This window comes from Amblyomma americanum, chromosome 5 (genome assembly GCF_052857255.1).
Source record: "Amblyomma americanum isolate KBUSLIRL-KWMA chromosome 5, ASM5285725v1, whole genome shotgun sequence".
In the NCBI taxonomy this organism is placed as follows: Eukaryota; Metazoa; Arthropoda; class Arachnida; order Ixodida; family Ixodidae; genus Amblyomma; species Amblyomma americanum.
Window position 1 is genome coordinate 206,379,626 of NC_135501.1, and position 71,720 is coordinate 206,451,345.

Sequence of the window (71,720 nt, forward strand, 5' to 3'; positions counted from 1 at the left end):
GTCAGGACTGCCAGCCAGCCTCTAACTGCGGACGCAACTGCCCGTGTCCCAGGCCTGCGTGCCGGGGGCGGGAGCAACGTCTTTTTTGATGGAAATAAAAGTTGCTACAATCAATCAATCAATCAATCAATCAGTCAGTCAGTCAGTCAGTCAGTCAGTCAGTCAGTCAGTCAGTCAGTCAGTCAGTCAGTCAGTCAGTCAGTCAGTCAGTCAGTCAGTCAGTCAGTCAGTCAGTCAGTCAGTCAGTCAGTCAGTCAGTCAGTCAGTCAGTCAGTCAGTCAGTCAGTCAGTCAGTCAGTCAGTCAGTCAGTCAGTCAGTCAGTCAGTCAGTCAGTCAGTCAGTCAGTCAGTCAGTCAGTCAGTCAGTCAGTCAGTCAGTCAGTCAGTCAGTCAGTCAGTCAGTCAGTCAGTCAGTCAGTCAGTCAGTCAGTCAGTCAGTCAGTCAGTCAGTCAGTCAGTCAGTCAGTCAGTCAGTCAGTCAGTCAGTCAGTCAGTCAGTCAGTCAGTCAGTCAGTCAGTCAGTCAGTCAGTCAGTCAGTCAGTCAGTCAGTCAGTCAGTCTTGGTGCTAGAACTGAATTTGTAGTAGCAGTAGAATAGTCAAGCCTGGGCACATCAAATTCTGATATTTCGAATTACTGTATGTTTTCAACACACAGAGTGTACCGCTAAAGTCCTGAGCAAAAGTATAGAAATGTCGCTCAATATATCGAGCTAAAATGTCGTCGGTCATTCGATATATCGAACTTCACGCCGCACACTTCAACTGCCGAGAGGTGCTGGTGAAAAATTAGCTGCGGTTTAACTACTGCTTAACCTGCCTAGAGAGCGAAAGCTGGGGTGTATTGAACAAGCACCCGCCGCGGTGGCTACGTGGTTAGGGCGCTCGACTACTGATCCGGAGTTCCCGGGTTCGAACCCAACCGCGGCGGCTGCGTTTTTATGGAGGAAAAACGCTAATGCGCCCATGTGCTGTGCGATGTCAGCGCACGTTAAAGATCCCCAGGTGGTCGAAATTATTCCGGAGCCCGCCACTACGGCACCTATTTCTTCCTTTCTTCTTTCACTCCCTCCTTTATCCCTTCCCTTACGGCGCGGTTCAGGTGTCCAACAATATATGAGACAGATACTGCGTCATTTCCTTTCCCCAAAAACCAATTATTATTATTGAACAAGTAGACGCTGCTTGGAGTCTCTAACGTTGAGTGCGTTCCCCACACTGGATAGGCAATGCACTCATCCTGGCAGGTGGCAGTTAAATTGTGGATCGCGAGAGGTTTGTCACCGAATGAATGCTGAGGCCTATTCTACCGTCCTCTACCGGCGAATCGAAAGGTCAAAGGTCAAGTGGTGCGACACCATGGTGGACCACATATGGTATGGCATATAGGCACACTTGACCCCAGGCTCACTTGGAGGCGGCAATGCATGACGAAATCGACTTCACCTAGCGTAGTGAAGTTCTAGCTTAAAAAAAAAAATTGTTTCTTGAGCCTTATGGTTGCCGCTTGCTGATTAGTAAGCTCGATAACGCGTAGAATGGCTGGGAGCTTGGGGCTCTCAGCGACTCTTAGAGCAGCCGGTTCCGAGCTGGGCACGGCGAGTTCCCATCGATCTATATCGGTGAGTTGCCAATCGGAGGGTGGATGGGCATATATTCAGAATATGGTGAAAGTACTGTCGAGGAATTGCGGAAATCAAACATGCCTCAAGTTCGACGAGTGATTGTTCTCTTTATTTTGTACTGATAACAGGATTAAACGCCTTTTGATAGGCAGGGCTAATTCCAACAGACCGTCGACTGCGGCTTCGATCGAAACTGGTTATTCTTAGCAACGTCTACGAGCGCTGCTTTCACAAGTACGGCAGCCACACCTTGCACAATGCGAGACCATGTCCGCTCCGCGGATTGCTTTTGAAGCCAATGGACAGTACCTCGCAACCTTTATGTTATAATGTAGAACACGCACAGGTGTACTGGGTGGTGAAAAAGTTCTGCCCACACCAGACCAGCGAATTTGTAAAAAAAGTTAATGTAATGGAAGGAATAATATTTTATTGCAGTCACAGCGCAGAACGACTAGACTAATTTCGAACAGTCATTTTCCTCTTTCCTGTTTCTTAGCCCCACTAAGCTGAAAGGGACATGCTGGGATGAAGAGCTATGGAGCCTCTCCTCTCCCCATAGTCTCCTCAAAGTCATCGTGCACCCTCTCCCTGAGTTGGTGTGGGCTGCGGAATTTCGACCACCTGGCGGTTTTCAACGCGCACTGACATCGCACAGCACACGGGCGCCTTTTGCTTCCATCACCCGCAGGGGCTGCGTTTCGATGGAGCCTTCCTTTCTTCTCTCAGATTATTATTAATTATCCCTTGCCTTACGGCACGGTTCAGATGTCCACCGAGATGTGACACAGATACTGCGCTACTTCCTTTCCTAAAAAAAAAAAATCAATTCAAACGCCAAGGTGCTAGAGTGCTGTGCGATGTCAGCACACATTAAAGATCCTCAGGTGGTGGTGGTGGTGGGGGGGGGGGGGGGGGGACATTTATTCAAGGCTATTTACAGGAGAGAGTGGGGGCTGGCCAACCTTTAACAAATAATAGGAGGGGTCCTAGTCCATGACTCCTGCGGCTCCCGCGGCAGCTCGGGCCCTGGAGACGAGGAGAACCCCGCCGCGGTGGCTCAGTGGTTAGGGCGCTCGACTACTGATCCGGAGTTCCCGGGTTCGAACCCGACCGTGGCGGCTGCGTTTTTATGGAGGAAAAACGCTAAGGCGCCCGTGTCCTGTGCGATGTCAGTGCACGTTAAAGATCCCCAGGTGGTCGAAATTATTCCGGAGCCCTCCACTACGGCACCTCTCTCTTCCTTTCTTCTTTCACTCCCTCCTTTACCCTTCCCTTACGGCGCGGTTCAGGTGTCCAACGGTATATGAGACAGATACTGCGCCATTTCCTTTCCCCAAAAAACCAATTGTTATTATTAATTTACATCGAGCGAACTTGCACGACGAACTTCGCGCGGCCAACATCAGAGCGGTGGAACTTTTGGGTGTTCCACACGCGGCGAAAAACAGGCGGTTCGTCACATCCGAGGCCGTAGTTCGTTCTGAGCCCGGTGGGCAGGTTGGCCACCTGCCACTACCTACTGACAGACGGCGGTCGCCATTTGAGCCCACACAGACTGTTCTAATGTTAAAGCATTAATAAATGCCTTCGTGCTCCTTGTAACGCTGTGGCTTAGTGGTTATGGCGCTCGGCTGCTGGCCCCAAAGACGCGGGTTTGACGGAGGCGAAATTCTAGCCGCCCGTGTGCTGTGCGATGTCAGTGCACGTTAAAGAACCCCGGGTGGTCGAAATTTCTGGAGCCCTTCACTACGGCGTCCCTCATAGCCTGAGTCGCTTTGGGACGTTAAATTCCAGTAAACCATAAACCTTGCAACGCTGGAGGAGACTGCTGCCGGGATGCACGTTTGCTACGTCATGTTTTTATAACACATATACTGCCGCAAACATCAGTTTTTTCTGTCTTCTTAAGCTATCTCCGGCGGCACGCGGCCTGATCAGCTTGTTTGCTACGCGAGACGCGAGAAGAATCCCGTGGAACGATTATGATGACTCTTCTCAGCACCTACGGTGTCCAGCACTGTTCTGCACATTTTAATTATCCGCGGCGGCAGCTTATACTTCATCTCACAAGTTGCTTGCAGCATTGTGAATGGTAGAGATCTCTCGTCCAATCTGGGCCAACGAAGACAGACAGTCATTCGAATATTTTGACAGTGTTGTTACTTGTTTTGAAACAATTATTGCAGTAACTGAAAAGGTAGTTCGCGATGGTGTTTGGAAATATAGCGAGCGTAGCATTGACTGGTTATATTAGCAGAGAAAGACAGCCCGAACTCAGCACTTCGTAGACTTTCTGCGAAGTGGTGCGCCGTCGTTTTATTAAACATGGCGTCCGGCTATAGACTACAGTCTATAGACTATAGTTTATAGAGCAGGAGGGTAAACCTGGGATAGCAAACCAGTCTACACAAGTAAGTCGCCATCTCGGACGCCATATTACAGGACATTATTGCGGTCAGCGCAGTTTATTCTCACTTAGTCAAGGATGGGTAAACTTCGAACTTGAATCTGGAAATCAGTGGTCGATAAAATAATGATATGCCGCTCTTACGCGCATTTTCGACGCTTATAAACTCATTTTGTAATGTTTAGCATACTGATATTGATCCTTTGTTTTAATACCAGATGATTGTTAACTATGTTCACAAGTAAACGCTCTTTGAGTTTCGGTTTCATACTTCTGCTTTTGAGCCTGGTTTCGGATTGCTTAAGGGGATTCAGCTCTGGGATTAAGGCACTTAAGGCAAGGAGCCGCAAATGACAAAGAACCAGTCGCGCTCTCATCCTACGCGGTGTCACCTTAGTGCGTTGTATACAAGGCAAAAAGCTCCAAAAGGATCGGGCATGTCGCATTACCTGTGAGCAAAGGTGCCAAATGATACATCTGCACATTTCACGCAAACTTTGTTCTTCTCAACCACGAAGCAGAAGAAGAAGAACGCAAAGTCATCGGCCTCGCCCTGACCGCCGCCGACTACCAAGGGATTCCGGCCGACGGTTAGGGGAATGAATGGGGGTTTAGGCTAAAGCCTTCTCTCCCGTCATTTTTGACGGGTGCAAATTTGACTGGTAGTGCAAAGCGCGTGAACGAAAATCTCCCGCACGCAATACTATTTTTAAATCTCGCAACGGCGCAACTCAACGAGGACAAGAGCGAGAAGTGACACAAAGACGGCGCGCTGTTTGTGCCACTCTTGTCCTCTTTGTGTTGGGCTGTTGCGAAATTGTTAAGCAGTGCCAACTTGCACAAACTTCTGTTCTTCTACCCTCTTCAAAGGCTGGTGACCACAAGCGGGTCAATCTTGCTGGTGTCGTACCCAGCGATTCTGCTCAAAAGCATTTTTAGTGGGAAACCGTTTATGAACGCCATTCTCATAGAATGTGAGATTTCACTATAACAACCAAAATATCGCAGATCACCGGGTGGCAGTCTTGTAGTCTTTTTTTTTCTATTCACGTTTTTGCTATCGACAAAATCATTCCCCATTGGTTTTCTATGGCAGTCTTAACTGTTCGATGCGATCGATGGAAACAATTGAAAGATTTTGCTACGTATCAGAATAAGGAACCATCCTTCAATGGACCTTCAATATTTCCATAACAGTGTCTTACAATTTTTCAGGTTTCAAAATGTTTGCCCGAGAAAGCTGGACATGTACTTTTTCACGGAACTCGGCTTTCTTATGGCCATTTCCTGAATCTTCTCGGGAGAGCACACTGCTGTTTTTAAAGGATATAGGGGTTCTCTCTTAAATCCGTTTTACGTTACGTTTTGCAGCTCTAATGCATGCGTTAAGTAATGGTGACGATGTTTCGTGCATTTATGTTTCCACCAATACCTGCTACTCATACATACCGGTCACGACATAACGAGATACTCCGGCCAAGGCCGGCAGCTTGCGGCAATCAAGTCGCATAATGGTCAAGGTAGACTGGGTCTGCCCGATACCGTGAGGGAAGGAGAACAGAATTTTTTTTTTTGTATAAAAAGTGTTTTGTTCTCGAATCAGAGTACTGAATTAAAACATTTTGAAAATCGGTAAATAGATCAGAGTTTTAAATAGTTATAAAAAATATGTAACAAATTTTCTCTTACTTTAGTTTGTCCATTAATTTTATTTTGGCGGTTATGCTTCACAGCAGTAACTGATGTTGGTGGCACTTCGTTCTATATAAAAAAAATTAAATTCAGTTTATGGGGGAAGGAAATGGCGCAGTATCTGTCTCACATCTCGGTGGACACATGAACCGCGCCGTAAGGGAAGGGATAAAGGAGGGTGTGAAAGAAGAAAGGAAGGAAGAGGTGCCGTAGTGGAGGGCTCCGGAGAGTTCCACCTTCGCGACCTATGTAAACTGACTGCATGTGGCTCTCAACTATGGCGTTTTTCCTACAGCACATGCGCATCTCTGGGCCGTTTAATCCCACATGCCACGTGTTCGAGGGACCTTATCTCGAAACTTCACTGTCATTGTTTAAGCTGAGTGTGGCCGAGAGGGGCGAGTACTTTACAGCGAGAGTAGCCCTGTCTTACATCGATCCATGCATTGTCTCACAATTAAAAAACAACAACAGATAAGATTCTTGGGAGGGCGAACGTAAAGGTTCTTCCATCAGCACCCTTTAAAAGGCTTTGTCGTCTGACGAACCTATCGGGGAATCGATACAGGGCTGTCGGACACGACATGTCAACAAGTATGTGGGCCATGCGGACGGTAGTGTGTACAAAATGCTTTTGTCATTCTGAACACTGAAGCGCGGGCAGACGACGGACGAAGGTTGTTAGTTGAGCGCACTGTGTGTCTCGTCCGTCGTCTCCCAGCGCTCCAGTGTGCAGAATGTCAAACCTTCTTGCCCAGCAACACACAATGTTTTTGTCATGCTTTCGCTTCTAGGTGAAATTTAAATGAAATTGGTTGTTGGCGAAAGCAAATGGCGAAGTATCTGTCTCAGATCTCTGCGGACTCTATCGCATCCATCCCTTCCATCGAAACGCCTCCATCGCAACGAGGCCGCACGGTCGGGTTCGAACCCGGGTACTCCGGATCAGTAGCCGAGCGCCCTAATCGATTTAATGATGATTTAATGATCCTTGCGCGAGATACGTCAAATACGTGAAACTCTTGCTATTCATTGTCGGGGACTGTCGCTTCGAAGGCGGCGGCCAATGTGGTCGTGATTCCGAGAGACCTATGGTCATTGACAGCCACCCTACGCAGATAACTATAGAGAAATACTACAGGCGCTGGTGATACGTAGATTGGATAGGCAGTGACTGTGTAAATGCGCCGTCAGTTACTGTTTCGCAAAAAGAGACTCGCTATCAGTGTCCTAACCGTGCGACAACATGACAATTGGTAATGTGATTCTGGCTTCTAAGCCCCCGTTGTAGTTTGAATTTTTTCTCTCTGAGATTTCCCTATATCTGACTGGAAAACATAGTTTCCCAGTTAATTCTCGCCGACCTGCTAGCGTTCGTCTGGCTTAGAGTGCTTGTCTGAAACGCTCTCCGGCTGCCACCACATGCGCGCCGCGCGCGCACTTCAGAGTGCCTTTCTCCTCCTGTTTCTCCTCTCCTCCTCATCCGAATTTCTCTCTCCCACTTCAGCTGTGACCATAAAGAACCGCGGCGGCTGCGCGCGCCCACCCGCGCCCTATGCGGTTTGGTTGGAGGGCCGGCTGTCGCCACGCTCCAGCGACCGACGAGCCCCCGCCGCAACCAGCCGTCGTCGACGTCGCTCGTTTTGGTCTCATTTGCATGAAAATCAGATAGCACCCCCTCCCCACTGCCAACCTACTCCCCATCTCCGTCCCAACACTCGCGTCGTTCTGTTGGCTGGCTGGCGTGCGGGGGAGCTATATAGGCGCGTGTCCTCGTATACGGAGGCGAACCGCGCGAGCGAACACGGGTAAGCGCTGAGGACAGCTTCAATTGTTTCCTCGAACCAATACGCGCACTCGGGTGCGTAGTATGTTTTCGCTTTACTGCCGCTTGTGCTGCTCTATAAAATGTCAACTGCTCGCTGCGAATGGCAGCCAGATCAACCGGCCTCTGCAAATCGAGTCCTCTCCTCCTACCCCTTCTTCTGTCCTACCATTAACCAGCCTCCATACATGGGTCAGTGCTTGCAATGAGTGGGGAAGAACACCCAGTAAATAGTGACATACAGTGGGAAATAAGCGAAGAAAACTTTCTTTTCCTTCGCCACTTTATTCACAAAGGAGTGTATTCGTCGCGGTCTGCGCTCGATGTTCAGCGGAGAGTGTCGGTGGGGGACATGTCTGGTCAGTCGAACGCGGACGAGGAGTGATTCGGTTCACAAGGCGACTTTTCCTTTCTGCAGGTGTTTGCCTTTGTGCGTGACTGCTGAAAAAAAAAAGAAAGAACTGCAGATAGTTCTGCGAACTACTGGGCGCAGAAGTGGGTTCCCGCCGTTAGGAACAGAAGGGCTTGCATTCTGCCGAGATTATTTACTTCATCTTCCTCGTGTTCACGTTTCTCTTTTCAGAAGCTTCGTTGGACAACAATAAAAACGCATATCTACCCACGTACACGGTCGTGTGTGCTGTGTACGTTATACGTGACCACGTACAGAGTGTACGCTTCTGAACAAGCGTACATCATTTATGCTGTACAGATGAGCTTACACCTTGATTGTTTTTTAGGAGAGCTCTTCAGTGCATGTGGGAGCAAAAGCGTTGCCCTAAACACACACGCTTAGCGGGTCCACTTTTCGTTACAAGATAACACACACGCGATGGCGCTAAAAAATTATTATTCCTAGGGAACACGAATTTATAGACCGTTCCTTTTTATCGACAAGTCGGCCAACACTTACGCCAGCCATGGTCTTCTGTGCCCCTTAAAGTCCAGCCGATATTTTGCCTCTCGGTCGAAGATTAACTGGATTTTCAGATCGAACGTTTCATTCCGTGATCTTGCAGGTTTTTGAGCTCGTTTTCTCTTCTTTCTTTTCTCTGGTGTATTGAGTATGCATATGAGTATCTATTGTAACTTTTATGATGTCGGTACATCCATGTCTTCTATATAAAAAAATAGCTGAAAGTGCATTGTATTTGTTTGTGTTCGTCATCTTGTGCCAGGTTCTCTTTTCCCAACCGTACAGTAGGAAAATTTACAGTACCGAGTGACTCAGTTTTAGCTCCTGTATTCACATTTGGAGCCCAGAGTGGCAACCATTTGGTTGCTCCTCCAAAATGTATTGAAGACCAAAGTCAAAGAGTCGCTTTGGAGACAACAGGAGAGCGGCCCTCGTCATTTTTTGAGAGCGGTGATCCTTGTAGTTGCGCTTAAACATCCAAAACCCCGCATGACCTGTGTAATCTGTCCCATCTTGCGTTCACTCAAGTATAGTTCCGTCACCATTAGAACGCAAGGTTAACCGAGCGAAATTCTGAGGTCGGCGGTTGAGGCACATTTGTTACACACGCATGCAAAGAGTTCGTTCGTTCACGTTCGGTTTCCTTATCGTAAATGGTCTAATGGGCCTGCCTGTACCCGACCCATTTTTCTTCTTCAAGCTATACATGTGCTCCATACCCTCGAAGGCAGAGATAAAATAGTTTCCTCTCTTCAGACGTAGGCATGCGTGGCATCATGGAACCATATCTCTGTAGAGGAACAATGGGGTCGTTCAGTGCAGGTCGTTTGTTTGCTGACGTCTAGACGAGACTCACACATGCGTGCGCAGCAGTATGTAGTGCATGCGTGAGGGTCGTGCTTTGCTCTAGCTACGAAAAAAAAGGGCACAGAACAGAACAAAAAGAAGGAAAGCGGATTTTCCTGCACCTAAATCGTGGCGAAATGCGTATGCCAGAAATAACTTCACTGTTTTAGCGCGTAAAAAAAAAGAGGTTATCTGTGGAATCAGAACAAGAAGGAACAATATTTATGGAATGACAATCATATCCTTCATCATAGGCGTAGTTTTTGTTTTGCACGCTTCGAAAATGCAGCTTTGTCGCTTTACAATTAGATAATAATGCATTAAATAGACTTTTGCCCACAGAAACAACTGGGATAATATGGACGCTGCATTGCAAGGCTCCAGGGTAATTTGAACCTCTTTAACATGCGCTTGAACCTCAGTACACGGCACCCTTTTCTTAGTTTCGTTACTGCAAATAACGTGCACCTGTGCTTCCTTGCTGTCGTCCTTTGTTTTACTCAGCCATTATCCTTGTATCTACCTTGTATCATTACCCAGAATGTTTTTTACTAGTATATTGTGGATTGTTTGTCCACAAATATTAATAAGAGAATTGTTCATTTAGTTTTCAGTCGTGACTCTTTATGTTCCGAATTATAAATTTGCAACTGACGTTGCCAACTATCATTTATACATGTCTGTACGAACATGAATTGTTAAGGGGCACAGACCCCGTCAAGCTGTCTTCTTCAGCTTTTTGTCTGTGCTCCAGACCTCTGTAAAGATGTCGAATAAAGATGAATGAATGAATGAATGAATGAATGAATGAATTGTAATTGCGAGAAGTTTCACAATAAAAACTGAATGTTTCCTCTTCAAATCTCAATGCTTCTGTCTCGTGTTTTATATATATATATATATATATATATATATATATATATATATATATATATATATATATATATATATATATATATATATATATATATATATATATATATATATATATATATGCTTTCTGCGCGTCTAATGGGGGCACAGAATCTCAACCTCCACACCCTAAATAAACTCTCGACCGGGCCCGTGCATGTTTGAGTCATTGGTCAGCTAACAACAAAACAGTACACATCCGTGACACGAACTGCACGAATTTTGCCGTGTAAACGGAGCGTAATTTACAGTAACTGAGACAAACTGTTTAGTGAGCTCGCAAATTTTATCCCGCTGTGGGGTTTCCTGAACTGCGAAAGGATAGGCTGCTCAAAAACTGGAGAGGATATTTAAGGTCCGCCTTAAAGACATATGTCTTCATAGCGCTTCTGGGTTAATGTCCATGTATGAGGAATTAGTCGGCCTCTACTTTACACTAATATGGAACACTGGATGTCCTCAAACTACTGCTGGCGCAGTGGTGCAGCGGTTAAGCGATGCGCCACTGTCCTGCGATGGCAGGTGCTGCCATCGGTGGGTCTTGTGTGACCCAGGTTGCTCTTTCCGAGCAACCTCTCGCGACCATTCATTACTTTAACTGCCAGCTGCTATGGCGGGCAGGCTGTGATGGCGCCACAAGGTCACGTGACCTAGGTGGCCCACTTGCCCCCAGGATTTTTTATATGGCGAATTTTTATATATTTTTCGCTTACCGACAAAGGCGCCGACAACAGGCGCCGATAAGAGGCCGGCTTTTCTGTGCCACGAGGTCCTTAACTCTATCGCGTTAAAATGAGTCCAAGATACCGAAGACCACTGTTAAGCACAGCATCTGCTCACCTCATCACGTGCTTTCACAGTGCTAGCGCTGCCAGCAGGTACCAAAGGCTACGCAGCAGACCCGTCTCTGCATGCCACTTGTACGGGTGAGGCGCACAATTCGATACATCGATCGACGAGCGAAAACAGAGTTTTTGAGCTGAATTTTCGCTGAATTTGCACGGGGATAATCTCTGTTCGATAGAGCCAATAATTTGAAATATTTGGGATGGTTCGATATAAGGGGGCGCGACTGTATACGCGGACGTTTCCGCCTTTCGTCTGCATCGCATAGCACCACGGCCTTCGCAGTCGGGAATCGAACTCGCGACCTTGTCCTGAGCGGGGAGAATGCTATTGCCACTGAGAAATTACAGCGGGTGCATTTAGGTATATATATATATATATATATATATATATATATATATATATATATATATATATATATATATATATATATATATATATATGTATATATATATATATATATATATATATATATATATATATATATATATATATATATATATATATATATATATATAGTGCACAGGAACGTGAAATTGGAGTGAAGTTAAGTGAGAGGTGAAATAGGATCTACAGAACAGAAAAAGTTTCAGCTGATTTTACTTCAAGTCAAGCGTGCTTATTTAACATTTTTCGAAGCCTCACCTCACTGATTTCCGAAGAAAAACATCCAGAAAGAAATAATTTACGAAGAAAAATAAGCAATCGACCTCAAACAAAAGCTGGCAAGGAACAAACATCCGGATCGGCCTATAATGTGACAATGTTATATATAGAAGCAGTCGTATGTGTTATATTAACTGTTTCGATCAGCTGCGCACCGTGTTAAACATTGAGCTGTGTTTTTGACAACTGATACACAAAAAACATCGTACACATGTTCAGTATGCCCTCGTAAATGCGTCCGTTGCCCGTATACTGCACACTAAGAGATGCCGGGTACAATGTTCCAAGCAAATAGCAGACCGGCACGCCAACCCTCGCGTCTTGCCCACGTCCTCGCGTAGCCCGAGGGGAAGCGCATTATCCCCGAAATCAACGTCCCGTCCAACGCGCAAGGTTTCAGCGGTCATTCATCAAGCACCCCCATCGTTGAGCTGTCAGCAATGCAAATACGTCCTTCCCTCTCGAGATTTACTTGCTGTCTTCTTTATTCTTACGTCGAAAGGAGCAGCCTCGCGGACCATACGAGAGATAGCGCTATCACTGACCGTTCGTTGCCGACTCGCGGAAGGTATAGAGCCCGTTCCGGAGAGTGTAATTGTGCCTCGTCGCGGACAGATGCATCCTGCAGCAGCGCTCGTGGGCGCACGTATACGGCTCTGTGGTTTCGGGTCCCATTCGCGAGATTCATTTATTACGTGCTTTCGCGGAAACGTCGGCCGTTGCGCTATATAGGCTGTGCAAGCTGCGTTCGCAGTGATCTCGCGGAGGATCTCGCGTAAGCATTCCTAGCCAGCTTGCGAGTACCCCTGTCGACTTTCCTCGGAGCAGAAAACATGGAGAAATGGCGCCTTTGTGCTCTAACGGCCGCGCAATAAAATGTCAGACAAGAAACCAGACAAGTAGCGGCAATTATTAATGGGAAAGCATTACTCGGCTATGTCGGCGAGAGCGTGTCCGCAAAACGTGTCGGCAAGCGTTGTCTCGTTCTCAGAAGAGTTAGGATCAAATGAATAATTGTAATCGATAGAGGATGATGTGAGGGGGATGTCGGACAAAGTTTGGTGTCGATACGATGATTGGTTAATGAACTAGAGCCCAAAATTAAAAACCGTCGAAATAGCGCAGACATCGATATAGTGAGTTGACGGGAAAACAAGCGTGGACGGCAAATGGTGGAAAATAGGCAAAGGAGCGGAAATAAAGTTTGAAATGAATTGAAATGTGTTTGATGAGTGATAACTAATCGAACAAAAGTTTCATTGACATGTAGCAATTAATTAATTAGAAGAAAAAGTCGTCGGACGGCCGAATAGACAGTACGGGAATGTAGTAGGGGACAGGAAAAAAGCAATGGCGCTAAATTTTAAAATCCAAAATGTGTACGAGTGCCAAGGGGGCGTCAATGCTTTCGCATTCTCCCAATGCGGGTCACCGCAGTGATTTCTAACGTTTTTGGAAGGTAGGACTTGCATTGTAGCCTTGTAACACTGTATAATATTCGGCCTTTCTAACTGTGCTACATTCAGCGGGAAAATGTGAGCTCGAGGTGTTGAACATCCATATCAGTTCGTCATTATTGGGCCCTACGCAGCAGAATTGCAGAGAAGCAGCATGCTTACTGCGAAAATACTACGCTGGTGCGAACTGTAGCTGTAGTTTTACATATATCGATTTCGTGGTCAATATAGTGGGATAGACTTTGAAGCCACCAGGTATGCACAAGTTTTTTTTTTTTTAATGGGTTAAAGTTCTCTGGTGAAGTGCTTGGGAAAATAAATGCTTGACCTAACATGTGTAGACCAAAAACGAAAAAAACCTTTTACTATGGTGGCATTTGGCCGTGCCGCTCTTGGGTTATAAAAATGTAATAAAATCATCGTCAAAACGTCTAGTTAAACTTGCAACTTGATTTGTCTGAATGTGATAAAACTGATGAAGTTGCAGAGAGCACATACTCTCGTAAGTAAAATAAATCAGATAACTTCACAATCATTCCAACACGCAGTCATGCTTTTTAAATACGGTGGGGGACTTGTTTGGATGCGTCATTGGGTGGGTTAGCTTTTAAAGTTGGCGGTACTGGAGCATAGACCTTCGGCACCTCCGGAAACTGACACTTTTACTTACCTTTCAGACATATGCCGGAAAGTGCGGCGTGCGCAATACTTCAATACCATGGAATTATTTTTTCGAGTAGATATGAAAATTGCTTGTGTATCCTGCATCACACGCCAAGCCTTACTGGATTATCTTGAACGAGGGAAGTGTTCACTGCTATCTTCAATATCCTGACGCATTTTGAGTGCGCACCCGAAACAAGGTGTTGGCGCTTCAGAAGAGCTTATAGCTCGTGCAGTTAATTACTCGTTACTGATTTCACTGATGAGGCGCATTTACCCGTCATGGATGCGCGACGCACAATCCCACAACTATCACTAATTGCTGCTTCTTCGTTCATACTCATTCCAGCTCTTTACGCAGGCTGGTAAACAAGCGTCGTAATTCATGAAAACGACGAAGAAGCAATTACATCGCAGTTCTTTCTATGCCTCACGTGACACACAATGAACTTTGACGTAATTTTTTTTTTACTATAACGTGCTTTGCTGCACGAGACGAAAAATGAGGACGCGAAAGACGAAGCCATGCTTGACTTCAGCTGTTGCTTTCTCGAGGATCAAAAGCCGCGGGCCATGTCGCTGGAGGCCCACTCGGGGAATTGGTAGACGTCAAAGACCAAGGAGCCGATCGTGTGGATGGCAGCGATCTCGAACATCACGCAGATCAGGTTCATGAGGAAGCCCGGGCCTATCATATCTCCCGGAGTCATGCGCCCCAAGTGGTAGACGATGGCGTTCGGTGGCGTCGAAGCGGGCAGCATGAATGCGAACGAGCATCCGATGGTGGTGGGGATGCCGAAGTAGAGCGGGTTGCCGCGCCGATGCATGGCCGTCTCGAGCACCACAGGCAGCATGAACTTGGAGATGGCCGCGTTGCTCGTGAACTCGGTCATCACCGACGACGTGATGCAGAGCAACATGACCACCACAGTGTCCGGCACCGCGTCCAGGGCCTCCATGCCCACCACCATCATGTCAGTGAGGCCAGACTTCATAAATGGACGATTAAGTTGGATTTCGATGAAAACGTTACTGCCACAGTTTGGTTGTTGAAGCCGAAACTGAATACAAATTCGAGAAAAAATTAAATTATAAATTTTTCAGCGGTGTTAGGTCAGTACCGCGTGGAGATTCACAATGTGTACTGTCTCACGCATCCGATGCGGGTAGAAAATGCGCAAATAAAATTTGGGTTCTGCTTTCAACCAGGCTTGGAGAGCGATTCGACACGTCATACTGGCTCCTAATGGTTTTCACCCGTGTCCATTATAAAGTTTGCATAGTTATACGGCCTTGAACAGTACAGCTTTTGAGGACTGGCATAAGTGTAGTGAGAGAGTCACGAAAGTTATTGTGTGAAATACAGCCAGCGGAACATTGTATAGTACGAAGGCACCGCGGTGGCTCAGTGGTTATGGCACTGGGCTGCTGACCCGAAAGATGCGGGTTCGATCCCGGCCACGGCGGTCGCTTTTCCATGGAGGTGGAATACTAGAGGCCAGTGTACAGTGCGATGTCAGTGCACGTTAAAGAGTCCCGGACGGTCGATAATCTAGAGCCGTCCACTACGGTCACCCGCATAGGCTGAGTCGCTTTGGGACGTTAAAGCCCATAAACCAAACCAAACCATTGTATAGTATGAGTATGATAGTGAACTCACTTGCATATTTAACGGCAGCTGACTTAATGTCCGAAGTACACAGTTGAAAACAGCGCCCGGGTTTTCAGCTAAGCCGAAAATCTGGACGCCGATGATCGTCCGAATGTTCGTACGAAGCCCAGGCCAAACACGTGCCAAGCATTCGTGGCGTGACGAAGTCGAATCAGTCGTGTGTGTGTGCGTGCGTTCACGTGAGAGCACACCGCTGCAAGGCATGCGACTGAACGACCTCGCGCAGGATTTATGGAGTCGTGGCGAGATTGCTGTAACGGTCAAGAGGATATCTTTCGTGCACAGAACAAACTCTCCGTCGAAAGCGCCCCTATAGAAAAAAAAAAAAAACTAACAAAGCCGGTAACAAAAAGGAAATGAAAGAGAAAAGCCTTATCCCAAACCCGGACGGACAAAATCGAGCGAGGCAAGACACGTTGCAGCCTTCCGATGTTGCGTGGCAAAAAAGTGCGACTTACGCGTACAAAACCTTTCTCTGCGGATGCACTCAACATGACGGATGACTTGTGCGGGGAAGACCTCCGTTGGAGCTGTCACGTGAGACGTGTTGCTTCACGCGAACACTACCTCCTCGCGTGCGCCACATCAAGGGAACACCTATCGGCGCTTCGATCTTCTCCGCAGCTCCGTACCTGCGCATACTCACTGCCGCGTATAAGCCTGTATGCGTACACGGAATCGCCGACGTGAAATAGTTATATCGGTCGCGCCGATCGGCTTTCTGCCCACTTCGGATACATCTCATCGTCATGTCGTGATACGTCAGTGAAGGATGATTCGATACTTGTGTGTACAAAGCAAGGTAAAAAAAACCACAATCATAAAAAATTAATCGGCGGGCGGACGCGATCCACGTATAGACGACGATGCCCTGCGCGCAAGCTCGCGTGCTCTCGTTCTACTGCACCTCCCACGTGATTCCTTTTCCGAGTGTCGCTCCTTGCCTCATCTCACGTTTCCGAGCGCACCGGTAATTGGTGCGAAGAAACGTGAGCGTGCGATTATGGAGTGCTGGGAATCGTTCGCTGGGCGGCTGCCGAGTTGAAGATCCTGAGCCCAGCCGCATGCACGTCCGTGTACTTTGCGCGCATGCGCATAGTGCGTGGCGTGCTCCCTGGACATAAGGAAGCAACGTGGACGATGCAGGATATGACGCTGAGAAGCGCGCATTGGTCGTGCGCGCCGTGTGCGGTAGTTTCTTTTTTTTTTTTAATTCCACTAAGCGGCGGTATTGTAACCTTGTGAGCCTGCGCGCATTCCGCGCATCAGAATGAAACGAAGGGGGCAGGGAAATACTGAATTAACGAAAGCAGTTAGATCGCCTTTAATTAATTTGTTGAATAAGGCCCCCCCTTCATCGGATTCGGTCTTCGGTTGCTCGTCGTAGGCAAGGGTGGTCCCGCCTTGAAGCGTGCAACCACACCCGCAGTGGTTGTCTGCTGGCTGAAAACAAATATGGGAGATTTTTTGGCAGTATTGTTGGATATGTTGCGCTATAAAGCAATCATAGCAAAAAGGGTTAACATATAGTTGACGTCGGCGTCTCGAATACAGAAAAGCTAATAGGGTAATGCGTAAGGTTCAAGACAAAGCGCCCGCAAAGAGGGCAGGCACCACTCATGTATTGCTACGGCTGTTGTCTTCTTTCTTTCTTTCTTTCTTTCTTCCTTTCTTTCTTTCTTTCTTTCTTTCTTTCTTTCTTTCTTTCTTTCTTTCTTTCTTTCTTTCTTTCTTTCTTTCTTTCTTTCTCTCTTTCTTTCTTTCTCTTTTTTTCTTTCTCTCTCTCTTTCTTCGTTTCTTCCTTTCTTTCTCACTTTTTCTTCCTTTATTTCTTTCCTTCTTTCTCTCTCTCTCTCTCTCTTTCTTTCTTTTGTTGACATGGCACATACCCACGGCAGGGGATAGTCCAGCATTCAGTGAGGAGAGCCAAAAAAAACGGGTAACCTGGTGCCAAACTAATGGTTGTGCCTTGAGTGATATCACAATAATTAAAGTCAAAATAACGGGAGAGAAGATCAGAGAATTGAATACATGAAAATTCCTCAAGGATCTTTTAAATGCGGAAATTTTGGATACAATTGGCAAGGCAATCTGCCGGTAGCTGCCTCTTCTTTGTCCATTGGAAAGGTAGGGTGAGTGAGCTTCCTAATCTTTATTTGTCCTCACCCAAGTTTCCTGAACGCATTCAGCAAAGGAGGATGCAACAAACATTGAAGCAGTCACAGCTCGTAAGAAGAAGCGAAACGTGCAGAAAATATGGATATGTCGAAGAAGAAGAAGAAGGCGTGTAGCTGCAGCGTTCAGCCGCCGCCCCCGACACAGACCCTGCGCGCCCCGAGGAAGGACGTGTACCGACGATGTCGTACTTGACACTGGCCAGCGAAGACGAGGAGCCGGTGGTGAAGGCTGCCAGGCCGTCCCAGTTGCAGAAGTCGCTCGAGAGCCAGGTGCAGCGCCACCGCATCAGCGAAGCTCGCCTGCAGGAGCGCAAGTGCTTCTGCCTCTGCTGCGGCGCAGCAGTCGCGATGCTGGTGTCCCTGCTCGTCTACTTGGCCTTCAGCATACTCACCTACAAGCAGCCCTACCTGGAGACCATCATGGTCGTCGTGACGACCCGCTCTGGTACGGGAGTTCACGTGTGTGCAGTGGACGGCTTCGTAACTGCCTTCTGGACTATTTCCCCTTCTCCTCTGCAGAGAAATCACGGTAGCTGTACCGCCCCTTCTCTCCCCTATCCCTCGCTCACGTCATGAGAGCGGCCACCGCTATGCACACATGAGCCAGTACACTTGTATTCCTATTTTTGAGAGAAACCAGATTGAGGTAGGGGGGGGGGGGGGGGGGAGTGGAGGACTTCCAAGTATCGTTCTATTTCAAGTCGCCCAACAACGGTCATCAAACTGCAAGTGCAAGTAAAAAATTTACATTGGTAGTTGTTCATGATAGAGAACATTGACATCGTAGTGCATTGTATCAAAAAAATACCGCGGTTTTCTGCACTGACAATTTGTTGCCGTCTTATACTTTTTTCGAGTGCGCGAACGTTATCTCTGAAATCACAATTTGAGTCAGCTGCAGACCAGGGGCAGATTTATGGTGATTCTCCCCCCCCCCCCCCCCCCCCTTCTAGCGAGGAAGAAATTTCACTGAGGAAAACCATAACCTTCTTTTTTCAACTTGTCCGGCGGAAAAAGGGGAAGAAATGAAACATGGTTCAAATGAACCCCACCTCCAGTCACACATCCATAAATCCGCCCCTGTTGGGAATTAAACTAATTAACAGCAAAAGAGCGGTCCCAAAGATCCAATCCGATAATCATTAGCTTATACAGATTGGTGTTGGGCAGGTTAACCAAGAACTAGTTTTTAACCCAGGCACCGACTCTTATATGGATTCGCTTCTGGAATGCGACCTGTGAATTACGCGGTATACAACAGGACTATACAGCGACTGGAGCGGCCGCTTGTGCGCTGTTGTCTTCGCATCGCTTTCATTGCACTTTTTCCCTAAACCCACAAGTGCTTCATGTTCCCCGTGCACTGACATCTCTTTGTTCCGCGTTGCTAGCCTGTTGTCACGAAATATGAGAGCAAGCAATAACGCATTCTTTCTGTGCACGCGCGCGCAGTTCCGAACACAACGGACGGAGAAGACAAAGACGGGAGTATTGTGGCTGGGCGGCTGGTTACGGTGAAGGATGAACCGGATAACTTCACCGGGGACGCGACTGACGGCCAACTGAGGCTTCTTAAAGGTCTGGAGTACTTTTGCGGTACCGAAGAATGTTCGAGATACGCAGCGTTCCTAAGCGAACAGTTGGATCCCAGCCACAGTCCTTGCAGGAATCTGTACGACCACGTCTGTTCGCGGTGGCAGCGCAACCACGAAGAAGTCTCTTCTCAAGAGATGTCGAGGGGGAGCTTCGCGGTCCAAGACGCCATTGTAGAAGAGTTTCGGAACAAACTGGTTCGTCTCTTGCTGAGCGACGACTTCCCGTACAAGGCAGTGCGTCGCTTTTTCCTCCACTGCGTCTGGGCCAATCTGACCAACTGGGCCGAACTGAAAGCCACGATGTCGTATGTCAGACCTCACGGGTCTTTTTCGACGGACGCAGTGGCGACGGCTATTGTTGAGATGGCAAGGATTGGTGTGTCGCCGTTTTTCAGCGTTTCAGTAACCAGAGCGTCCAATGACACATTCCGCGTCGAGCTTTCGGCACCTACTCCTGTACAGCATATTGGAATCGCCAATAAGTATGTCGCGCATTATTCAAAGCCAGCTTCGAACCAGACAGGAGAGCTGGGTTATAAATCATCAGCTTCCACAAAATTTTCACAGAGAAAAAACACAAGTATCGCGTTCCTTGCCTTGCTGGAGCGCAAATTGTGTTCGGAAGTTTCACAAGCCGCCGGGGGAAAAGTCAACAACTGCTCCCTGTCCGACAGCTCGCGAATGAGCCCTCCCTGGAACCTCGAGTGGTATAGCACCATCGGCATGTCTCTTCTGGTGCGCGAAGTGAAGAGACAACTCTACGCTGTCTGGCTGGGCCTCAGTGACAGGCATGTAGGCGAAGGCCCATCACCGCGAGACCCTGAGCGCTTAAATGCTTGCTTAAGTCTGATAGGCAGGCACGATCCTTACGTTCTTTCTTATCTACTTGAAACTCCTGCATTCCCGGCGACCGTGGTGAAGAACGCCAATTATATTCTGCTCGCCCTTCAGAACATGGTGTCCCAGAAGTTGGGGAACTCTAGTATGTCTTTTTCGCTCGGAGTTCCCCGAGCCTTCCAGTCTAGCGCGACCCTATCCCAGTACCACAGCGATCTCTACGGTGGCCCATCTGACGTTCCCACCCTACTAAGGCTTCTGAGGAACTCAACGTGGAAGCGATGGGTGGGCCAGCTGGACGCACCACGGGACGCCTTCGCAGCATCGGCTTACCGCTCGAAGGTATCGGGCAGCACCGTCGTAGTGCCTCTGACACTGTTCAACGCGACGGCCTTAAGCGATCCCTGGCTGATGTACTTGTCCCTGGCGACAACTGTTACCCGCATCTTAAGAACTGTCTTCTCGACAGAGGACCTCTACGGAAGGCTGAGCAAGTCTCGCTTGGCGAAGTGCCTACCATTGTCATCGCCTCTGTACCAATCGCCGCGAAGTCCTGTCCCTTTGGAACATGGAGCCAGAAAGGAGTCTGGCGCCGATCTTACAGAGCTGGCGGGTCTGTACGGAGCGTTTCATTTCTACAGACACTTCGTCGGCAGTGGCCAGGCGGTTCCTGGGACTGATCTGAGCAGCGATCTGCTTTTTCTTCTGTACTACGTGTACAGCTTGTGCGATGCTTTGGCTGTGGGTGTGCAAGGTCAGAGAGCCGCTTCGGAAGACATGCTCCGAGACAAAGTTAGGATATTGGCGCAGTCGTTCGCGGCCGTCCTGTTCCCAACGTGCGAAGCGGCTGAAGGTATCGAGGGATGTGACGTCGAAAACGAAAATTTGTTTCTTCTAAATCGAAACGCATAACGCTCGCTTCGGCATCTCTATTGTTCTGCATCCTTGAGGATAATGAATATTCTAATTCACCTCACTATAGAATAGAATACGCTGTGCTGTAAAAACTTAAGTATAATCGGATACAAAACATCTACAAAGTTTTAGAGAAAGGTTCCTGTGTATGAAAGCTTGAAAAACTGTATTTTTATCTACCAAAACACTTTTCCTGCACGCCTACAGGTGGTGTCTTTAGTAGAACCGCCTCAAACATTTTGAACGCTCTTCTCATTTAGCGCATCGGCACTGTGAATGTTCTGCATAAGTGACACTGAGACTTATTTACGAAAGTTATTGAAACCTCTGATATAATCGGGTATTTTATCGTTTTATTCATCGTTCCGCACAGCCATTTTTTTGTATATTCAAACTTGTTCGAAGGAACCTAGGTTGACATATTGTTTCCGAACGCTTGCTGTACATAGATGCCGCTGACATCACATCAAGAGGCTCGCGACTGTTGTTCTGGCATTATAAAAAGTATTGAAATCAATCTACAGAATGCTCACTAGTATCTTATATACATTCATTCTTTTAGAAGAGTCTGCTCTACGCTTGAAAAGAATGTCTCTCACCGTGCTATGAGTCTACAGCTCGCACTCTTGACTAGGTATATAGACGACACTTGCACAGTATATCAACAGTGCAGGAAAGCTGCTATTTGAAGTTGTGTCATATGCAGCGCTATGTTCTTCCTTTCCACCCTTCCCTCTGTGTATCTGATTTGGCCTAGAGTCGTTGCGCTGTTAGTCTACGAATATTTCCCATCTGCAGCTTTGTTAGTGATTTCTGATATTCTGTATTTAAGACCATACTTAAACAGGGACTGTGTTGTGTTGTAAAATGGCGAGAAAAATAAGAGAGCTTCTATTGACCATACCATAACTACGACCGGGACACACGAACAATACACCTCCAAGCCTTGCGTTTCGTCCATCCTTCCTTCGTGTAATGATTTCGTTTACTGTTATCTTCTTCAGAACTGAGCAATAGTTGTTTGTCAGCACTAATCAAATATATTTCCCAAGTTTCGATGTTCGCATGAACGCACAGAAAAAATAAATTGCAGTATACCTAGTAGATGCAGCAACCCTTTCTCTAAGACCTTTCTCTGTGCTCCGTGGTATGGGCCTCTGTCGCTACAAAACATGCAACGACGTCTTATGACTCACATTCAGTTAAATTAATACGTGGCAGATTAGATAAATAAAAGAAAATTACTAATAATCACTCGGTGATGCGCACGAAACTTGGGATTTATTTGGTGACTGGGAGAAATATGCGGCCGCCGCGGTGGCTCAGTTGTTACAGCGCTCGGCTGCTGATCCGGAGTACCCGGGTTCGAACCCGACCGCGGCGGCCGCGATTCGACGGAGACAAAACGCAAAGGCGCCCGTTTTCTGTGCGATGTCAGTGCACATTAAAGATCCCCAGGTGGTCGAAATTACTCCGGAGACCTCCACTACGGCACCTCTTTCTTCCTTTTTTTTCTCTCAGTCCCTCCTTTATCCATTCCCCCACGTCGCGGTAGAGGTGTCCGCCGAGATATGTGAGACAGATACTGCGTCATTTCCTTCTCCCAACAACCAACAACAACAACAACATGCTGATTATACAAAACAACAGACTTTGAAGGCTGCTCAGTGTGTGCCTCAGCTGTTACGCGTTTCTTGAAAAGGTGACTACGTGGGATAAGAGTGAATACTCTCTAACTACCGTTAGAATTTAGGTTGCAGAACTAATGCTGTTTTTTTTAAGCTAATTGCAAGACATATGCACGCTACAGTGTACCGGAGGTCAGACGAGGTTATATAGCGGTCTCAGTCAGGTAAAGTAGAGCCACTTGCGAAGGTGCAGCTGGGGCGTGGGCTCAGAAAAGGGCCAAGCTTGCGCCGAGAAGCCAGAAGCGTGGCGCCAGAAGGCTGAGTTGCGGCGGATGCAGCGAGAGGGGGAGGATGAGGAGGGAGGCAGTTGCCATGGCGATGAGTGGATTTGCGCCATCTTCTCGAGCCCGGCCGTATCGACCTCCGGGTCCGTCGGCGAGAAGCGAAGAAGCCGCAGCCGCCCGGAGACCGATCGCGGGGAGCAGTTGCAGGAGCGAGCGAGCGCCCCCGGCTCGGCTCGGGATACGCGGCACGCCAGGGAGATGATGGGAAAAAAATAAACACGGAGCTGCATTCGCCCAGCTCGGCGAAATCCACGGCGCATGCGCCCCGCTTGTGGAGACACCTCCTCGATACAGGGGCGATGGGGAAGGGTAGAAAAAAAAAAAAGAATAAACCGAGTGGGCACGCCTTGGGTCCGAGGAACGCTTTTCTCGCCTCCTCGTGGACTGGACGTCTTCCGATCCTAAGCGCTCGTTTTGGGAGGACGAGCAGAATTTTGCGGGGGACTTGCTCTTCAGTTTTAAGACCGAATTGTTGTGTATCTGAATTGATTAATTTATTGACTGAATTAGTGAAGGAGTGACTGAACGAACAAGCGAGCGATTTTGATGCTAGAGCGGATCATGTTGCTAAGGTGGGTACAATTAAGCGGGCAGGATGCGTTAAAGCCGTCAGAGTGCTTGATTAGGTGAGTGAGTGAATTTGGCGCATGCGCGGACAGCCTGTCCGGTAATTTCGGCGCTGGTGTTCAATTCTGCCCGGTATGAATGCAGCAATAATGACTAAGCTACTCCCAGTTACCATAGATACTACGGAACATACTTCGTTACTACTGCGTAAACTATCTATCCGTGAGACAAGATGAAAAGCCCTCCATATTTTCCGCGGGGCAATCTTTCGTGCATGTCAACTATTCTATTCAAGCGTGGGCATAGGTTATTTCACTCTGAAATTGACATTATAATGTAGTTTTCAAATTTTTCGCATATAAATGATTTACATTATATAGCCCGTCACTGCTCGAGACCTGTGTAGTTTTGGTGGAATAAACTTCGATTTATTAATGCATTAAATGTTTCGAGGCTTGACGCAGCAGTCAGGTACCTTCTGATACTTTCGTGAACAAAACGTGGTTGGTTTATAGGCGGAATTAATCTCGGAGCTGCATTCAGAATATCGGTACATGAGTTGAAAAATAACTAGTAGTCTCTTTTTCGGGAGCGAATTGTCGACTCTCACGCAAAAAACAATGCATTACATTCTGCATACATTTTTGATCAATGCAAACGCAGTTGATGCAATCAGTCGGTCGGAATTCGGGCGCAAATGCGTGTACTGGATTATTTGAATCACTGCCGCTCCGTGTAGAAATTGAGCAATCGCCTCCTGGACAAGAGCTTTCCATAGGAAGCCAGGGCTCTCCGCATAGTATACAGAGGAGACCCGAGGTCGCTATGGACAAAACAGTCCCACTCCGCGTCATGAGCGGAGAGGAGGAGCAGCACCCTGTATACACGAGATTAAGTCAAACCGGTGTAGTAAAAAAAAAAAGCAACCGAAACAATCGTTTTGCCGTAAAGGCATTGTAGCAGACGCTGGGTATATATGTACCACCACCGAGCGAGGCTCTACAAGGAGCGGTCGATAGGAAGGCTGTGAAGCAATGGGCGCCGGGCAAGTGTCGAAGAAAAAAAGAAAGGTTGATGTGCGTGTACGCTGAGGGAACGAAACAAGGATGAGTCGATAACGCTGGAGAGAAATTGGTCGGCAACGTGAACTCTCCGCGCCATGGCCACGGTGTGGCCTGCTGCGTAGAGAATGGATGAGGCACAGGGGGGCCCTTAAGGGCGCCGCGACGCTGTAGGAGTGCTGAGACACGTATAAATGAAATGGTGCCTCGGGTCGAATCGGTTTACAGACACGTGAGGCTCTGAAAGGGCGGAGCGCGGACTAAGGGTTGAGGCGTTAATAAGATCGAAAGAAATGCATACTTTTTTTTTTCGTAAGTGGTGGCTTTTGCTCAGGAAGTCTAGATGGCCTGGAGGAGGGCGTCAGTTAATTGGAAAGTGTACTTGAGGTTCCGTGGTGTTGCTGTCAGAGTCGTGTCCAGCCGGATGAGCTGGTTTAGTAGATCCAGGCAGGGCCTCCAAACTTCTTTATATAGGCGGAGGGTCGGGAATTCTAGACTGTTTTATTTATTCATTCATTCATGATTTTATTTAAATGCTTATTTTCATTTTTGTTTACATTTTCCTACTTATGCACTGCTAACGTGTGTTTTTGTTCATTGTATATAAATCTTTAAATTGGCATCGTTTTAAAGATGCATGCACGGGGAGTGATCGAGTGCAATAAAAAAGTTTGAACACAGTGTGTTTCAATTCCACTAACCATGGTCATGAACAGGGGTCGCTCAGTCAGCGACTTCTGTTGAGGCATGATTGGAATAGGTGACTGAAACGAAAAGCTCTAACACTGGCTATGAAACCAACTGTCTCAGGTACATTATGCTTTACTTTAATAACGCCCTAGAATTAAAAGGTTTTCTCAGACATCTGATCTGAGCACAAACTGCTGAAGTATGCGTGAGCGTTGCCCTTCCTCGAAAAAAGTGTGTGTGTGTGGGGGGGGGGGGGGGGGGGCGACAAAGTTGTTTACTCCACATATTGCTGCGTCTTTGACCACTGAAAGGCAATCGTATAATGTGCAGCGCATATATATAAAAATATACATGTTTACTCCGAATATTTTTTAAACATGCATATCATCAATAAACGTGGCATACAATGCAGCCTCATCGATGAGTTGGAGATATTTTCCCTGAAGTAAAAAGAAAAATAGCGTGAAATAAGAGCAAAAAAACGTTTACAGAGCATCCAGACGACTGTGCAGATCCCCTAAACTGCAGAATCGAATTTGCGACCCTGAAAGTTTAGGTCGTGTAAATTGTTAGCACACACACCAAACGTCACTAAAATGCATAGAATATATGAATGGGCAAATGAACGCCACAAGAAAAAAAAAAGCAAAGGGAACTTCCATTTAAGCTTTGTCAATGCTTTCCGTTTCGTTTCCACTTAGCCCAACTGCATCGTCGTCCACACCGCAGCCAATCATTTCCACGCTTGAGTCCTTGCATCCGGGCAGAAGAACTTTAGCAAATATCGTGCTTATCTTGGGAAATAATCCTCGTCTCCTCTGAACAATTTCAAACTTTTCACTGAATGGCGTAGCCTGCTTCCGAGCAGGGGCTTTTGAAACGGCCTCGCACTGGTTGTAAACGTATGAGAATAAGAAGAGGGAATCGCTGTCCAAGTCCGTGCCAGGCACGGCTACCGTATGGCCGCCCATTTCTGAGCGGTAAAGATCCAAGCCAGTATGAAAGGCCGCGAGCTCTTGAGTACCCAGTTCCACGTCAAGCTGCCGATAGAAATCATTGTCACTGTCCGGTAGAAGGTACTTTGAAGCACATTGAGCAAACCTGGACGTCTTCAGTTCCTCGGAGAATCTCCCCAGGAAGAGTGTCCCGAGGATTCGTGGTGCGTATCTGGCGATAGCTAAGCGTCTAAGCCAAGGATCCTTCATGGCCGTGAGGTTGAACACCGGCTCAGGAACTTCGATTACTTGCGGCGCCGTCTCAAAGGTAGCAGCTAGCGTGGAGAGTGGGTAGATCTTCTTATTCACCTGCTGTCCAAACCAGAGCTTCCACGTAGAGTTCCACAGAAACCTCAGCAGCCTGCAACCTTCGGACTCTTTCCCGTACAGGTCGTTGTGGTACTGCGCCAGAGCTGTGCCGTCGTCATTGAACACAGCGGGGAGCCCATACAACGTCGACAGATTGCTCGAGTTGGAAAACCTCCGGTTGACTACTTTCATGATGTTGCCTAAGGCCTCCCTCGCAATATTTTCGGTCTGAGCTGCACCCTGATTGATAGCGCTCCAGGACGAAAGGAGATAAGGGTCATGTCGAGCCATAAGGCTTAGGCAGGCGTCTCGGATGCCTCTTTCAGCTTTCCAGAGGCGACGCTCGATGGAATCGAGAGGAGCTTGCCGAATATCAACGCTGTCACTCGATGCAGGGTTTACCGGCTCCGGCAGAAGAGACTCCAGGTCTTGCTCCAAGTATCGGGTTAACAGCTCCATGCCATCGGACTTGTACCAAGTGTAATTCCAGAATGGAGTCATCGTTGAGGCAGAATCGAGCGAGCATCTCTTGTCAGCTTCGGGGGTGGTACGTACGATTTCGGTGCAAAATATTCTTCCCAAGAGCCGTAGGAAGAGCTTGTGCTCCGTGTCGTTAAAGGTGGCAGAGGAACTCGCCGCTGGTCCTTGTGGTTTTAAAGCACGCTGTTTATATGATGCCTCGTAAGAATCACGCCAGGCTTTAGCGCTGCCTTTATCTGAGCCATAGGCCGCGGGCTTGAGGAGCCTAATGCGGAAGACATTCTGATATATGCTCACCGAGACGTCGAAGAACGGCGAGAAGCCCATCCTCGCCAGCTTGACTATCGTTGTAGCCATGGCAACCACAGAGGGCGAACTTCCCAGCTCCACAAGGCGCTTGATTTCTTCGACTTCGTCACGCGATGTAAGTGTGCCTCGGGTGCATTCGCGGAAGAAACTGCGGAGTCCACGGAACGGGCGTCTCTGCAAGTTGTCGACAGACAGGCGGCGGGCGAGCTTCTGCCTGTAGCTGTCCAAGACGGCGTCATCAACAGAGTAGCTGCTGAGATGCCTGGCGGTGGCGGTCTTGGCGTGCTTCTCTTGCCACCGCCTGCAGACGTGCTCGTAGAGATCCTTGCAAGGACTGAACGTCGGGTCCAGCTGCTGTTCCAGGAAGGCAGCGGCTCGTTGGCACTCCACGGTGTTGCAGAAAGGACTGTTGGAGCCTTGGGCCTTCACCTGGGGAACCTCTTCCGCTTCTTTGAATCTGAAAAAATGCCAAGAAATGGAAAAAAAGTAGGTGCGGAGAACTTTACTGAGCAAGGTGAATATCATCATCATCAGCCTGACTACACCCACTGCAGCGCCAAGGCCTCTCCCATGTCTCTCCAATTAGCCCTGTCCTTTGCCAGCTGCGCCCACAGTATGCCCGCAAACTTCTTTATTTCATCCGCCCACCTAACTATCTCCCGCCCCCTGCTACGCTTTCCTTCTTTTGGAATTCACTCGGTTACCCTTAAGGACCAGCGATTATGTTGCCTTCGCATTACATGTCCTGCCCAAGCCCATTTCTTCCTTTTGATTTTGAGTACGATGTCATTAACCCACGTTTGTTCCCTCATCCACTCTGTCCGCTTCCTGTCTCTTGCACCTATCATTTTTCTTTCCATAGCTCGCTGCGTTGTCCTTATCTACGCGGTACACTGGCAAATGATTCCCGAGTTGTCTGAGAGCAGTCGCGAACATCCCCCCAAAATTAATCACTAAAATCCCCAAAACAGCCTCTCTAGACTAAGCAGGAAATACTGAGGTATCTGGGCAAAGGTATAGTATACTAAATGAGAGCCAACGCATACACACCCCAGGTGCATGCCCAACGCATTCCCAGATCTTCTATGTCAGGTGTAAGATATGGAATGAATCACGGCGCCGTAAACACTTTTAGGCCACAGAGATAAAATCAGTCCACAAAAGTTTCACTTCACACTTCCTGAGCTTGTCCCACCACTCCCAGTCCTGGCTGTTCATGCCAACAAGACCTCAATACTCACCCCACTTATAACCGCGCAAGTTGTGAGCAAAAAAAATTTTTTTGGCTTGTACTTTGCTTTGATGACTCGCATTCAAGAATGAGTAAAAAATTAAGGCAACGTGGTTCTGTATGTAACACGATAATACACTTTAACTGAGCAGTTTTAACAATCATACTCAAATTGACTGTTTCAAAGGCTACTTTTGCGATGTACCAACAGTGCACGACGCCGAATGAGCAATACACCCTGGATATCAGCGCAGCAGAATTCACAGAACAATGCACGATTTATTTGCACGGGACGCATGCATTCGAAAGCGAAAAGTATTCTATGCTTCTGTCTCGGCTTGCTAGCATTTTTTGCCTAGAAATGAACCCCCGCCATGCAGAGTAATCGTTCGACAGAAGGCAGCCTTACATCCAAGAGGACTGCACGGACCGATGGCCACTCCGCGGACCAGGGCCGATGAGGCTGCCGTTGAAGTGGTCGCCCGAGACTTTGGACGTTGGCATGGAAAGGTGATGGTGGTGATGAGGAGGCGTCGTGGGCTCGTTCCCTCCGCTGAGCACCTTTAAAGCACCGGAGACGAGGAAGGTGGCGACCAGAGCCATTCCGCTGAGACCCAGCACACTTCGGCACTGGGCACCGCGCAGCGCGAATGGGGACGCTTGGGCCAGCCGGACTTCGATGCGCCTGGAGAAACGCTTCTGGTCGATGAGGGCCGTGTTTTCGGCCTGGAAAAAGTCCGGCCCAGTGGACAACTGCAGCTGTTGTTGCTGTTGACCGCTGTAGAAATGTCCCATAACAACAATGGGGGATTGACCGTGGCACAGTGCAGTCGAAAACGAGACCGGCTGCCTGATAATTACTTTCTCTTCTTCGTGGTCGTCCTCTGCACGCGCAAAGAAAAAAAAATCACCACTGGCACAGCCGGCGACTACAGCGCCGCCAGTAGTTTTGGGGCGCGGCCCCTTCAGGTAAGTCTATTGCCTTTTATCCCCCCCCCCCCCCCCCCTCAAGGCATTTCTGTAACGGAATGTCTTGAAGAAAGAAAGAAATAAAGAAAGAAAGGAAAAGAAAGATGCAGATGACCGTGCTGTGGGGTCTATATCACAACTATTTATCAAGTTGAGGTTGTTGCGGTTACTGGAGTAGCCTTGCTGGTACTGCCGGCATTTGAAATGTCATAGCGACACTTCAATTAAGAATACATGGCACAGATCTTCATCTTTCATGTGTCCTGTAAGCACCCAGGAGTAAAGCGTTTCTACTGTGCGGCTGTCGTCACCATTTGACGCCAGTTTCCGTATCATGGAGTTATCGGAAACAGCCGCTTAAATGATGTCTATTGTGCAAAGTGGCTTCCGAGTCCAATTTTCTCAGGGGCGAGTGGCGCGACTGTTCTCTTTATGCTCATAGCCAGCTTATAATCAGGACCCTTCGTTCGTGGGTTTTATTTTTTGCGGAATGCCAGGGGCGAAAATTGCGCGGCGTTTTTTTCACTCAAATTCTGGCACAAAACGCGTAATCCAACGAAAAATAATTTTTTAGTGTAATTTCTGTAGCAAAAGACAGTTCACTACATCAGCGCGCGATTTTGTGTAGGACAAAAATTATAGTTTTGCTCATTACTAAAAAAGAAAGCAGCAACGTAAAGGAAGGTGCACTGAAAGACAGTTTGCCAAATGAGATATTTCGTTTCTTTCTCATTTATTAAAGTATTTTATAGGGTACGCACTTCTTCGCAGCGCCTCCATCTTCGTCCAAGGACTGCCGGTCCTTGTACGCTGCGAAAGCGTTCATTCAACATCACAGGGACCGTTTTAAATGCACGAGAGCCTTGGAGCAGGACGTTGTAAACTAAGTAGTGCTTGATAAAATGATGTCGAAAGACATCTGGCGAGGGCGCGCCCTAACGCTTCTCGTTTCTGAAACGTGCTCTTCGAACTTATCGACCGATATTGCTGCGTCATCACTAAGAAGCTTAATAGGGATTTGAAATCATCAGTTAACTCAAAACAGCCGAACGTGTTCTTCGAACTTATCGGCCGATATCGCTGCGTGATCAGTAAGAGGCTTAATAGGGATTTAAAATCATCTGTTAACTGAAAACAGCCCACTGTCAGCGGTATGGCATAGCATTGCCAGTGGTGCACCTCATCAGAATGCAGCTAAGATGTGCGACCTAGTAGGCTGGTTAACTAATATGGAGTAGTTAGGTTTTTAAATACTACTCAGTGCATGTAACTCGTCGAAATAGCCAAAATTTGTTCGTCCCAGTACCGAGGGAAAGTGCGTTTTCTAACTTCTAAAAACTGATATATCATTTATGGTGGGCTACATGCCTCTGAATAAATAGACGAACAGTAATAAGTGCTCATTATTAGTTAACCAGCCTACTAGCTAGCACTTTTTAACGCTTTTTATCTGCATTGTGATGCGCTACACTGCTGACAAAGCTATGCCGAAAATGGTGCTCTTCTTACTGGACCTGTTTTTAAAAACTGAGAACATCTTCGGCGAAGCACCTGGCAAAGTAACCAGCACATGGGGGAAGGCAAGCGTGGCGGGCTTACAAGGGGGCGGGCTGTCTTGTTCATACTCCTGGAAAGTTTTTTTCTTTCTCTCTGTGCGCGCATTTGACTTGTTTAGTTATGTTATTTACCCTTTCGTTTATATTTTTTTAGTTACGCGCGCTTGCTTTAATTGTCTTTGTAAACACGATGTCATTGTTTACTGTGTTCTTTGTTCGTTGTAATACATCTCACAGGTTGCTTAACATAAAAGGACAATTTGAAAACAAAAAGAACAGATACATCGACTTACTTTGAAAACGGTGCGCAGGAATAAATCGCAGCAGAGGAATAAAACCTTATGACACAAGTGTTGATGTTTTTCGACATTCCCTTTTTTCCTGATGTCATTGAAGTCGGGAAAGCTTCGCCTGGTGAGGTTGTTCATAATTTTGAATGTTAAATTGACATTTCTTTTTACGGGGTTCTAACATGATCCATGAAGTGTCCAATTTGCTAGCATTCTATTGAATTACCTTCGTATTATGACCCTCAAACTTGCGTTAATAATATTAATAAGTAATAATACTATATTGATAGTGGCTTTCTCTTGCGAGAAATTTGGTGGAAATTTGTGTTAACACATTTAACAAAACAAAGCTTGTAACAACCAGCCGTGTGCTTATAAGGGTCAATTGAGCAATCAAAGTATCTGGACAATGCGGGCCACAATGCCACCAGCATTGCTATGTGCTAAGGCACTGGCCTGTTTCGTACAGCAAATACCTATTGGGGGAAAGTCGATTCTAAGAAAATGCTCCGAAGAAATTATTTCAGCTCTGACGTATATGGGGCCGTATGCATGCTTTTGTCAGTTAAATAAAATAAAATTATAAATTTTGTTAGTGATTTACTCATGCTGTTCAGGAAGAAAACACGTGAAAATTAAAGTGTAAGTGGCGGCAAAATGACATTCAAAATTCTGATCGTCACATCAGTGTAACGTTGATTATGCAGGCGCTGTCGAATGTCCCAAATAACACCAAGCCGACTACTGAATATCAATTACAACCTATGCCACGCCCCCCTCTTATGTGTAGCTTGATAACGGACATGTAAGAAGCGAGGACACGGTGACTGTCAGGGCGCACTGCAATACAGGATTACGCGAGCTTCTGGTAAACGCTGTTCAGACAATGACTACAGCCGCTGCATAACAAGCAATCATATGCGCCCGTTGACTCCATTAAATGACAGCCTACCTGCACTTGTAACTAAATTGCGATAACTCTGGCGTTTTTGTCATTTTATGCACAACTCACTGTTTCTTTCCTTTGTTTCGTGTACAGGAAAACAGAATTCGAAACAAGGCTATATAGAAGAGTTGGGATTCAGTCGTTGTTGTTATTGTTCGCCTCTGACGAAAATGGCACATACCCATGAGGGGTGATTGGCGATGGTTTGACGAGGAGTGCCATGAAGTGTGGTCTAAATGATGGCGAGGTTAAGGGGAAAGTAAGCGTGTATTCGTGAAAATTAAATTTTTAACTTTGAAGTTTGAATTAATTTTGAATTTTGTAGATTTTGAACAGATGCATAGCTGAAATTTGTGGCCACAAGAATGCTAAATGTCAACTTTTCAGAGAAGTATAGTGAACCCTTGAAAATAAGGAATACATCAGATAAAGGGAATTTATTATCGGTTAACATTCTTCGGAGCTATATAGATTTTCATCATGGCTCTCTCTGGGTCGTATAGTGGCCCAGTCAGCACCATCCGGCATTTCTGTTGCTGTATAAACGGATTGCTTAAGCAATGATAATTTTATGAAGTTCTGCAAAATTCCATCTTCCCCTCCCCCAAGCCCCCCTCCGTAATTTCGTCATCTCATCAAATCAGTGATGGTGGTGTGGTGTTTTATCGCTACCCCTTTGAATGCACATGAAGCCGCTTGGTATCTCTTGCTCAAATGTGATTTTTGCGAATGTCACAAGGCGGAATAATTTTGAAAGAAGGTGGTAGGCATTGATTTGCATCCACTGCAGTCCGGGCGGTTACAAAGGAAAACTGTTAATTCACCGCAGAAACTTCGAAATTCATGAAAAATTCACCCTCCATGGCCGGTGAACCGAGCTGTGTACCTTTATTTTGCAGCCGCAGGAATGCGCTTGAGTGGTTGCTAATGTGTACTTGGTCCGTCGGCTCATATCTCTCGCCCAAATAGCAGTTAAACCATGCCGAAGCCTCTCACTTGTACTCCCCCCCCCCCCCCCTCCTCAATCATACAGGCTATCAGGGACGAAAATATCGAGAGCTGTATTTAGAACGCACAATTCATGTAGAGGTATCTGACTTGGTTCAAAGAAGCGATGAAATAAAAGCAGACAACCAGCCAACACAAGTGCGGAGCACACAAAGCCATATTGAAAACGATGAGCAACAGAGCAAAAAGAAGAGAAAAAGCGTCTCCTTATACGGCGCTGCACATTCAACCCCTGCCCTCCTTCCACTTCTGGCATGACCCGCAACCAAACTCCGCAAGGATCGCTGCCGCGGCAACAACGGCTTGTGTGCGCGACGCGCTCCGCCGCACACCCAGACACACACCGCGGTGTGCGAGGAGAGCAACACCATATCCACAGCACCGTAACGGCAGCGCTGGCGAGGTCGGAGGAAAAGAAAAAAAAATGAAAGGAAACAATCTCGGAGATATGCACGACAGCGCAATGCCGAAGAAAATTGTAAGCCCAAGTGGGAAAGAGTGCGCGACAGAGCTAGATTGGAGACACAAGAGAGCGCCTGCGCCGCGCTTCGAGGTATTGAGGGCGAGGGCGGCAGTTCGAAGGGAAGGGGGAGAGTTAAAGCGAGGGTATTGCGACAGGAAGATATGGTGCGAAAGAGGGAGGCAGGATGCGGGAGATGCGAGAGACCAGTAAAGAACGAAGAAAAAACAGAAACGTGTGAGTGAGAGGATTCTGGCGTCTCGACAGGACACAAAAGAGGAGACTAGAGGGTGAGAGAGGGAGTGCACCCCTCATTGGCTAGCGCCGCACGAAGCGCGACCTCTTGGGGCCACGCCCACTTCTTTTGAACGTGACCGGCTAGCCACGCCTACTGTGCCATCGCTCTTCCTCCTTCTCTCCCCCCTCAAACTGCCCGGAAAGTATGTAACTCCACCTTTCTGCCCCTTCGCTCTGCGAAAGCCGGTGCCAACCACACCCCTGCATTCGCGACATGAAAGGAGGCATAATGGGAGAGGACGGTAGAAGAGTGGCATGAAAGCACCGGGAGCGTGAGGGGATTGTAGAGAAAAAAACGGGGGATGGAAATCCAAATTGATATCGTCGGCGCGCGCTCCCGCGCCACAGCCATAGCGGCCGCGCACTCGTCGCTATTGCAGTGACTCAACAACGCAGTGATACGAGGGCGCCCCAAAACCAGACGGCTGCGCGCACCGCCCGTCGTGTGTATGCGCTCGCCCGTCTAGCACCGCCCCCCCCCCCCCCCCTCACCTTTCTCTCAGCGCAGTCTCCCTTTTCTCGTTGGCTTCTTTTTTCTCTTTTACTTTCGTTACATCGTTAGCTCGCATCACGTTTAGTTCGCCCCCGTCTCCTTCTTTGTGAGCTCGAACGCCGAGATGGGAAACGGGCACCCAGCGCGGTAACGGCTTACGTCGCGTCTCGGAATTCTGGAAGCAGTGTTGCCGACACTCTTGTGCCAGCACTGGTGCCTTTGAGAGAGGCTTGCAAGGAGGGCGAGGAGCAAGTATGGATGAAAGTGGGAGAGTGCGTGGAGAGGGCAAACTGGCGAGAAAGCGGATATGGCGAAAAAGGTGTCGCAACATCTCGTTGCGGTGTTGCTCAGGGAGGCAGCCTGAGTTGAGCACGAGACCCGCGATGCGAGGTTTGTCAAACCATCGAATGCAACAGCGTGGAAATTATTTCTCTACTATTTCTGGGAAAATCTTGACAAACTGTGTAAATTTTCCATAGTCACGCTCATTATGTAAACTTTAATATGTTTTTTTATGGGTTCTATATTGCATGCTATATAAATATCCTCTGTATATTTGTTTTATGTTGAAACGTGAAATTATATGATTCTTTTTAACATGTTGTACCTTGTTCTTCATGACGATATACTTTTAAATATTGGATTGGTTAGCAAAACAAAAAAAAAACATTGTCGCGCTTAATTTCGAAAGCGTGTATACAAGATTGAAAGAGGGTGAGAATTATCGAATCAGTCACCGAACTTTTCCTATCCTTACAACACCTTCCCCTACCATTGTTTTCCGGAAGCTGTAATGTCGTTTTAACCAGTGTTGAACATACACGCGCAATATATTGCGGTACTTGAGTCTTGGTGTTTGGTTTAATGTGATTCTCCTTTCCTATTTGTACCACTGCCCAAAATTCCCCAAGTCAGTAATTCTCCACCTCTGGCTTGGGCCAAGGTTTCGCACTAAGATTTTTTGCCTTTAGATTTCCTTGTAGATATATAGCGGCCAGTGCGTAACGCAAATTTTCAACAGTGGGCCGAGCAGTCCTCACCGTTCGCAATTCTCGATCACAACAGGGATACACCGGTTATGTGAGACCGACTGCACACCTCTAGAGACAAGAAAAAGAAAATCAAAGAAAAGTGAAGAGCAGGATGAAAATGAAAATACTTTTCGTCGGACTTTCCGATATAAGCTGGACAGCATTTCCGCTCACCGCTCAGTTGTCGGTTCATTTATCCTTGGCAGGGTCACATCTTGGATGTAGTATAAGTTCGCCTCTATGTCACAGTCTGCGCATTGTGGCTCATGGTCTTGTAGTTAGCGAGAAGTCTTTTAGGACTTGTATACGAAGGCACCGTTGTTGTTGTTGGCCTCATTAAATGCACACACCCTTTAGGGGGATTGGCTATAACTAGGCGGGGCCCATATTCATATTCGCACCGCGCATAGTTTGAACTCTAATAATACTCATGCTTGCAACGTAAATTATCCGAGCAAGGAGAACTTGTTACTATGGTCCACAGTCCGTCCCGCTATCTTTGGCCTGAAAGATTATACCTGAGATAAAAAGAAAACCGACCCCGGTGAGTCATCAAATCTCGCAGATGCGCGAATTGCAATGCAGCGCTCAGCGGTGGTTTACGTTCACTCTTTACACGCGTGAAAAACCGGTTCCAGTTGCTAGGCTTCCCCGCTTTCAAATCCACATGCCTTGATTTTTTTTTCTTAAATCCCGCGTAATTATGCACGCTCCCGCACGGGCTAATCGATTTTGGCAAGCGCCATCGCAACTAACATCGGCATCATGGAAGAAGCCGGCAGGATTGCGATATTACTGCGGAGCCGCAAACTGCGAACAGTGATCTTCTACTGCGCTTTAGGAGGCGCTGTATCAGCTCCCTTGTTCTGGCTGGAAGTTACGTACCTTCCACCAATCCTCCGTGAGATGGACATTCTCTGGAAAGGCTACATCGCCGACACGCCAGGGTGCAAGATGCCGTTCTACGATCCCTACCACTGGACCATCGAAAGCAGCTCCCATCTGGAAGCCTACGATTACGACGGCTACTGTTCCGTAGGGCGGCCTAACGTCGTACGTCAGGAAGGGAACGTATTCACCTTGGACGAAGACGAACTGTACCGAGGCTACAATGTGTCCGCGAACGAAACCGAGTGCTTCTACCGCGAGGTGCTCAGGAACATGAGCGCGGTCAACCCGGACTTGTCTCCGATTCTGGGGCCTCGGAAGAGCGACCCGTTCAACCGGCAACTTCGAGACGAGTACGTCCAGATATCTTGCGAAGCAAACGAGACAGTTTTGTTCTCCGATTTCTTCTTCATCCCCGCTGAGAAGCGGAACATTGGGGGTCCATTACTGCCTGGACAGCTGAACGTCTTGATGCTCGCGCTGGACTCTACTTCCCGGCTTAATTTTAATCGTCGAATGGCAAGAACACGACGGTACCTTGTCGAAGAGCACCATGCCTTCGAGTTCCTTATGTACAACAAAGTCGGGATGAATTCATTTCCCAACCACATGCCCTTGCTTGCGGGACTGTCGGGACCAGATGCCTCCAGTCTGTTCAGGAATAAGCATTTTGACAGCCTGCCCGCCATCTGGACGGTATACAAGTCGCTCGGCTACAAGACCCTGTTCGTCGAAGAAATGCCTTATTGGGGCATCTTCACCGGCACCTCCGGCTTCAAGTCTGCACCCACCGACTACTACCCGCAACCCATGATGTTCATGATGGACAACGGGACAGGCAGCGTAAAGTGCATGGGATCCCGCCTGAAGACCAAAGAGGTCCTCAAGTACGCTTATAACGTATTAGAAATGAACCGGGACCGAAGGATGTTCTCCTACCTCTCAATAGCGTATCACACTCACGACAGGATCGAAGATGTGGCCTACATGGACGCGCCGTTTGAAGAATTCTTCAGAAACCTCTCGGCGAGCGGCGTCCTCGACCGCACGGCGGTACTGTTCTTCAGCGATCACGGCATGCGGTTCGGCAGTATCCGCAGGACCGAGGTCGGCAGACACGAAGACAAGACACCCTTCGGCCTATGGGTTCTTCCTAGTCATTTCCTTGACGCACACCCGGACGCTGCCGTGTGGCTAGAGGTAAACCAGCGCCGCCTGGTGACGGCGTACGACTTCCACGCTACACTGCTAAGTCTGGCTTCTCTGCCAGCGCTCAGCGTGGCCAGCACAAACAAGGGCCTTAGCTTGTTCGGCGCCGTTCCTGCCGAAAGAACTTGCGAAGACGCCTTCATCCCTGCTGCCTTCTGCGCCTGCGTCGGGGCTGACAGGAGGCTCGACGACGAGAAGACGGGTCTTTCCTTTGCGATGTTCGTTGTCGCCTACATCAATGCCTTGGCCGAGAGGTATTTCCCGGGCAAATGCGCCACGTGGCGTTTGGACCACGTGTACGAGGCCACAGTGCTCGGAGGTGGAGTGGCTGGCAAAGTATTGATTCGGATCGGCTTGAAGACGCAACCCGAAGCCTACTTCGAAGTTTACGGCGGCTTGCGCAATGCGTCATCCTGGGAGAAGTACGTCGACTACATCGACCGAGTAGACCGTTACCAAAAACATACCACCTGCCTTGAGAAGAGTGCTTGGCAAAAAGTGTGCAGCTGCAGGTTTTGAACGTATAATTTCTGATGCTAATAGACCTGCATGTAGAGTCTGCTGCTTATAATACGTAATCACGGAAAAATTGCGCTTAACCGGAAACGTAGCCACCCTAGAGGCTACGCGTCCCATTGTCGTCGATGTAGAGACAAGTGTCTTTATCACTCCTAAAATAAACTTGTCACATTACCGGTCTAAGCTGACTGCTATCGTGAGAAACCCCTGAGACATGCTTATTTGATTGTTTATTGTGAGCGCTGGGCTGGTTCAAGGAGGATTACTTTCGCCGAAGAACTAAACAAATCAGTGCGAAACCCCTGCAGCCCAACGAGAACGTGTCATGTACAGTTCTGTTCCAAGAGAAGGCAAGCGTAGCAGGGGGCGGCTAGGTGGGCGGATGAGATTAAGAAATTTGTAGGCATAGGGTGCGCGCAGCTGGCAAAGGACAGGGTTAATTGGAGAGGCATGCATGGGAGAGGCCTTTGCCCTGCAGTGGGTGTAGTCAGGCTGATGATGAGGATGATTACAGTTCTATACCAGGCATTTCTAGTACAGAAGCTTACATACTCTAATGCCTCTGAAGCGACACAGGCAGAAGCAGGCACACACGAATCGAGCATGGAACGAAAATCTGTAGCAATTGGTCTGCGGATACCAAGCTATTATGAACAGGGTGTGATAGTTGCTTTCATGAATTTTAAGACGTGTTCTCAAGTAATATCCGTGCATGTAAGTATTAGCTTTACGTTAAGGTCCTGTGGCGACAAACAGAAAACAGATTTCATCATTATGGCCATCAAACGTGAAACTGCGTCACTGCAGGACAAAGAAGTCTCGGGAAGTTCCCCAGTCACCTGTGTGTCGTGCTCCAGTCGCTGCCGCTGTAATACCTCCTCACCTGACACCTGGCTTCCCCTGGCCACGTTACCCTTCTTCTGCAAAGCACTGTTACCCTCACACACCAATGCGATGATTTGTTCCTCGCATTACACCTCCCAACGACGTTCATTTTAAGCATCGAATCCTCTTAGATTCCGTTGTCGGGAAACTCCGGCGGGAGAACATGAAGCGAACTTTAGATAACTTTCCGTCCAAACGGTTGTTAGCTTCGGGCAGGGCAAAGGAACCGGAGGTGAAACCTACGCTGTGCGGTCTTTTAAAGGCTCTGCTATCATGGTGAAGTTTCCGGCGGCAGCACTGTATAGCACTCTTTGTGCCATAGCGCTTCTATCTCGTCGTCGCGGCTTTGCTCATTAATCGCAAGCGGATAGACGCGGGGCGTCAATAAAAGATAAGAAGAGTGATGCCGGCAGAAAGGGGGTGGTTCGGTGCGCGGGCTAATGCGCCCTCCTTTGTGCTTAGCTATACTGGCCCATGTGGTTGACTTGTGAGGTCGTGCGTCTATGGATCGTTCCGTGCTTCAACGAGGTTGGGGAAGACGGTGCTTCGTGGTGTCCTGGATTGGCATGACCTGGACGATACCTTTTTCAAAAATGCGGCTAGGGCCCTATATAACCCACTACTATAACTCTATAACTACAAACAGTGCTAAGCCGGTATACTGCAAACGTTTTCATGCTCACGTCTACTCTTGACTACGAGAGCATCTGCAATTTTCCTTGCTCCTGTTTTCTTGAAGGACGTCACTTATAGTGTCGAGGAAAAAAACCAACTCATATGGCTGCCAGCTATTTTATACGCAGTCAACTTCAAAGGAAAATAAACGAAAGCAATATTCACAGCTTCTCGTTAAGGATATTGAATTGGATTTCAACTTCATTTTCCAAAAATTTTGATCAATTAGTTGGGCTAGAAGAATTAGTGAGACTCTTCGACGAGGCCCGGCAACCTTCGAAATGCAACGTACGCGGGAGACCCACGAAAGTAAGTAGCGAAGAAACGTAAAAACTTGCTGCCAAGAAACACAAAATGTGCAAAATCTACTATCCAGAATCAAGATTCTTATCATAGTTGTCCATATTCTGCGTGGTCTCACACGCGAAAGCAACAGAGGTTACGTAATCAGCTGCAGCGCCGTCAGTATTGCCACACATGTTTGTTTTTCATTGCGTGACTGTGGACTCAAACCTTGCATTAGGAACAGTTTTCATCCCTGTATATATATATAAGCCTAGAAAATAGCTCCAAAGTAGCTCCAACACCTCGCGATTTACAGTTCACCTTCTCCTGTAGCAGAAGCGACAGAATGCGCAGCTGCACACTGCTGTTCTAATCTCGCTACATCACTCAGTATGCAGCATTTGATGCAAGAACTCAGCAGTTGTAAATCACATAAAACAATAAGAATGATTTCACACTCTTTCTTAAGTTCGCCAATAACATAAATAGTGAGCCTCATACGGCGACAGGTTCATTTTCAGAGCTTGTGACAGGCTTTCGGTGTACTGAACTCCCGTATAGTATACAGTAGTTTTGTTCCATTCACGCAATGGTGAATGCACACACAGTATATAGAATCAGCGATGGATATGGTGGCTTCAAGCTGGCTGCTCAGAATGACGCTATTTTGCCGGAAATAGGAATATTTTTACCTGAAAAAGGATAGGCTAAAGGAATATGACTGATGAAAGGAGAGGATACAAGCTTGAATTCCCTCACACACACAAAAAAAGAACACCAGTAAGAGAAAAAGTCGAGATATCGCACACATTTTTTCGTTGGGTGTGAACTAGCGTCTGAGAAGTCGGTTGGGCTTTATATTAGTTAGTGGAACATTAACCTGAAATATAATTTATCTTACTCAACTCTGAGCGGCCTGCAAACTTTATTTGCTAAGCTTTTAGCGCGACGGCGTTAAGGCTCCCAATCTGCAGAATATCCGGCCGTCACCGTCGGGTTTGTGAGTGAAAAATACACGGAGAAGCAACCCTATAGGTGGGCCACCTAGGCCACGTGACCTTGTGGCGCCATCGCAACCTGCCCACCGGATTGTGAGCAAGCTGACCACCGTGGCACGTGGCTTTACGTTAACCATTATCCGCAAGAGGAACAGCAGCCTGAGTCACACAAGTCCCACCGGTGACACACAAAGAAGAACACTGCCACCACCATACTCAACACTGAGCAAGGTCAAAGCTGTGGCATGGCCTCAACTTCAGACTCACAAGTATCCTATAACCTATATCACGAACACTTGTTCTTTCCCACCCTCTACCCGGACAAATGCCCCAGGTGTCAAGAATACCGGCCTACACTGTATCATTCCTTTTGGGCCGGCACATCACCACCCGGCGGCATCCCTACCGTAACCCTCCCCACCCTTTCCTCTGGGGAAGGTGCCCTGTCAAGCACAGAGTCGACCGACCAGCTGGTCGGTCGACTAGCGCCGGCTCATTGAGCGGCTAGCACCGGCTCATTGGGCGTGCCGAGAAGATAGTGGTGGAAAACGGGGCCATGTACTGACAGCTCTTCTTCTTGAGATCGTTCTGACTGGCACGAACCTGAAAGACCAGCGAGAGCTGCACTGGCAGGCCTGCAGCCCTTACAAAAATGGTCCATAGCCAGTCTATATATTTCTTGTAGACTCTATTGCCTCCCTATAGATATTTCTTTTGTCTATTCATAGTCTATAGACAGAAGTCTAATAAAAGTGTATGGCCATAAATCTATCGATTGTCCATAGACTGTCTCTGGGATTTGTATTGCCTACAGACTGTTATATAGGATTTGTCTATAGAGAGTCTACAGACTTTACAGGCAGAACCCTATGGACAGTTTCTAAACTGTCTAAAGAAATTTTTGTAAGGGAGGATCGCGGCGGTACATGGAGCCCTGGACTGAGGACTCCCCTCAAGAAGACGAGCAAAGTATAGTTTTCTAAAAAAAGTTTTTCCTCTTCCTCCTCCTACCGGTGGCAGCATCTGCCATCACAGTGCGTGGCGCTGTGCTCCACTGTATGAGCAGTGGTATGAGGGCTTCCAGGGATCTATGAGTGTGAAGTCGAGAATGAAGAATTCTGCATACATAGTCATTAACCCATTAACGCTATCACGTCATACTTGGGGCGCAGCTCCCGATTTTTTCCCGGATTTATACCCTACGCCCTACCTCAGGCACGTGCTATTGCTTAGAAGAAGAAGGAGACGAATCGGCCATCGCTTACTGCGCACTCAGTTCGGTGCTTATCAAAAGCGGCCTTCGGGAAAAGCTAAGGGCTTGTGACGCTGCGTATACGCACCGCAGCAATGCTTAAGAAGTTCGGGCCGGGCTCCCTCGGCGGCAAAAGCGCTCCCGGTGACGACGTTCTTGTCGAAGCTGGCCGGACTGCGCCGACGTTGGAAAACACCCAGGCGGGGTTGCTTCGGCGCTACGCCGAGATGGTCTTCGAGATGGATCAACGTTCGCTCAACGCCGCGAGGGCGCGCGAACAGAAGATGTGGCTCGCCGCCGGTGCCGGCCTCGTCTTCGCACTCCTCGCCCTGATGATGTGGGTGTCATCGCTCGTGTTCTTTGCGACCAGCCGTGCCCCGCTGCCCCGCATCATCCATTCCTTATCGCCGACCCCTCCCGAAAACGCTACAGAGTGGCCAACGGCCGGTGATGAAGTGCACGCTGAACTGTTCGAACTAATGGCTTCGCGAGGGAGTCTCCAAGTCTCACTGGAAGACGCACAGGATGATGGTTTGGCGCGACCACCTTGCCGGAAAAACTGCTCCGGTAAGGCGGACCTGCGGCGTGAATTTGGCGCCGAACGTGCATCCGACGATCTTGAAGATGCTGTCGTAGCTTCCGGTCAACCGGACCTTTCGCTAGACTCTTGGAAGACCAGGATTAGCCGCGACTCCGGCGGGCCCTGTTCTGGGGACTGCAGGAACAGCACTGAGTACGGCAGCGACCTCGGCCACAAAGCTGCGCCTGGCGATACTGAGCCCACGTTTCTAGATGGCTGGCAGCGACCCCCGAAGGCCCCGGGTCACGCAAGAACCCGTGGCAACTTGAGTCGCATCTGCGGCGAGACCTGCAACGAGACGACCTTCGTTACAAAGGCTGCTGGGGCCGGCTCTAGCTACGACTCCGTGCTGTCCGAAAGCGATGCCGCCTATAGCAGTTGGCCGATATCTTCTAGGGCTTGACATCAAGGAGGCCCATCCAGTGGTGAAGTTCGCTAGAGAAACTTCAGCCATTGCACCTGCATCGTTAACGACCACTGAATTTTCCAGTGAAAGAGTTAATGCAATTACAAGCCTATTTATTCTTAAGCTTGTCTCCGAGATTTTTGTCGCACACGGAACCAAGGGCGACGGGAAAAAAAGGCGTCCTATGTTTCTCCTCCTGTCATGTTACTATGGGTTCCAACGCCCGAACGACTGCGAAAGCGGAAGCTTCGCAATTCGAGAAATCAAACCAAGCCCCCTCATATGCAGGTCTCTGAAGTCATTTCTTCAGGATAGCGGAATGTTTAAAATGAATTAGGCATGTAGATTTTGAGTTTGTTCTTATATTCCTTTATACGTATGCAAGATTTTTGTATGCCAGCTCTTTATTTTCAGTACATAAGCAGTAAAGCAATAATTTTCGCACGAAACGGCCGACTTAATATGACACGTTCATCCACAGCCAGTGGTGCTGAACTCTTGTTAAAGTTTCCATGTAGTGCATTGCGGTTAAAGCACTCCAATATTACCCGAGGACCAGGATATTGTTTCACCACATTGTTAGGTGCCTCCCAGACTCTCTTATGTGCGCCATGTATTTGCGTTGAACCACCGTGACTGTCATCTGCAGACGAATGTTTACGTTTGTATCTCCGTACATACGGGGTTGCTTGTCGTGATTGTTCGTGCAATAAATTTCCATACCACAGCTGTGATTTGCATAAAGCTAGCAACTCTGCTTGTGCTTCCTAGCGTAAACAAGGAGAAGCATTGTGCCGGCGTCAGGTATTGTGTGCGTCCTGCAAGGGCTCAGTACCTAGTCCTAACAACAAATAAAAAGGCCTCTATATGCGCTGTGCTCATCTCTACTTTCAGTCCTTATGTTTCTGTACTTGGAGAAGCAAATAAATATGCGAAGACTAACAAGCAAGCCGCTGGGTGCCGTAATATGAAATGCTAGTTGCGGCCTGCTCATTTCAGGGATAAAGTTTATTACTACTAGTACATTTCACAACATAACTGGCAGATCCATATATAAGCAGAGCCTCATTTATTGCCAGCAACATCAAGCAATGGACGATCAACATGAGTAGAGTACGGAGGGAAGAAGAGGAGAAATTTGTATGTAATTTCAAACCTTAATCAATAAATGTGATGACATTGCCATTGTATGCGAGAGCATCAACAGAGGGGCGAGTTGGCCAGACATAATTCTTAATGACCCAGCGCAACGACTTGAGGTCAAAAGAAGGCAGGAAGGCACAGAGCGCTGAAATAACAAGCGACAGCTTATTGAGGATGCTATCTTATATACACGCCAGCATGACCGAAAAAACAGAAAAAAATAGACCACAGCAAGCAGAATTTAATCAATACCATGCATGTAAGAAGCAAATATTCGTGCTCTTTCCATGAGACTCGAACAGATGGGGTGCTCACACATGTCGCACCAAGCCTCATGATCTCGTATACATGGATAATTTTTCTACTAAGCTGGCCTTTGTTTTTGGCAACAGCTCGGCTGTTCTCATGTAATGGTCGGCAAGAACAGTCGCGGAAGTGAATACCAATTGTTGCTGTGTTTCCTAAGCCTTCTTTTCCTTTTCCTCGTGACTTTGCATTGGTTCACTAAAACATAGTATCAGAGATTATCTGAACATGCGCCTCAAGAACTGAGAATAGTTTTATTTAATGAATATGTTCACTGCTAAGAGGTGCTTTATAACATATGTGGCATACGTGTTACTTTCTCAATACGACTCCTGAAAGAAGAAGTTATCTATACACGTGCTTGTTGTTTTGAGGTAGAAAAAGAGGTGATAAACGCAGTTCGGGCCCCTTAAGAGGACGAAGAAGAAGAAGTAGTAGTTCGAGCCCGATAGGTACCCTGCATAGATTGCTTGCCCTTGTGGAGTCTGCGGAAAAAGAACTTCCTAACTCATCTGCACAGCTAAGTTTGCGCAGCTCGTTCTCGCTGTCTTTACGTCTGCTAGACTCGTCATGGCCACAGCCATTGAGGATGACGAGTTCGAAGAAGACCCCGCCGGACCCGCAAAACAGCCGCCAGCACACACTGCTACTGCCGGCGTGGACAAGACGGCGGCCACCCAGGAAGAGCGCATGCTTTTGGATATAAGTCGCGTAAAGGAACGCAGGTGCAGTATACTGATGGGCGCCTTCGTTGTGCTGCTCCTGATACTCTTTCTGGCCATGCTGGCGTCCATGCTGTTCTTGGGGCCCGACCCGGACGTCCCTTTCACACCAGCTACACACCGCATAGTGACGACTGAGAACGAGACCATCGAGCACCCGGTCACGGACAACGTAACTGACATCAACGCCACCGGAATCCTGGACAGACTTCACTACGACTATCAGGCCGGATCGGCGGCAGTGATGGACACGAATTCCAGCGTCGTCAAGCTTTTCTGCGCAACGGCTGAGTGTCAGGCTACCGTTCGCTTGCTGGAAAACCAACTGGACCCAAGTCGCGATCCCTGCAGTAATCTGTACGACCACGTTTGTTCTACGTGGCAGCAAGAGCACGAGGCGCTGGCCGAAGAAAACGGAAGAATATCTGTCGACGACGTCGTCGCTGACAAGTACCTGGATTCGCTAATCGCTCTGCTCGCGGACGATAGCATCGAGTCTTCAGATTGGAGCAGTCTTCTTCAAGACTGCGTCAATGGGTCCTTGTTCACCGAAGATGATGTGGCCGACATCCTTAAAATCATTCCATTAACAGGCAACAATTCTATGGGAGGAATAGCCAAAGCCATAGCCGAAATGGCCTTCTTGGGCGTGTCTCCTTTTTTTGATGTCGTTTGTAACGTCATAAATGGGACGGTATATATAACGCTCCTGTCACCGTCATCCAGCCAGGAACGTATCAGCGACAGCGTTTCAAGCACTGATGTCGAAAGACACGGATCTCTGACCTCGGAGTCGGACAGTGGAGCAAAATCGGCGTTCATCGATGCAATTGGACGCCAGTTGTGCTTTCAGATTAACCGGATGGTCGGCTCAGCGAAGAACTGCTCACTTAGGCCGGCTTCCAAAGTAACCCCTCCATGGAACCACCGATGGTACGAAACCACAGGACTGCAACGTCTGTCGAAAAGTGCCGAATCAGTACTGCAGTCATTCTCAGCGTTCACGGAAAGAAACACGCTGTCAGTGGGTGACGGCCATCTGCTGCCCTCACACCTCGACGAAGCCAACTGGAGGCTGCGGTCCTGCTTACGCCTAATAGACAGACATGACAGTTCCCAACTTCGCACTCTCGTCGCACGCAGCACGCTACCAACATTTCAGCAAGGAGCTAAGGAAGCATTGCGAAGCCTGAAGGCGTCCCTCGATGAGACATTTCCAAGCGCGTCAAATATTTCAATGGTTCTGGGTCCAGCACCGGCTTTGCAGAACGAGACGCACAACACCGGTTATGAGAGCCATTTGCATGCGGGCCAGCCAGCCAACGGGGACTCCAAGCTGAAGAGGCTTCTTCATTCCACTACCTGGAGCGAGTGGAATGGTCATCGCGACAAGAGGTCCGGAGCACTGTCTACGGCCTCAAGCTTTGCTAAAAGTTCTTCCACCCTCTACGTACCGCTACCTGTTTTTCAACGCAACCTTTGTTGAGGACCATTGGTTGCAATCCCTAAGTCTTGCCAGAATAGGACCTCGAACGCTGAAGACGCTATTTCTGGGAAGTCTGGCCCCGGAAATGTACAAATCCCGCTTGTCGAAATGCGTCTCCGACCGCAAGAGCGGCCGTCGCTCTACAGTAGCGATATCTACTGCTGACATCGACATGGAGGAAGTGGCCGCCTTCTACATTGCTCTGCGGGCATACCGTCGGCAAGTAGGAGAGGCGATGGCGATCTCCGGTTCCCTTCTGAACAGCGACTCGCTGTTCCTGCTATACTACGTTTTCAACAATTGCGAAGCCGTTACTGACAACCGAGGGGCGCACAGTGACGGCCCATTGGGACGCCGCAGGAGACGTCTGGTCGACTCCGTCACGGCCACGTTCTCCAGCGTCCTATTCGAGCAATGCCAGGCTCCGCTGGATCCTCCCGGCTGTGATTTGGAAAGCGAAAATTCTAATCAGTCGCAGCTGAGATAAACTATGTACAAGGAAGACCATGTAGATATAAAAAAACGAATGTGAATAACTGTATTGAAACGACATTGCTGTTTTCTCAAGTATACACGACCTGTAAAACATACGTTCAAGGTCACTATATACGTTCTACTGCACGCCCCGAGTTGATGATTATATTCAGTTTCCACCTTTGAAGCCGGTGGTAAACAACCCTTGCATGTGCTCGTGGCAGTTTATCAGCTAATGTCAGTGTGCAGTAAGAATCGCTCAAAGCTTCCCTTCTGGTCAGAATAATAGTATAGTATAGGTTCAGCGCCACAGGTACAGACGCGATGTATCTGCAGAACATAATTCCATTTGTGGTTTCAGTTCCGTTTGATTTTACTATCTCTGAGTATTTGATCCATGCGTAACTTGTTTTTTGTGGAACTATGCCATTTTTGACTGAGATTGCGCGCCAGTGAATGTCGGGCCTCGCCGTCTTCGTTGCGCATTGATATATGTCTTGGTAGTGTGCCTTCTTCCCTTATAAAAATGGTCTATAGGCAGTCTATAGACTTCCTATAGAGTCTATTGCCTTCGTACACATATTTATTTTTTTTCTATTCATAGTCTATAGACAAAAGTCTGCTGAAAGTGTATGGCCATAAATCTATAGAATGTCTTTAGCCTGTCTATAGGATTTGTATTGCCTATAGACTGTTTTTTAGGATTTGTCTATAAAGAGTCTATAGACTTTATAGACAGAAGTATATGGAAAGTCTGCAGACTATCTAAAGAAATTTTGTAAGGGTTGCGAGCCTTCCCTGCCTCCGAACTAAAAAAAAAATGTTAGCAACAAGCCGGGTTCGACGATCGATTGTGATATTTTCTTAACTTTTTATTATTGTATAAGTAAGCGGTACTCAAAGTACTGGTTTGGTTAGGAGCGACGCAGTTTTATTTTCCTCGCCTTTGCGATTGAAGAGTAAGAATCACTGTCATTAGAAATATTTCGTGCGAGCCATTTCCGGCGGCGGATTGGATCCCGGTGACGCATTTACCAGCCATACCAAGCACTGCCACCACTCCTGCAAGTGGCAATTTTCGCATGCGCTTGGACCCCAATACAACACAAACAAAAATGTAGAGGACACTGTGCACCGCAAATATTTGTGAATATGTGTAAAAGTTAAATTTCTAGACATTGCATATAAAAGGAGAACAGAGCCGTAAAGAGAGAAATGAATCATCACATGAGAAGAGGCTGGGAAATGAGCCAAAGAAATGAGCGTAAAAAAATGTATACTTATAAATAACAGCGCGACAGACGGGACAATAAGGAAGAGACACAAACATATCCCCCAGTGTGGGTATGTGCCATCTTTTGATAGGCTAACAACAACAACAACAACGACACAAACATGGTGATAGTGCAGCCCTTGCTACAGAAACGTGCGCTAGAAAGGAAATCTAAATCTGCCGGGCACATGTCCTGTCTGTCGCGCTGTTATTATATGTGCCATGAACAAACTAGCCCGGCTAATTCCACTCCTGGCAAAAATGTATGGCTGTCATTCTACTGCGCCGCAGAACCTAACCAGAACGGCTGATGAAGAGTTTAGCACATAAGGTCATGTTGCACTTGGCGCCCGCTGGCGATGCTGTAGTCGCTGGTGATGCTTCTTCACCATCACTGTCAGGCTTAAGATGGCCGATGATCGCGCGCCACGGAGAAGGACATCGTCTTATCGACCTCAATGGCTTTCGCTGTACATGGCCCGGAGACTTTCGCTGAACCCGGCCCGGTACGAGCTGTTGGCGCACCGAATCCATCGCCCCAACCTGTGCCCAGGGCCTCAGCCCCAGTAATCGGAAAGGAGCTCGGTCCGCTGTCGCCGAAGAGCTTCGAGCAAGACGACCCGTTCGTCCCCAAACCAGCGGCGTTCCGGAAGAGTCTCCAGAGCAAAGAAGACCGTCGTACCCAGGGCGAGGCGCGTAACCGAGTGCGGATGTTCTTCCTCGTGGCCGGCACCCTGATAGCGGCGGCCCTGCTGTCCCTCCTGACGTTCCTCGCTTCCATGGTGTTCTTTGATGGTGACACTAAGCCACCGTACGCGAACAACGATGAACCGACCACTCGGCCATGGGACCGCGACAACGGGAGCCTCACCCACGACGGCGCCGATCGCAAGTCTGGTCGGGAGGGCCGCGACACCCTCTCGGAAGACCTCGGTTCGATCTGCGCAGACTTGTCCTGCAGTGCGGCGGTATCCTTGCTTCGTGCCCGGCTGGACTTCAGATACGACCCGTGCTGGAACCTGTACGACCACGTCTGCTCCCAGTGGCAGAGTGAGCACTGCGACGCAGCCGCAGAACGTGGAGGCAGTTACTCCGTGGACGACGTTGTCCTGGACCGATACGCACAAATGCTGGGAAAGCTTCTAATTGCCGAGAAAGGGCAATCGTCAGTCGTACCGGATGAGCGCCAGTTCCTCGTTGACTGCCTCGACGGAAAGTTGTCCGACGCAGATGAAGTCGGGCGCGTCATCCACACTGACATCCTTGAGAATTCGACGTCGACACCCGAAGATGCATTGGCTGAAGTTATCGTCCGAATGGCACGCGTCGGTGTATCACCGTTTTTTGACATCCACGTGGACCAGTCGGACGACGTCTTTGTTGTAAAGCTAAGTCGCCCGCTTGTTACTGGAAACAACGTGTTCGGAATGACGGAAAGCATTCCGGCGTTTCTGGAGCCACAGCCTGATGTAACCGAGGGCAGCGAGGCGAGCGACGCCAAGAGCGATAGCAAGCCATTCTTTCTTGCTCTTCAACGCCAGCTGTGTCTTGCAATAGCTGCCACTGTACACGTCAACAAGAGTTGCCGGCTCAGCCCGAGCTCCAGGATAACACCGGCATGGAATTACACGTGGTACTCAACAGAGGGGCTCAAAATATTAAGCGCTGCCTCAGTACTTCAACCGCTGGCTTCCAGAAACGACTCTTCCGTGAACCGGTATAGCTCAGCTTCGATGCTTCCGCTAACCGGGCGTTACCATCGAATGGACATCTGCACGCACACTATTGACCGATACGTTCCCAACTGGCTTCTCAATTTGAGCAACTCACTCTTTCCCAAGAAATTTAGAAATCACGTGAATCAGTCCTTGAGCAGCCTGAAAGAACTAATCGCAAACGAGATGCCTTCAGCAAGGAATATAAAAATGGTCTTTGTTTCCGCGCCATTGAATCAAACCAAAGAAACTGCACTTTCCTCTCAAGTCTCCACATCTGACGCGTTCACCAACGACTCAAGACTTGAAGCTTACCTGAAGAACTGGACTTGGAAGCGATGGATTCAAGGGCCTGATGGAGGCCTCCCTGCCCTGTCCTCCACGAAATCGACGTTCTTGGAAGAAGTGCAAACATTGCATGTTCCTCTGGGAGCTTTCAACTGGTCCAACACCGACAGCCCGCTGCTGCGTTATCTGGAGTTGGCTAGGGCAGGTCCAAGAGTGCTGAGCACACTTTTCTTGGAACGGCTCTCGGAAGAGTTTAAGGACTCTCGCCTAGTTCGCTGCTTGGCCTCGCACCTCGGCGAGGCTCAAGCCCTACCGGAGGGACTGGACCTGGAAGAAGTGGCATCTTTCTACTTCTCGCTCACCACTTACCGGTCTCACATTGCCACGGAGGTCGCAATTTCCCCTTTCAGCAGCATGATGACAGACGCTTTGTTTCTCCTCTACTACGCGTTCAACAATTGCGAAGCAGTTTGTCAACCTGACGGAAGTGCTTCATCTCCGAGAGCGCGCCGACGGAAAGTTGACGCCGTCGCCAGGGTGTTCTCGAGCGAATTGCTGCAAGAGTGCAACACCCTTCCCAACGTATTGTCAGGCTGCGGATATTCGAGCGAAGATTTTTCCAAGTAATTAGGATGTCGGCTAATGTTTATTTTTGTTATCTCCTGATTTATTTCGGTGGCAGTACCATCAGTCGCGCCCATGAATTTTTTTTTTATTGTGAAATTCGCCGAAGCGAGGCGCCAGTTAATATGTCAGAATTTATATTGACTGTATAGAGTTTGGTCTTGCTTTCCACGATGCATGTGTTCGTAGTATTCCTTCATATAAAACTTTGATTCCCTCAACTGTGCTTTCATTCCTTCCCAGACATATGAGCACTTCCGTTAGCGAACTTATCAGGAGATAGGTTTCGTCGTAGAGAAAAAATACAGCATAATGGCGCGCAGCAAATAATGACTGTTGAATTGGTTCTCTTTATATTGCTATACAACACTCTCGTTGGATGTTTTCTTTTTTTGCTAAAAATCATCTCGTTTCCTTTGGCTTTCGGCTCAAAAACCAAACTTACTTTCCTCCTTCCTCGCGCTCAGCATCTTCGCAACTCGGTATCTCCTTGCCTGGAACTAATACTTTGGTGGAAGGGATTAAAAAAATTGGAGGGGACACTTAAGCTTCGCCTTACGGGTATGACGCGAAAGATTTCGGGGGTTAATGCCAATATATGCGGAAATAGTCATTCTGCACTTAACATCCATAGACCCATGGGAGTCCCCATACCACTCCTGGCGCAGGGGTGCAGCGGTTTAGTGATGCGCCACTGCCCTTGTGGGGCTTGCGAGACCCGGGTTGCTCTTCCCGAGCAACCTTTCGTGACTATCATTAATTTCGTTTCCACCTGCCCCGGTGGGCAGTTTGCTCATAATGCGTTGGGCAGTTCGCGATAACGCCACAAGGTCGTGACCTAGTTGGCTCACCTGCCACCTCGGTGGCCCACCTACAGGTTGCTGCTCTGGGGATTTTTCGCTCACGGTCAACGACGCCTAACAGCGACGCTGACGGCGACGCCGCTTCTCCAGCGATGCGGGTTCCTTAGCGCTATTGTGTTGAAAGGCCCAATAATAAAAGTGTCCCGGCCCGTGGCGGTAAATATCGTCATCATCATCGTCGTCGTCTACATCATCAGCCTGACTACGCCGACTGCAGAGCAAATGCCTCTCCCATGTCTCTGCAATGAACTCTGTCCTTTGCCAGCTGAGGCAACCGTATGCCCCCAAACTTCTTAATCCCATCCGCCCGCCTAAGTTTCTGCCGCCCCCAGCTACTGGAACTGGAACTAAAGAACATGCTGAAAAATAGGCCTGAGAGCCTCCCAGAGATACGCAAGTGACGTTGCAATCAGTGCGACTGTTAAAGCTGGTACCACCGTAGCAAAGTTAATGCCATTAAAATCAAATGACATTACGTCTAATGTCACTAATAAGCTGCTACTCGGGAACACTTGAAGTAATTAAGTTCGAATGACATTCGCCAGCGAGAGTTTGGGAATATTATTCCCATTCGATCGTGAACCCATCGAACCGAATGCGTATACTCTAGACACCAGATACGCAGCAGAAACTCAGCAGGTACACAGAATCGACCATTTAATATGAATTCGAATGGCATTAAATGTGCTAGAGTGACAGGGGTATTACTGGCCCAGAGAAATGGTAAGCTATGCGAAGTGGCATGGGGAAAATCGCACGAATGCTGCTTGCTTAGTTGCAATTTTGATTCCATTTCCTGCAGAAATATTGAATTCTTTGCAATCGTGCCGGTAAGACTAAATTAAAGAACGATCATCAACTTTTACTCGGAATATGCTTAGCCGCTTGCCGCTTATAGGTATTCTTTGCTGCTGAAAATTTTGAGTATTGCTATGAAGCGGTAAAATGTTCTAGCTTTCGACTGCCTCTAGCAGTGCGAAGGTCCCTACAGGGACCTTATAAAAAGAATGCTATATTAACGGTACTAGCAAGCACTCATTTCCTTTCTTCAACGACAGTTTCTTAGCATTCTTCTTGCTCGTATACGAGAAACAAGTATGCTATATTAGTATGCTATATAGAGAAGTATCCTATATATAGAAGTATTAAAATTGTGCCATACACCTTGGCTCTTTCTGTATAGCATTCTTACTTCTCGTATACGAGAAAACAGAATGCTATATTAACGGTACTAGCAAGCGCTGATTTCCTTTCTACAACGACAGTTTCTTCTAGGCTTTCTGTTTGGTTTATGGTAATTTGCCCGAAGCCTTGATTCATCCGTAATTTGTGTTCGCGTTATTGGAAGAGATGTTGTTGTTGGCCTCCTACAAATAGCGCAGGGAGAGATTCTGTTGTTGTTCTTGTTATCCTTCCAAACTATGGCACATCCTCCACAACAAAACAGCACACGCTTCTTTTTCACATTCTTTGTTACTCACTCCTTTGTCTTCTTCGGCAGCTGCAGCTGGCAAACAAAATTACTTGCCCCATGTTATTATGTTATTTCACAAGGTCCTCTTTTCCATGCTGCTGTTTTTTCTAGATCAGCACTTTTAATAAAGATCTTTTGTTCTATCATTGTAATAACTGGACACTATTTTGAGTCGCCCAATGTCAGCTCGATATACTATAAGGACATGCCAAGGAAAAAGAAATATAATATGGCGGTGATGGTACGTTACGGCTGCTTCCAGGCGTCCAGCCTTGTCAGATCATCGCCATGTAAGCCATGTTGGCCAAGATCTTGAAGAGAAAGCGGTTACACAACTTAAGGAGCAACTCATCGAAAGAACTCCCGGGAGGCTCTTGTAGACCAACCGCTGGCAAGTGCATTGGGGCAATTCGTGTAGGGCGGGCATTTGGATCATTGATAACACCGAGAAAGCTTCTAGGGCAACTGAGCTCGATTTAAGACTACTCTTCAAAGCATGAACAGTCGACCTCCAGGGTTTGAGAACGTGAAAATTTAGCACGGACATAGCATCGAATGGACAGACCGACCAACGTTTGCACGAGGCCAACATCAGTGCCGTGTCCACAAAAGGAGAGGACGGTAGGCGTTACCAGCACAGACATGGTTGCAGGTGAAGAAGAGTTCCCTCGTAACTCTACCGTGGAAGCTACAGGCTGTTTGTGTTGAGGTGATGGCAGGCGCTTCCAGATGGAGCAAAGCAAGGGTACCTTCAACCATGTGATAGTGAAGATTGAAAGTAAAATCAACACTGGATGCGAAGACAGCAGGACGTCATCAATAACGAAAGAAGAAAATACATGAAGTCACACTAGCGACCGCGAGCAACACAAGCCATGGCTGATGACACGATAGAAGGCACAGGCGCCGATACCGGGGCGTCAACGGCCACGGCCACCGATACTGGAACCGCAGCCCCGGAGCAGGACCCTACGTTCAAAGGCAGCACATTTCACTACACCATAGGCGTCTTTCTCATAGCGCTGTTTGTGTTTCTCGTCTACACCGTCGTGGGATCTCTGGCCAACGTTCAGATCGACCTGGACATACCCTTCCTGTCGAAGACCACCCCGATCCCCGAAGGGGTAGGACCGACGGAGAAGCCTGCTACGGTTGCGAATATTACCGCGAACGAGACGGTGAAGGCCATGGCTCTTGACGACCGTGTTGAGATAACCCAAATAACAGAAGATACACCACCGCTGTATGAAGAAGAACGGGAAGCTGAGTTCAACTACGGCTGAGAACTGCGAGCGGATCCTCTTTGAAACGGCCATTACACAGGACTGCCAGCACGCAATGAGTTGACATGCATCTTGCTTGAGGATATTAATTAGACCGCACAACCACGCGAGAAGCAGAAAGCTTGTTTACTGCGAGCAATATTTGAGCTTTGTGCGAGCGACAGAACTCGAAACGGTCAGGATCAATGCTCTATGCGGGTTGAGTACACTGTGGCAGACCCATAAGCCATCTGCGTGGCAAATTACCACACTCGGCAACTGCAGCAAACAGTGATTTTGACGGCGCACAACCGAAGATATTTGCTGTGTGAACAAGAGAGTCTACCTTCCTGCGGTGGCTAAAAAGGTATCTTGATGGACGTGGCGCAGGCTTCGGTGTCTTTGAATGAGGTGACCAAGCTCCGAGTGTTGTTTGTGTCACTGAGCAGCCGGACGCCCAGGAAAGAAAACAAGCAGGAATAGTGTTCGACAAGACGCTCTCACTATTTACTGCAGTCCGTTGCGTGCCGCGGAACCTGGAAAAGGGGTGGTATACGTGTGTGCCTAGTGACTAAGTGTAACAATAGAAGTGCATCGCTCTCGTTCATTCTGTTCTTGCCAGCTGTAGTAGGTACGAGTGAGGTACTTTGACGTCTACACTTAATTCTTAACATCGGTGGCTCTATGAACACGAGTCATCAGGAACACAACGATCTGTTCATAGAAGATGTAAGTGCGACAACAAACCCTGGGAAGCCGTGACGAGGAAAATATTGGTGACATTTCAATGCAGCGAGCGAGCATGGACACTGAAAGAAAACTCCTACGCTGAATATAAGGACACCACATTGTATTGAACTTGTGTGCGGCATCTTTTCAACGGCTTCGTTCTATGCTGGTTACAGTTTAGTTCTTTCCAGTGAGCGCCTTCGTGTGCTGGAACTCTTAATGGCGGAATCCATGTGCATGTTCTATATCGGTGCAGTTTCGCTGCAGAACGTACTTTTCTGCGCTGCTCTAAAGACCATGTACGCGTGCTTTCGCGGGCAATAGGGGACAGTTGCGCCCGCTTTTTTATTTGTGCTGTGGGAGGAACCATGGTGCCTGTACAGTTAAGCTGACAGTCTTTTCTCCTTATTTTATTCTAGTACAGGAGATACTAAATCTTATTTCGTGCAATGAACCTCCTATCTGGCGCTGCCTGATTTAGCGTGTTTAGACGAGCGCGTCCTTGCTAGGCACTGAAAACTTGACGTTTGATGACTAACGGGGGCTTTGGTCGCAAGTAGCTGCCAAGGTCTCGTGCTTCAGTATATTATCCATAGTCATCCATAATTTTTTTAATGTAAACTAAGAAATTTCCACGCAAACCTAAGGAAGTACTGAGTGCCATTAGATATTCTGGCCTGATACAAACCTAACACAAAATTTGAACAGGCAGTTATAGTTCGTATTTTTGTATACGCCCAAAGAGCACACGCACTTGGTCCTGATGCAACGAGGTACCCTTTGTTACGCCGAAACAGCCCCTACTGTCAGGCTATAGGCGACTACGCTGTGTTTTTTTTTATTTGAGTTATAAACAAAAAAAGCTTAGTCGCATGGCTAATGGGTTGGGGGGTACGTGGGCTTCAAGTCGAATGGACCGCAGCTTATACCTTTCAACCACTCAAACTCTCCTCTTCCTGTCAGTGAGCAAGCGAAAGAGGTCACTTCATTTCGTTTTTCTCTTAATGGAAAATGTGTTTACACAGTGGATCCGGCGAGACCTTTCAGTCTGTAAGAAAGCAGATGCGGGGCCGTCATTTACTGCTAACCGCTCTCCTAACGTCCCGCTGTCCCAAGGGCATTACGGTGGCTTGAGGCACGCGCTGCGCGTTCTCTTTCACTCTCGCTCACTCTTTCCATACTAGCCCCAACTATACGTGGCTTGGAAACCGTGCGCGCGACTACGCTGACTGGTCTCGGGTTTCGCCGGCCGTTTTCGCACGCAAAACCCGATCCGCGGATCCAAATGACCAAATGCGTCCCTCGGGTGCGCTGTTGGCGTGTGTCACTGCAAAGAAGCCGGGAGGGGACAAGTGATTGACAGCTGCAGCCCGCCCGATGGTGTCCAACAAGTGCAGGCAAAGAAATACTTAAAACTGAAAAGTAGGAATGAAGACAACGGCGGAGAAAGAGGAGGAAAAAAAAAGGAAAGGATAAAAGAGAACGGTCTTCAGCGGGCGCAACGGACGACTTTCGTGCGCGCGTACAAAGCCCGCATGTGTGTCGCAAGAAATTGGGGACGGGGATTTTTACTACACTGGATTCCCGATTTAAGCGATGCGCAGGGAGATTTTGTGCTCGACCTATATGTTTGCGGGGGCTTTTTTTTTTTTAGTGCGACAGCGTGCCTGCTCGCACTAAGTATTATTTACGGATAGAGATACATACCGGAATCTCCAAGGGAGTCCAGCAACATCCGGTGGTGCCTCCTTTTGTTGGCGCCCCAGTGCTTTAGTCTCCCAAGTGTATCATAACCTCGCGAATGCACCAAAGAAATAACCTCGAACCACTGCCCAAGTTCTTTAGATAGGAAAAAAGACAGAAACGAATACAACCGAAAACAGCAGAGAGCGAGGCGCGGCACTGCATCTGCAGGTAACGGTGGTAATGTGTGCCCGCGTGTGTGTGTGTGTGTGTGTGTGGGGGGGGGGGATATTTTTATCCGGCGCAAATGGCACAGCCGCTAAAGCTCACGCCTTGTTCTTTCAGTGCCATATGTAATCGGAAACCGCATCTTCGCTCGTCAACCAAAGTTACACAAGATTTAGACACCAAGAAAGTTAGGCGCTGTGGCCACGAAAATCACGGTGTGTATAAGAGCTACAGCAGTGACTTCAGTGACCCGCCGTTGTGGCTTAGCGGCTGTAGCGTTCGTCTGCTGAGCGCAAGGTTGCGGGATCTAATCCTGTCCGCTGAGACCGCATTCGATGGAGTCGAAATGAAAAAACTTCCGTGTTGTGTGCGACTTCAGACCACATAAAAAAAAAAAAATCCCGGCTCCAGCAAATCGGTTTGGTTTAACGTCTTAAAGCGAATTAGGCTGTGAGGGACGCCGTAGTGAAGGGCTCCGGAAATTTCGGCCACCTGGGGTTCTTTAACGGGAGCTCAACATCGATCGAACCGCCTACGTCAATCCCAGGGGAAACCTCGTCGTGACTCGGAGCATCCTGCAGGTGCTTACTAATGTCAGCCATGTGTGCCAACCTGCAGCTAACCTGGGCTACCACTCTCGACCCTTCGGCTGCGTGTCACCTCCACCACGCTGCCTCCCGTCTGGTTCTGAGCGTTACAGCAATGCTCGACGGCCAGCTGGTTGGTTATAGACGAGTCTCGCTACCGCTACATGTGCAGGTTTTAAGGTATTTTCCGCCACGGTGATTTAAAGAGTGCCGGGAGTGACCCGAGTTAGCAATGTGAATTTTGTAGGGGTCAAAGCATCGCTGAGAAATCCACAGTGATAACAACGTATGTGACAGCTTTCTTTGCTTAGGGTGCTGCGACATGATCGTGGCAGGCAGACAGTACAGACTCCCGCGCGAAAACGCTGCCAGAAAAACACGATTCACTTACCCCATCTAGAATGACGATACTAGACAAACTAATGTAATGCAGAGGTGTTCAAGGGAAGTTGTTTGGAATGCTTTCAAATGGTAAAATTAACTACATACGTACGTTATTGTTCTCTCGGCGGTGTTTATTACTGAGTGGTACCTTGTGCCGTCGAATAAGAAATCAGGTCCACTGAACGACAAAATCGCCATAACACACTGTCACTATCAGCCGCGTTGTTGAGAACAGGTATGCAAGGTAATCTGGTCCCATGTAGGAATTTATGGTTGATGGGGACCATAGACAAGTGACAACCCTTTCCCTTTTTGAGCGGCAGTGGTGTTGCTTCGTTTCAGACGGTGCTGAGGTGGACTGGCAGGCCCTAGTTTCTTTTTTTCCATGTATGACAGAAGCACGCAAAAAATAAAATGGATCGGCAATGTCAGATTAGCAACTCTGAATGCTCCGTTTAATCATGCAAGAAGACCAATGTGTTTCTTCTTTTATCTCAGAAAAAAAAATAACATATCACTTAACAGCGACCATTAACCATCCTTGGGGAATAGTGATTTTCCACCACTCGCTTCACTTCATTCGATTCCCGGGGTAATGTAAGATTCAAGCCGTTTGTCTGCTTTTCATTACACACCTTGAGGGGAATCTTTCTCTCCATTTTCTTTTTTGTTTCTTTTTCTCTTTTTCCCCTCAGCTGCTTCACTTGGTGCGCCATAAGCTGTACGCTCTTCATGCACTGTATATGACTGCCGTCGCGTGAAAGCATTTTTGTTTTCTTTAGCCGAAAGAGAAGAGGATTCGCAAGCGTTCATCATCGACGCTTATCCCACCGTTATGCAGCATCGCGTGAGTTGGGGAACGCGAACATCCATTATCGAAAACGCGGTCGACTTTGGATCTGCGGCACCCACAATCTGTATACCCTGCCGCTAGCAACGTCTCCCCTGGCTGCTCAAAGAATGTTACGCGGTATGAAGAATGACCATGTTGATGTTCATCTAGCGTATGCACATGCGTTTAAAAATTTTCGGTGATCGAGAAAGGTGTTCAAAGAGCGGACATTTGTCTTATTCAGTACGTAATGCCAGGTGCGCCCTGTTATTTGTATTTATTTTATCTGTAGCCGCCGTGTTGGCTCAGTGGTTATGGCACTCGGCTGCTGATCCGAAATACGCGGGTTCGACTCCGGCCGCTGCCATCGAATTTCGATGGAGGCGAAATTCTAGAGGCCCGTGTGCTTTGCGATGTCAGTGCACGTTAAGAACCCCAGGTGGTCGAAATTCCCGGAGCCCTTCACTACGGCGTCTCTCATAGCCTGAGTCGCTTTGGGACGTAAAACCCCCATAAACCATAAACCAATCATTCAGTACACAATGCCAGGTGTGCCTCGTTATTTGTATTGATTTTATTCATTCTAATTTGCGTGTTATATCGCCTGAAATTCCTTTCATTTTTCATACGCTCTGCTCCCCGGAAGCTCTGTTTCTACGGTGAATTGCGCGTCTACCTCGCAGCATCTAATGGCATATTAATTTCAAGCCTATAGCTCATTCTCATTACGCCGGCGCTGCTGCCGATTTTTTACTTTAATTGTTTATTCCAATACACTGGGCGTGCGCCATATCCTATCACAGGGCGAACAACAAAAACTGCCACACATCTTGCTGAATACGGCTTTCAGTATACCGGGTGTCTCACCTAAGATCTTCTTAATTTTGAAAAAATAGTCTTTTTGAGTCAGAAGAACGCTTTTTAGGCAGGCCATTGTTAGAGGTGCAGCGCATCAGAATACAACTAAGACGTGCTAACTAGTACGCTGGCTAACTAATACTGAATAGTTAACTTTTTAACTATTACTGTTCGGCTCCTTAATTATTGAGAGGCGTGCAGCCCACCGTAAGTAGTATCCACATAAGTTTTTAGAAATTCGAAAACGCGGTTACCCTCAACGCCGTGGCCCAACAAATTCTGCCTGCATCGCGTCAAAAATATATTTGCTTTCGAAGAGCCTGCAGGCAAAGCAACCTCTCCTGTGCACGTAACTCGTCGAATTATCCAGAATTTGTTGGTTCGCAGTGCCGAGGGTGACTGCGATTTCAAAATTTAAAAGAACTGATATGGATATTGGCTACGGTGCGCTACACGCCTCTTAGTAAATAAGGAGGCTAACGGCAATAATCATAAAGTTAACTACTCGAATTTATTTAACCAGACTACTAGTACACGTCCTAGCTGTATTTTTTATACGTTACAACGCTGGCATTGCTATGACGAAAAAGGCACTCTTTTAACTCAGCCGATATTTAAAAACTGCAGAACATCTTAGGTGAAACAGCCGGCGGAGTAAACAGCACATGGCGGCAGGCAGGCGTCGCGGGCTGACAAGAAGGTTAGAAGAACTTCTTGTTGGGCTAGTTGGTGCATTGCTTTGAAGAACCACGTTGCGCATTCAGAAGAGACAAACAGGGAAAGGCCAAGGAAACAGAAAGCGCGCGAACTATCAACTGAGTTTATTTGTGTGAAGGTGCCTTATATACGCAGAATCACAGCAAAAGGACAAGGGAAATGAGAGAGGGGGTAAAGTCGGTCATCTCCTGATTAACAACAGGTGCGCAGAAAATTATTCTCCTTCTTGTACAATTTGACAGAAGTGTCGCTTATACATTTATCGCCGCTTTCTTTTATGTGGTAGGCCTCCAAAAGCTCACGCGCTGTTTTGTATTTACTTTTTTCCTAGAATTTTTATCTTCTTAAGCAGAGGCTCGCATCCCCTGCAAGCAAGGCAATGAGCGGTCAAACTCGCTCCTTCTTTATTTCAATTGATCGGGCATGTTTTCCTGCTCGTTCATTCACGCAGCGGCCTGTTTGTCCCACGTAGGTGCCTCCACACTTGAGCCGGATTTCATAAAACACGCCCGTGGCACATTTCACAAACGTTTCAGCATGTTTTATGCCGCATCCACTGCTCTAGCTCCTTGGTTACCGATTCTCGGGCACAAGCCTGCGAGTTTCTGTGGGGCAGAAATTACGACAGAGACACCATGCCTCTTGGCCACTTTTTTTTACATTGTGCGCCACTTTTTGTATACATGTCACCACCACGATCTTCTTTTTTGGAAGCGGCTCATTCGCGCTACCTTGATTTCTTCTTTTGATCTTCCTAAGAAGATTCTCGGCCACAACTGTTATGACGTCGCAGGGGAAGCCGGCTGAAAGCAACCTTTCAATTTGGTTATTAAAGCTTATATGCATTGCATGCGGCCATGACTTGGTAAGAGCAGATTCCAGGCACGAGCTTGCAATTGCTCTCTTGACTACCTTCGAGTGCACGGAATCATACGGCAGTAGCTCTTTCTTTGCTCGTGGCGCGTAGTGCCAGCAGGCATGTTGTAAGCCGAAGTTCAGGTTAATATCTTAAAACTGTAACGACTCATTAGAAGGAAGTTCATGCGTAAAGTTCAAGCCTCGCCCATACTGTCTAAAGACAGTTAAAATTCTACTCACTGAATCCCTGTGGGTCAATGTTATTTGTTTGGATATTGGCTGCGATATTGGCTTACTGAAATACAACTATGCGGGTGCATCTCTTTGTTAGGATTTCACCGCGCGCTTGAAACTTCGTGGCAGCATCTTGCCGTAGGGCTGTGTGTACTCACATTGGCTGTAGATGTTAGCGCATCGGTTATAACGCATCGCTGAACGTGAAGCAGAGAGTTCTCAAGGAGAACACTGAGCGGTATACGATTGGAACATTGAGTCCAGCTGAACAGATAGTGAACTTTTGCACAAATCGCACCTGCGCGTACACAGCTAGACAAGTGTTCGTCAAAGATAGAAGTGTTATGATGACGATTATTTGTCAAAGCTATGATTATTCACCATCTCAGCGCGCACACATAAAAACTTACAATATGTATTTGGCGTTCCTTAAAGTGGCAGGCCCGACATGGGAACATACTTTTCGTGGCCTCGTCTAAAGTATGCATGCCCAAAAAGTAACTAGAAAAACAAAAAAATAAGGGAGGGGGTGACGGGACACATTCGCAATTTACCGCTCCCCTATGATTTATTGCACGCCGTTGTACTCACGCAACGCATTTTGTGACCAATCATACAGCTTTACCCAAAACAGTGAATGCACTTGGTAAAGAAACAGAAACAATTGCGCACTGGAAGAGCAATTTTTCGGAACCCCGTGTTACCCTAATTGTAGGTATCGATTTTTCGTCTTCCCCGATCGCGTGAGCTGGCGCTTGCGGTTGTTTCCTCGGTGCTCAACAACGCGGCCGTTTTTATAGAGCCGCCGCTTCGAAACCCTCTATTTCTCTGCCACACATAACTTCAATTACTCGCTCCCCGACATTCCCTCATTTTTCTTCGTTCTTTCACTATCTTTTCACGCGTTTCTTTTCTCCCACTTCCTTGGTCATTTTTGCCTTCGTTCGGTGCTTATTATACGTTCTGCAGTTGCTGACTCGAACGGGAGGTGTACGGTTTTTCAGAACTAACAGTGTCCATCACCCACCCTTCTGCCTAAACTGCACCCCCCCCCCCCCCACCCTGCTTTTTTGGGGGGACACTACCCATTGTTTTTGTTCGTAACGCGTGGAAAAAGAAGGCGTAATGTAAAAATAACGTGAAAAGGAGAAGTTTGGAATGAATTTAAATCCGCACCCTCCATCAGCGAAACAAACTTTTCTCTTTCTTTTTTTCTTTCTTTCTTTCTTTTTTCCTTTCTCCCTTTCTTTCTCTCTTTCTTTCTTTCTTTTGGGCTCTTTACATTTGACAACGGCGGTGCGTTCACCTTGTCTCCTTTCTGTAGTATAATAGTCCTTAGTAATAATAATAATTGGTTTTTGGGGAAAGGAAATGGCGCAGTATCGGTCTCATATATCGTTGGACACCTGAACCGCGCCGTAAGAGAAGGGATAAAGGAGGAAGTGAAAGAAAAAGGGAAGAGAGAGACGCCGTAGTGAAGGGCTCCGGATAAAATTTCGACCACCTGGGGATCTTTAACGTGCACTGACATCGCACACCACATGGGCGCCTTAGCGTTTTTCCTCCATAAAAACGCAGCCGCCGCGGTCGGGTTCGAACCCGGGAACTCCAGATCAGTAGCCGAACGCCTTAACGTTACACTGAGCCACCGCGGCGGGTGCTTACATCTGCTCATTTTCTCTTACGAAGCCGTCAGCGCCATGGGACAATGTAGCGAGGCCATCCTTGTTGAGGCCTGTATATAGACACTGATTATATATTCAGGGGAGTGTCTGGCAGATCATTCTTTGCACTAGGAAGACTTGAGGACGACGTATAATATTATCACGCCAAACCGCGCGCATTCATTCATTCATTCGATAGAATTTCGATGGAGGCAAAATTCTAGAGGCCCGTGTTCTGTGCGATGTCAGCGCACGTTAAAGAACCCCAGGGTGGTCGAAATTATCCGGAGCCCTTCACTACGGCGTCCCTCATAGCCTCAGTCGCTTTGGGACGTTAAATCTCGTAAACTAAACTAAACTAAGCTGAACTAAACCACTCTAAACTATAAACTAATAATTCATTCATTCATTCCTTCATTTTGGCCCGTCTGCCGACAAATAGAGTGGGCCAACGTAAAAGCTGCTGCTTCGCAGCCTGAGAGGTCCCTGTAACATAACGGTTACATTCTGAAGCATGGAGAAGGAGGTTTTAGCATTGCAAGCAACTGGCGGAAAACGATGGAACGTAACTTAACGCGTTGAGTAAAGGAAGTGCCTACGTACGCAGCGAAACCGATTTCTACATATATATGTATACACTATACGTGGCTCGCGAAGAATCAGCCTTATACGAAACCATCAATCTAGTGCGAAAATCAGGCTGGACCGCTGTTGTACGTACAGGTTGGGATTTTCAGGAGCCCATTCACACTTGTTTTTGCAGAGGTTGGAAAAAACAACAAAATAATGAATTGCACGCTAAAAAAAACAGTGGCAACTGGTAACTTCGAGCTTCTGAAGCGAAGTTAATGCAAGCAAGTAGTCCAGACTTGGGCTTCTGCATAGTTATTTTATCTGCACTAATACATGTTCCTAACGCTGTACTGCATTGCTCTTCAACCGCTCTTTCACAATGAACCCAAGACTTGGCACACGCACGCACGCACAGGAACAAAGCGCGCCTGCCATGGTGTTCCAACCTTATTTGTTCTCTTATTGGTCAGCCACGGGGTGATTTCGAAGCAAAAAGGCGCCGTCACACCATTCACGGGCTTCGCTTGTGCCACGTGAGAGAGCTGCGCGGCCGTTCATATAATAACGGCATTTGTTGAATACATCAGACAGATTCAATAATGCCTCGATTAAGCAAAAGAAAAAGTGAAATAACGAACGATGGAAACCGCTCGAATTTTGCTCGTATGTGGAGTGGCGGGGTTGTTACGTCGTTCTATGCTTGCTTCGGCTCCGCGCCGCGCAGGACTGGCCGGTGGCTGCTGCACGCGAGATTCCACGCGAAAAGTGATGGATCGTCAGGCACTGCAAGATAAACGGTCCGCACTTTCTTGCTTTTTTGCTCAAAACGAAAAGCAGCAGCGCTTTCGAGGAGAATGCATGGATATGCAAAAACCAAGATGAAAGAAAAAAAAAGGGAGGGGGGTGGAAGCAAGGTGTCTGTTCGAGCTGTGCATGCATCGGAAGTTGTGTATGAATCGACGAGCGAAAGAATGGAGCGAGGTTTCGGACTGTTGCTTTCCCACACAGAAATTATGTGAACGTGGCTGACAAAGTGTATGCAGGCAGCAGCTACAGGCGCGCGCTTCTATAGAATCTCGAAGACTGATCAAGCAGTCCCGATACGCGTTGAACGTGGGAATGAAATGAATTAAATATGAATAAATTGAAGCACTTCGGGGAAAGACAGCAGAAGTAAGCTGCGGATAGACAACATAGATTATCTCTAGCACATCGACGAAGGCTCTTCGGATCTGGTAAAATACTTCGGTCTCGAAGAAGCATGTTTTTTCTTCTTTGTTATGTTTATTTCTTTCCTCGAACTCACATGTTGCGGTCTTAGCATATAGCGCGGGTTTCGATCTGCAAAGACTTTTTGAAAAATTTCACAGCATTAATCTTGCATCTGCTGAATACTGTCGTGTTCAGTCTGAAACAAGCATTCTTTTTATTTTCCGAATTTAGGCATTTGCGCATTTTTGGTAACTGCAGCCTGTCTTGAAAACTTACGCACGAGAAGCATAAAGTACGTAGTTGGCTCTCTGGCAACAAAAAGAAACACTGAAGTCTGCATTTACTTTGCACCTATAGAAGGAAGTTTTGGGGGACGGCGTTGTTAAAACATACAGGGCTACTTTATTTTTCGGTGGAAACAAGCGAACATGTAGAGCAGACGAAGAAACTTTTCCTCATGCATCGATATTTTTTTTTTCATAAATTGAAAGAAAGCAGTTTTACGGCCAAAATTAACTCATCTTTTGTTCTACGCTCTTCTCACTGCAGAAGTGGTTGGAGGTCTGAAGCAAGATAGTCGGGTACACTTACTCAAGAACGAAGCGGCAAATGGCCCTAAAAGGACGCCCTCAAGCCAGTGGCGTCGACCGATTCTCATGTCGTCTGGTTAATCCCCTTAGACATGCTAGCATGACATCACAGAGAGTAACATATTACAGGGTATTAACAGTGGTTTATTCGGATGAACCGCGGTGTCATAAAAATTGCTCGACGCCATTGGCTTGAGGTCCTCCTTTTAGGAGCGTCTGCCGCTTTGCTCTTCAGTTGTATCCGGCTACTGTGCTCTGCTATGAAATCTGCAAACAGATCGAAATCACTGTGCTTCCGGCTATTAGATATTATACACGTATTTAATGCTAATCATCGCGGCTGGAACTCGTCGTGCGCTAATTTAATGCATGACTGCGAATTTAAACCCGCCGAAATTAGCAGTCAAATGAAGTTGGGTTGATGCACGCTTCGGAGACCTTCCCCAAGTATGAACAGCAGCATGCCTTATGAGGAAATTTAGTAGTCGATGTATATGTTGCCAGTATACCTATGGAGCCGAGACTTCGAGAACAAGCCTGCTTCCGAGCTCCTGATTCTGATCACTCCTTCATTAAAGACTTAGGTACCATTCTATTTCAGATGAAAAACGAGTTTTCCTCTAGAAACCTTATATTTTGTGGTGATTTTAACTTTGCAGACATCGACCGGGAGAAGCTAAGTGCGAATTCATGCCATTCAAGAGATTTTTTGGATCTTATTCTCTCGTTTAACCTCTCTCAAACAGTTAGTTTTCGAACTCGTGGTAGTGACACCCTAGATCTTGCTCTTGTCTCAAATCCAGATGTAATCCAGTCATTGTCATCCTGTGATGGTCTTTGCGATCATAACATAGGGCTGTTCAACCTATCGATTCCAATCCCTCCACGACAATGTTCAGTGAAATACATTCGTGATTACAGCAAAGCCGATTTTTCCAAAATCAATGATGAACTGGCTCAATTTCTTTTCCACTTTGCATAGTCCGCTATTAATAGGTCTGTTGATGAAAACTGGCGTTCGTATAAAGAAACAATTATCTTTCTAATTGATTCACATGTACCCCTCGTCTGCATTCGTGGTGATGCCGGCAAACCTTGGTTTACCAATTCATTATGAAAATTATGTAACAAGAAAAAACAGTTATTCAGGGCAGCTAAGGGCTCGAACTCAGCTCTTAAATGGGAAAAGTACTTTAGCTGTCTGCATAATTACACCAGGTTGCTGAAGATCACCAAGCATAAATTTTACGACAAGGACCTACTTGACATCCTCCGAAATGACCCAAAAAAGGTTTGGTCTTTGTTAACTACCAACCGTAGCGGATCGCATAATATCACTTTATTAGATGCCGATGGCTCTCACGTTCTAAAGGAGCTCCTTTCCGACGTAATGAATGAGTACTGCTCGTCGGTTTTCACAAAAGAACCGGTTACAAACATTCCTATAGCGCCCAGTTTAAATTTCCCCTCAAATTCCACCAGTTGATATCTCAGTTGATGGAATACGTAAATTAATAGATAACCTAAAGGTATCCAGTGCCCCTGGGCCCGACAATATATGTGCCAAAATTCTTAAAGGTACCAAGCTAGTATCCAGCCGTATCCTACAAATAATTTTCACGCAGTCTATCTCCAGTGGCCGAATCCCGTCCGAGTGGAAGTTAAGTAGAGTTGTACCAACCTTTAAGGCAGGGAGCCGCTCCGATCCGTCTAATTATCGACGTATCTCGCTGACATGAATGGCATGAAAGCTCATCGAACATATAATTTACTCTCACATTGCTACGCACCTAGATAATAATTCATTTTTCTTCTCAAACCAACATGGATTCCGTTCTGGTTATTCATGCGAAACTCAGCTTTTCGAATTCACGACTGACCTCCGCTCAAACCTAGACTCATTATTTCGAACAGACATAATTTACCTGGATTTTTCTAAGGCTTTTGACCGCGTTCCCCACCAGCGCCTCATGACAAACTTTCCTGCCTGCCTCTGGACCCACGAGTATTATCATGGATTCACTGTTTTCTAACTAATCATTCACAATACACCGTCATTGATAGTCATCCTTCCGCCGCTACAAATGTTACCTCTGGAGTCCCTCAGGGATCAGTTCTTGGCCCGCTTCTGTTTTTAATCTTTATTAAGGACCTTCCTGCTGGAATTTCGTCATCCATTCGTCTGTTCGCAGACGATTGTGTTCTCTACCGTCGTGTTTGTTCTAATAGTGATCAGTCTCTGCTGCAGAACGACTTAAACTTAATCCAAAACTGGTGCTCTACCTGGCTTATAATGTTGAATCTGACTAAATGTAAGTTTATGCACGTGTCCCGGAAACTATGTAACTTGCTCTACTCATATTCGCTAAAAACGACCGCGCTATCGCAAGTTGAATCTTACAGGTATCTTGGCGTCGAAATTACAAGTAATCTGAACTGGTCAAAGCACATCAAGTCACTTGCTGCACGCGTTTCTAAATCACTACTAGGTTTCATCAGACGATCTCTCACATTTTCTCCGCCCACGGTTAGTCTAATTGCATATGAAACATTCATCCGTACCAAACCTGAATATGCATCGACTGTTTGGAACTCGCATCAAGAATACCTAATCCAGGCGTTAGAAGCAGTGCAAAACCGAGCTGCTCGTTTCATAACATCCAAATATGATTCTCGGCTGAGCGTTACGAATATCAAATCTACCATTGGTCTAACTCCCCTGTCATCACGGCATAAGATAGCAAGACTTTGTCTATTTGACAAACTTTATTATAATTCCCCGCAATTACATGAGAGCCTTATTCTTCTCCCCTTGAGATCCTCCCGACGTTTGTTTAATTGCAACAGTGTTCTGCCTATTCATGGTAGCACTAACGCTTTCAATAATTCCTTTTTGCCAACTGTTATATCCGAGTGGGAGGTACTCCCTGACGGTATTGTCAATGAAACCAACTCAGTAAACTTTAAAAACTTATTGATTGCTTATTTCTCTCCTCATTTCCTGTAAAACCCTTTTTATTTACCTATTTATTGCCTTGTTAATTTCAAATGCGTTTACTGTGTTTATTTGTGCTTGCACTTATATTTGGGTTCTACCTTTGTGACCCGTTATTAGCACTTGTCCCCCCCCCCCCATGTAATTCCCTATCGGGGCCTTTAAGGAAAAATAAATTATGATGATGATGATGATGATGATGATGATGATGATGAAGAAGAAGAACTGTATGTAGAGATAAGGAAAATGTGAGCACAACGAGTGATGAAAGAATGATGACATGAAGAAGCAGGAGGGCCGTGAACTCGAGCTGAGAATATTTTAGTCTGCATTAAATAGAAGAAATGGACATTCTCGAGAACAGGAATAATATTGCGGCATAGGGAGAAATCTTTTGGTGCTGGTGAATTAACTCTTCTGATAATAACTACAACCTGATGGACAATCATGATATGTGAACAGCATATTCTCTAAAGTATGAATACCTTGAACACAGAATTGCGAACCACGATGAGAATCACTCATCTGAGTTCGTGTGCCGCATTACAAGAAAACAAAAAAGGGGCCTCAGAATCCTTAGCACAGTAGACGAAAGAAGGGAAACTGTCATTTCTTAGTTGTCCGCATCCTTCACCTTATCCTTCACTCACTGAACTCTGTCCATTTTTTTTCTGTTTGGGGAGGGGAGGGGGGGGGGGGTTCTTGGAACAAGCAAAAAACTGGTCGAAATGGTCACCCTAAACGTCCCACCGTATTTAAAATTTTTGAACACGATGATTCCCACATCAGATTCGCGTACACATGTAAGACGGTTATTGCGAAGGGTAGCTGTTCAGAGAGGACTTATTTTTTTTCTTTAAGATCATTCCTGTTCACCACTTGAGAATCTTCGTTTACTTAGCCATTCTTGTACCATAACACAACCCACTTCACGTATACTTTGCAGGCAGGACTCCCTGCGCTAACAGGTATGGTCGAAAGCTCAGCTCCGTATTTATCCTTCTACACCGCATACAAGGAAGCCTTGGTAAATATGGGCTCTCTGTATGTCGGGCATGCGTCGTACTTCCTTTCACCCTTTTTCCACGAAATTCTGACGACCCAGCGAACGTAGTCCTCGCGGTCTAAGGAGTTCGACTATACACTGTCACTGTTCCAGCAGAAGCCCAGCATCCAAAACACGGTCCCCCTTCCGCGAATATATAGGGACCTATTCTCACGAATATACACGGAGGCACGTGGTCGAAAGAGAGACGCCAGAATCGTTCCTAGAAGCTTGTAAACCGGACACTCGAAGCCGTTGAATGAGGGAGACATCTATCTATACATTTGTGCTTGCGGGCATGAAAAAAAAAAGTAGAACGTCAGCCCGCGTGCACCCCGGTCTTAAGTAAACACGAATGCGCTGTAAATGCACAGAGACATGCACAGACGCACGCCAGCGCGAGCGTCGACGTGTCCGCTGTCACATGTTCGAAAGCAAAATAGAGCGCGGGCACGGGCGGGCCCACATGAGGACATGGAGGCGTTGGTTTTAAAAAAGCAAGTTACACTGGCAGAAGACGAACGGTCCAGTGCTGCGTCTCCCAGAACTCGGAGGAGCGAAGCGGCTGAAACAGGAAATAAAAATAAATTCCAAATAATAGACACAGATGGGAAGGCACGGTATCCTGCTGATTCCGGTTGACAAGACCACAAGCGACCAGGGCACAATGCAAGACAAGAGGAGAAGGTAGGGGCGTCAAGAGACGCATTTGCGCGCTGTCGGGGTTAGCCAGTTTCTCTTCTGCGTGCACTCTTGTTCGCCCGGCGGGGGTCTGAGTACACATGCGGTCCGGGATGCGGGCACACAAGAAGAGACAGACGACTGGCCCCAAAACGACCCTCTCTTTCTCCTCCCTCTATGGGCACCTTGTCCATCTCTGGGAGGACGCAGTTTACCTCGGCGGGGTCGCGTTCCGTCCCTTGCCTCTCTACCAGACTGTCGATATATCTAGAGTCTGGCAGGGAGCTGCAAAAGGAGAAGAGATATTCCAAGACACGACCGCTCTAAAATAGTCAGGAGTGGGCAGCAGCGAGGGCATGTGGGGGAGTCCAAGCGGGAGAAACCGCGGGGGAGGGGTACAGCGGGACGGTGACACCGGCAACGAGGAGGTGACAAGAATGGGCGCGACGGACCGGACGTCTTGTCACACCTCGGAATAAGAAAGAAGATATGCGGGCCGTGAAGTGCCTCTGTGCGGTTTTATGATGTCCCTCCTCGTGTGTGTACGGGGCGTGCTGAGTGACCGCCAGTTATGGAGCTGTCAAAACTCGGTCCAGGAGCCAAGGCGCGATGAGGAGTTGACGAGACGCGACCGCGAAGAGGACATGTAAGCGCGCTGCAAATCCAGAGGTTGGAGGGAGAGAGAGAAGGTAGGAAAAGAAGGAAAGAAAGCGACGACGTTCCCTCAGGGCTTTAGGAAAGAAGTTGGGATCGCCATTGCTGCAAGAGTGCAGTGCGGGTCGGGAGACGAGCGCGTGCTTCTGCAC

At 47.6% G+C, this 71,720-nt stretch overlaps 3 protein-coding genes and 1 pseudogene across 3 annotated transcripts; 3 read left to right on the forward strand and 1 right to left on the reverse strand.

Moving 5' to 3' along the window:
• Window positions 1–14,325: 14,325 nt before the first annotated feature.
• Window positions 14,326–14,831, reverse strand: LOC144134541 (Na(+)/citrate cotransporter pseudogene; annotated as a pseudogene).
• A 3,016-nt stretch (window positions 14,832–17,847) lies between these two features.
• Window positions 17,848–21,348, forward strand: LOC144135533 (uncharacterized). Its single transcript, XM_077668176.1, has 2 exons — window positions 17,848–18,151; window positions 19,159–21,348. Exons 1-2 carry the CDS (start codon window positions 17,887–17,889, stop codon window positions 21,048–21,050), a joined length of 2,157 nt encoding a protein of 718 aa, XP_077524302.1. The 5' UTR covers window positions 17,848–17,886; the 3' UTR covers window positions 21,051–21,348.
• Window positions 21,349–36,520: 15,172 nt separating this feature from the next.
• LOC144134542 (uncharacterized) lies at window positions 36,521–38,333 on the forward strand. Its single transcript, XM_077667447.1, has one exon. The coding sequence runs from the start codon at window positions 36,624–36,626 to the stop codon at window positions 38,331–38,333; it is 1,710 nt and encodes a 569-aa protein (XP_077523573.1). The 5' UTR covers window positions 36,521–36,623.
• Window positions 38,334–45,433: 7,100 nt separating this feature from the next.
• Window positions 45,434–51,512, forward strand: LOC144134543 (uncharacterized). The gene is made up of 3 exons (XM_077667448.1): window positions 45,434–46,178; window positions 46,839–46,980; window positions 49,372–51,512. Exons 1-3 carry the CDS (start codon window positions 45,434–45,436, stop codon window positions 51,446–51,448), a joined length of 2,964 nt encoding a protein of 987 aa, XP_077523574.1. The 3' UTR covers window positions 51,449–51,512.
• Window positions 51,513–71,720: the final 20,208 nt, after the last annotated feature.

Excerpts from the sequence above, each read along its gene's own strand:
- LOC144134542 (XM_077667447.1), top strand. The coding sequence starts at position 36,624 with ATGGACATTCTCTGGAAAGGCTACATCGCCGACACGCCAGGGTGCAAG.
- LOC144135533 (XM_077668176.1), top strand. The coding sequence starts at position 17,887 with ATGTCGTACTTGACACTGGCCAGCGAAGACGAGGAGCCGGTGGTGAAG. Across the intron at positions 18,152-19,158 it reads CGTCGTGACGACCCGCTCTG|TTCCGAACACAACGGACGGA; the intron begins GTACGGGAGTTC and ends ACGCGCGCGCAG.
- LOC144134543 (XM_077667448.1), top strand. The coding sequence starts at position 45,434 with ATGGCCACAGCCATTGAGGATGACGAGTTCGAAGAAGACCCCGCCGGA. Across the intron at positions 46,179-46,838 it reads TAAAATCATTCCATTAACAG|CACCGGCTTTGCAGAACGAG; the intron begins GCAACAATTCTA and ends TTCTGGGTCCAG. Across the intron at positions 46,981-49,371 it reads AATGGTCATCGCGACAAGAG|GGCCTCAGCCCCAGTAATCG; the intron begins GTCCGGAGCACT and ends ACCTGTGCCCAG.